This window comes from Eptatretus burgeri, unplaced genomic scaffold, assembly GCF_056783735.1.
Source record: "Eptatretus burgeri isolate ZD-2024b unplaced genomic scaffold, Ebu_testis_v1 Ebu_testis_scaffold_3196, whole genome shotgun sequence".
Taxonomy (NCBI): domain Eukaryota; kingdom Metazoa; phylum Chordata; class Myxini; order Myxiniformes; family Myxinidae; genus Eptatretus; species Eptatretus burgeri.
Window position 1 is genome coordinate 1,766 of NW_028225144.1, and position 51,665 is coordinate 53,430.

Here is a 51,665-nt window from a genome sequence, read left to right on the forward strand (position 1 = left end):
AGAGGGGGGACAAGAGAGGGGGAAGAAGGCAGTTGAGGATTTGAGGAGGTGGAGTGAAGAGATGGAGGTGAGAGGGCAGTGGAAGGAGGCAGCTTTGTAGATGGGAGGGGGGGCAACTTTGAGAAGGATGAATGAGGGGGATGAATGGTGGGAGAAAGGTGAGAGGCGGAGTTTTTGAGAGAGGTGAGAGGGAGACTTGGAGGGAGAAGAGTGGGATGGTTGCTTTGAGAGTGAGAGTGAGGGGTGAGAGGGGTGAGTTGGCACTGAAGTTGGAAAAAAGAATGGTTGATGGAAAGCGAACATTCATAGCAAACTGGGGTTTTTTTTAAGTTTTCGGTCAGAGATGTGATTGAACACAATTCTTGAGGGATGCAACAAAGGCGAATTCAGAGAATGGAGAGAAGAAACGCTGTTACAGTTGGATTTTTTAGGCAAGGTGTGAAGGAGAGGTCGAATTGAGAGCAGTCTGTTTAAATAGCAGAAGAGTAGTGCATTCTGATACAGCAAAGAGAACCACACGTGTGATGGAGGAAGATGGAGCATTATAAGAGATCGTTTTTGTTATTATTATTAATGTCTGAGAGAGTTTTCAACATATTAGGTCAAGGAAGTGTTGCAGAAAAAATCGTGGAAGAAGAAGATGAATGGAGACTCGTGAGTGTGCAAGGAAAAAGGTAGCGGGTTTTTTTTTGTTTGTTTGTTTGTTTTTTTGACGTTTCTCCTTTTTCCCAACATGGCTGACACACCACAAGACCGATGACATTATATTTATCATTTAAACATTCTACATGGTAGTTGCACCTATAATTAAAATTTCGTATCAATCCGACAAGCGGTTTCAGAGAAAAGGGAAGAACAAAATGCAGACATGGATGTGTGTACATTGTATGAATGCAAGTACGCATGTACGTGTGCACATATGGGACTGACCGTTTCACCCCCCTTTTTGCTTCACAAGAGTGGGCCAACTCGAAAGGCACTCTGTGGAATGCATACCTCTGCTTGGCGAAACAATTTACATTTTGTATCCAACTGATAGGCTGGATCCCAAACTGAATTTTCACCAAAATCAAATCAATTCATCCTTGTCACAGGCCCAACCTGTCAAACAAGCTTCATTGAAATCCATCCATAACCTTTTGAGATATCCTGCTCACAAAGAGACAAACAGACAGACAGACAGACAGACAGAGACAGGGGTGATAACATAACCTGTCCACCCTCGGTGGCAAATGTAACTTGTGAGAATTTCAAGCAGGAAAGTTTACCTTGTCATATTCAGTGATGTCTCGTTTTTTTCTGCTTTTCTTTCATTTTTCTCTGCTGAGCAACCTAGTACTTCCAGCCCACACATACCACATATGTGCCGGAATCCAGTTCTGCTCGTTTCCTTTGTAGAGATGGTGCCGCCTGATACCTCCTTCTGGGCACAGATACAATCTGTTGCCCCCGGACAGCCGGTGCAGATTGTTGTGCGCAGGGAGCCGTTGCGGCAAGTTTCCTCCGTGGAGCTGGTGCGGCAAGATGCCCCCGGACAGCCGGTGCAGCTGGTTGCCCCCGGGCAGCCGGTGATGCAAGTTGCCCCTGGACAGCCGGTGAAGCAAGATTCCCCCGGGCAGCCGGTGCAGCTCGTTGCCCCCAGGCAGCCGGTGACGCAAGTTTACCCCGGGCAGCCGGTGAAGCAAGTTGCCCCTGGACAGCCGGTGAAGCAAGTTTACCCCGGGCAGCCGGTGAAGCAAGTTGCCCCTGGACAGCCGGTGATGCAAGTTTCCCCCGGGCAGCCGGTGAAGCAAGATGCCCACGGGCAGCCGGTGATGCAAGATGCCCCTGGGCAGCCAGTGCAGCTCGTTGCCCCCGGGCAGCCGGTGACGCAAGTTTCCCCCGGGCAGCCGGTGACGCAAGTTTCCCCCGGGCAGCCGGTGACGCAAGTTTCCCCCGGGCAGCCGGTGACGCAAGTTTCCCCCGGGAAGCCGGTGACGCAAGAATCCCCCGGGCAGCTGGTGCAGCTAGTTTTTCCTGGGGAAGCAGGGCAGCAAGTTTCCTCCTGGGAGCTGTTGTGGCAAGTTTCCCCAGGGAAGCTGGTGAGGCAAGTTTCCCCGGGGCAGCCGGTGCAGCTTGAATCTTCCGGGAAGCCGGTGCGGCTAGTTGCCCCAAGGCAGCGGGTGTGGAAATTTGCCCCCGGGGAGCTGGTGCAGCATGTTGCCCCTCTGGAGAAAATACAGCCTGCCGTCCCCTGACTGCTGCTGCCAACAACCGATTCGAACTTACGGGCAGCTGTGGCACATTCTGCCTCCTCCATTCCACCACTGATGGCTGCTGCATATTCGGTGCTGCAAAGATTGATGTTAATTTTCATTCACATACATCATGGATTTTACCACAATTCTCAATGGCAAGAACATGAACATGTTCAGAGAAGATGAAAATATCATTGGTTTACTTCATTACATATGAGGTCTTTCTTTTTTAATGTAACATAAGTTCAAGGCTCTCTGTATCAAGTTCAAAGTAGAAGGCCGCTCAGAAGAGCACATACCTCCGCCAGGCTGATTCGTTGACGTTTTCTATCTCATTGATCGGCCGGATCTGTATTCGGACCTGAACAGAAATTTAATTGGCTTGTTCTTGCCACCTCACCAACTCATCCACCAAGTTTTGGCCGAATTCGTCCATAACTTTTTGAGAGATCATGCTATATATCGTTTTCGCCCAATCACTCAATGGTGAAGAATCACTTGAAAATCCAACATTGCTGGTCATGTCATCTTTCTTGTTTTAAAAGTACAATATCTGACCATCAGTTTGGATACTACACCAGTCACTCAATGCTGGATGTACTCCTGCTCCTTTCCCAGCAATGGTTGGAGGGCCCAACTCTAAAACAAGAGGGCAGGGCAGAATCCCTGGACACATCTTGGGTATTCGGCAGTTTGGCATCCTACTTTTCATGCCAACCTCTGTCTGTGGCATACAAGACCACCTTCATTCCTGAGTTTCTGACTTCCTCCATTCACATTGAGATCATTTGAATCCTCTCCGCTCTTAATGGAGGCAGGAGTATCACAAGGTCATGAGTTGTGTTCAGTCAAGTCAGGCATCTATATAAATGCTCTCTCCAATGCTCTGGAAACTTTAGTTTTCACACTTTTATGTCCAGCATCCTCGACAGCAGCAACATCACTCTCCACTGATCTCATATAATGAATCCTGTGGTGAGGTGGGTCCTATGAAATAACTTGCCTTCTCTTCCTGAAAAGCAAATCCAATGGAAGGCAATCTCAGAACATTCCACAAAGCCTGCAACAAGTGCGGTCCACTCTCACGAGAGCCAGAAAACAACATCTATCCAATCTCAAGAAAGAAGTTTCATACTTGTCTCCCTCTCCTGAAACCAGGTGGCATCTTGTTAAGTCTGCTTCTGGTGTATGCTCCCCCTCCATCCCTTTCTGCACATCCCCTTTCTGCTCTTTCTATTCTATCATTGCCCTCAGTCATCTTCCATCTGCTTGGAAGACAAACATCATTACATGAAGAGGATGTAAGAGGCCTTCATCTGCAGCTTGGACTACTGCTCTCCCTTGTAGGTTGGTGCCCCTGCATCACATTGCTCAGCTTGACACCGTGGAAACGAAGCCCGTCAAGATTATTGGAATCTCCCATAATGAAGCAGAGTCTATCGGCCTATCACTTTCACAGGTCGGTGGCCTCTGTCTTCTACCGCCACCTTTCTGACATTGCATCCTCTGCCCTTTCCGAGTTTTATCCAACCTCACCGCCCCTGCCCCCAAGCCCCCACCCCAAATCCCTCATGTTATGCAGGGCACACTCGGTCTGCCAGTAACGCATTTTTGGTGAAACTCCCAAAATACAGAATCATGACTCATCTCCACTCATGAATTTCAATGTTTTTTCCCACCTGTGGAACCAATTTACTCAGTCTCTTCAATCTCATCCTTCCCTCCAGGGCTTCAAGACAACAGTTCACGACCATCACAGGTACCACTTCCATCGCTCATCCCCATCCAAGATCTTTCTACCCCATTAACGCAAGTCAAGCCCACGTCTTTCCATGTTTTCAGTTTTTCCTTCCACTTCTGTAATTGAGAGTTTTCTGCTACATCCTCCTTGTTCACCCCCTGCGACCTCCCTCTGTCCTTATTCTTCCCCACATCCTTTATGTTTTCAAGTCTCGCTCTATTTTGTCCTTCAACCCTGCTCTTGGTGTGTCCACCCACATCATCCTGCATTCTCTTTGTCTCTGTTCCGGCTCCTCCACAAACCTCGACCCCACACACACAAAAAACTTTTGGCTATCCCAGTCGTCATAACCTCTCTTCGACTGTCCATAAAGCAAAGCTTGCTTCCAAAAGCAGCCACAGACTTGGGATCTTTCCAACGTTCGAGGTCTTTCCTCAAATAAACATATCTACTCATTGTCTGTAACTTAATGGAATACTGCTCTCCTCTCCAGGCGGGTTAGCCTGCCCACCCCCCTCCGCCTCATCACCCCATCGCATCTGTCCTCGATTCTGTGAAATAGAAAAGTCTCAACATTATAGGAATCTTCTGTGATGAGGCAGATGCATTTGGCAAGTACATCACAGACAGGTCAGTGGACTCTCTATATTTTCATAATCTATTCTCCGATATTGCTCCCTCTGCTGTTCAACCCTCCCTTTACAATATCAGGAAGTAAATGTCCTTCCAGTGACCCCTCGTGATCAAACTTCCAAAGTCCAGGCTGACTGCACACCTCAATCATTTCTTCCTCGCTTCTCCCAAATGCAAAACTGCCTTTAGTCGGCCATATTATCCCACTCTTCCCTTCAGGGCTTCAAAGTAAGTGGTGAACTACCATCTCATTTCACCCCATGATAACTCATAATCTTTATTACCCACATGAACCCTTCTTACCCCAACCCCGAACTGCAGGTTTGTGCACTGCTTCCCCTTATCTCTTAATCTCTTCCAACAAACTTGATCATTTCTCTCTTCCCTTCTTTTTGTTCATCCTTTGTTGATTTTGGCCAAGAGTTTCCCTGCTGCCCTCTCATGAGTTCATGCTCTTTGTTGTCTTGGTCTTCCCTGAGCCTCCATTTTGCAGAGAGAAACAATAAGAACAAAAGATATAAAAGAGTACAAAAGAAGGGCTGGTTACCTTCAGCAGCTTCAATATGTTGGCTTATGTAGGAACTTGAGGGAGGTTTGTTGAACCACGAATGATGCACAATCTCCTTTAAAACAAAATAATGGATGTGTTCGAATCAAATATAAACACGACCATGAAATGACTCCATCAGAGAACAATAGCATTTTGCTTCACAATCACACGAGTTCAGCAACCCCAGTGTGTGTAAACCTGCTTGTTCATCCAAATCAAATCTTCATAAACGGTATCAAACCCTCACCTTCATCGAAAGTCTTTCTCGAGGATTTTTGCGAATCATCCCTGTGAGAAGGGAGGCCAACTCTTCACTCGCAGCAGGTGGAGGATTATATTCAACCTCGTAGTCTTTCCTGTTGTCTCCCTTTTGCTGTCAGAAGGAAAACAAATGCATTTGTGAGAAACATCACAATCAAATACATCAGCATAATGAGGATATTCTCAACAATCACTCAATAATACAATGACCAAGACTTGAGTGACTCTCTACACGAATAACTGTGTGTGTGTGTGTGTGTGTGTGTGTGTGTGTGTGTGTGTGTGTGTGTGTGTGTGTGTGTGTGTGTGTGTGTGTGTGTGTGTGTGTGTCCTCCATAACTCCAAAACCATGCAACCGAGCAGCCTGAAACTCACATACATACTAAGAAAACACCAAGGAAGGACATGACTGAAAATTGGGTGTTTGGGTGAGTTAAAACACCCCTTTTGAAGATAATTAACAGCCTTATTTAATTATATCCTTTAGGAGGAGGCATCCTCAGTCACCACTCTCGAATGGGTCTCGAGGCGTATCCGAGGTAAACTCGCTGGGGTCTGAAGCCACCATGTTTTTTTGCCTGCTCAACCATGCTTTGACTTGGAACAGGCCACAACGATTTATTCATGATAAAGTTGTTTTTTTTCACTTTCCTCACTCATATTATCGAATGCCTGTTCAAAGCTTTGAATCGCCGGATACATCGCAATGCTTAAAACACCCGGAGATGGCGGCGTTCGCAGCTTTATTTCATTTTCGCACACGTGATCATCATGAGAATCTCTTAAACTAAGGGGAATTACAAGAGTTAAGCTCCACAATCGACCTGTGAAACAGTTCCGACTCCTAAAAAAGTGTTCATTTCTCGAATTTGGACATCTCCGTGAGGGTTATATTTAATATGACGGTTCGTTGATAGACAATCGCATGCCAAGTGAGCTGTTTCTTATCAACCATTTTGATGGAGTGCTTCAGCTTCCTGGCGAGTGACCAACAATATTCACTCTGTCACTGAATACTGTATATCGATCGACTCGATCAAAGTTCAGGGCTACTCGGCTGCGTTGGCCACGTGTTGTTCTCTGGTGGAACAGGCGATGGCAAGACCATTGAGAGATAGGGCCAAATCCAACATATAGCATGATATTTCAAGAAGGTATTGGGCCAGATATGTTCTCGTGGATCAGTGTTGCATGGTGGAGGAATGCGCTCTACCGAGTGTCCTTCTCGTTGTATGAAATATGAGGGGGGTGGGGGGTGCATGAAATATGGTGTGTAATGGTCTTTTTCATTGGATTTGACCGCTGGTTCATGCCCGTGGAGGGAGGTCGAGACTTAGGATCACGGGTCAAAATGGGGGAAAAAAATTAAACTCAAAATTTAAGATTGGATCATTCCCAGTGGAACTATTTACCATCTTTCAACGTTGGTTTCGGTGGGAAGCGTGAGGATTTGTGATGGCGTGCCATCGACTTCACTTTCGTTTATAATTGTCTTTCCAGTGGTGTGTTTATGCTTTAAAGAAGAAGAAAAAAATCTCCGATATACATTCTCTCCACAAACTTGATCCATGTTTATCGACAGGGTGGCCATAAAGTCTGGAAACATCAAAAATATTATGTCGTTCTGTTTATTATTATTACGTCTCGCCAGATCTGAACTCCTCTGATTACTTCCTCTGGGGTATGCTGAAAGCGCAGGTTTCACCAGTGAAAATCAGAGACACGAATCATCTGAGGCGACGCATCATGGATGCACGTGCAGAGATTGATGGAAATGCTGCATTGATGCACCGCGTTCATTACAATTTTGCACAGCGCATTGAACTGTGTATTTCTCATGAGGGACAACACACTGAACACATCATATATTGTCATGTGACTTCCGTTAACTTCTGCCTAGTAGTTACCTGTTCCTTCAACCTATCCGTAACACCTGGTACAGCAAAGACTGCGTTTTTGAAATTAACAATGAAAGTAGTTACTGATAATGTTCAAAAAGGCAACTTTGAGCATAATAATGATGACATGAGTTTGTGATAATGATAGTGACGCCATTCCAAACAAGACTTACTTTGATAACACCACACGCAGTAAATTTGGTTCCAGCGAATAATTGTGTGAAGAGGATACCCAGAGACCACACATCAACTGGGGGACCTTGATATCCACATTTGCAGAAGAAGATCTCCGGCGCCGCATATTCAGGCGTGCCACAGATCATGTGAAGCTCTTCATCTTGCGTGACAATTGTGCAAATGCCGAAGTCTATTATCTTCACGATCCCCTGACTGTTGTAAAGGGTGTTTTGAAGCTGCAGAACAAACAGAAACCAATATGTTAATAGAAAAATGAAACCTTGGATGAAAAGAGAAGGCAGGAAAAAAAATTCAGGACAAGAAAAGTAAAAAAAATAACCTTCACCAACGCAAGGAGTTGAAACAATAAGATGGAGGAGCTCGAAGTGAGAGTAAATAGCAAGGAGTACAAATGATATCGTCACAGCAAGTGAGACTTTGTTTTATAAGAGTAGTTGGAGGATCGAACAAGAATGAGACTGGATGTACAGATGTGAGAGGAAAGAAAAAAACAGGAGGTGGTGAAACAATCTTGGAAAACGACAGTCTTATCTTAAGAGAAAGGGGTGATATGAAGGAGGGAATGAATGTGGAGGGTTCTCTGTGGATAGAAATTAGGAATGGAAGATGAGTTAGGTGTTCATAGGATTGGTTTATCAAGCCCCTGGTGTGAGGGAAGGGTGGGATAGAAAGGTTCATGAAGAATCCAGAAAGGCATGTGGTCAGGGAAGAGTATTGATTAATTATCGGTGATTTTATTTTACCAGGGATAGATTGGGTCCAAGAACAGGGAAAGGGCAGAGGAAGAATCTTTAGATCGAGCCCAGGATAAATATTTAATCCAGTTTGTCGATAATTCCATGAGGAGAGTGTTTGAACTCACCTTATGTATTAATCTGAATATGGTGGGAAAGGAAGAGGTGGAGCAGCATTTATGGACAAATGACAAAAACATGGTGTGTGCAAGGGGATTGTGTCAAGACCTGAGTTTGGGAAGGTGGAGGGAGGCTGTTGGATTTCAGGAAGGCAAGTTTTGAGTGTATGAGGAGAGCAGTGCTGAAGATTGGGAAAACTCAGAGGATGATAATCAACATCACAGAAATTGGCATGCTTTTGACATGGTCTGGCACCCTATCCTGCTCAACAAACTCTCTTCCCATGGTATCCAAGGATATCTCCACTCATGGACTTGCAGAAATCCTCTCCTGTTACAGCCAACGTGTGGCTCTAAATGGAGTTCTTTCATCCCCTCTTCGAGTCCATGCTGGAGATACTCAAGGCAGCTTTCTGGGCCCTGTTCTGTTTCTGGTTTTCATCAACGATCTCTCTCGCTCTCTGGAAAATCCTCTGCATCTCTTTGCTGATGACTCCACCCTCTGCCGTACCATCTGTCATCCCTCAAATTGGCAAGCAGAAGCTTCTTCCCTTTCTGCCCAACTGGATAAAATCGCTAACTGGTCTGACATGTAGAAGATGTCTTTCAATCCTGACAAATCTCACTATGTTTCTCCGAAAGGACCCTTTGGACCCTTTGGACCCCCCCTCTCCTCCCCCATCTACTTTCTCAACAATCCTCTGGAAGAAGTCCTTTCATCTCAGCTTCTGCATCTCACTATCTGCCATGACCTTTCCTGAGAAAGCCACATTTTCAACCTAACCTCCCAAGCCAGTCGCCGATTGTGAATCATCCTTCGTGCAAAGTCCTTCCTCGGCCCACCTGAGTTCCTGACCACAAACAAAGCTTTCATCCACAGCCTGATGGAGTACTGCTCTCCCCTCTGGGCTGGTGCACCTGTCTCTCACCTTTCTTGGCTTCACACTGTGGAGACCAGGGCATTTAGAGTTGTTGGTATCTCCTCTGGTGAGGCTGAGTCTTTGGGCCTCTCACTCTCTCACTGCAGGCAGGTCGGTGATCTTTCTGTCTTGTACCGTCTCCTCTCCAGTGTTGCCCTCCCTGCTGTCTGCGATATGTCCCCCACACCGCCAATATTTCCGCAGGGTGCTCAAGGTCCGCCAACAACCCCCTTCTGGTAAAACTACCAAAATCACGAATCACTGCTCACCTTCACCCTTTCATTCCTCTTTTTTCCCGCCTTTGGAATAAACTCCCTCACTCTCTTCAATACCATTTTTCCATCTCGGCCTTCAAAACAGCTGTTCACCACCACCTCTTATCTTCCCCTATCCAAAAGCACGATCATTTCTACCCCCGGTTAATCCACCCCAACCCCACCTCCTTCAAATTCCCTGCTTTCCTTCCTGAAAGTCCCTGTAGTGTCCATCTTGTGTACCTCATGTTCTCCGCCCCATCCCTCTCCCTGACACAGATCTCATGTCTCTGTTCCCCACTATTTTGTCCTTCTCTCTCCATCACCTCTTGTCTCCTGCCCCCCTTGTCGAGGGTTGTGTGTTAGCTCCCATACGAACTTCGACCATGTATACAAAAAAAAACAAAAAAAAACAGGGTGATTGTGTTACAGGCACACAGTGAGGTTTTGGAACAAACAAAATGAATTATCCTTCCGGCCCCTACCCCACCCGCTCCCCCTCGACCAATGGCCCCCAATCCTCTCTTCTTGTGCTGCACAGAAAATTGTTTACATTGCAGTGTTATGCAGTACGTATCACAAGCTATGATGGTGTACTTTGTTACCTTGATATCTCTGTGCACGAGGCTCCGACTGTGAAGGTACTCAACAGCGGACGCCATCTGGAAGGAGATACAAAATATTAAAACGTTGATGCAGATTGATTTGAAATTGTTCAGGATTTACAATTTTTTTCGAATTAAATGCTTTCCGTCGTATTTCGAAACATGTCATCAACATCACACTGAGGCGAAAAGCTCTTTCAGCTCACCTGACTCATGGGAGGCCATGCCTGTTGTTCTGAAAGCTTCCCCCGTGAAGCTAGGTAGTCACCCAGTGAACCTGCACACACCAAACAACGTTAGACATTTTTATACAGAAACATGCAAGTGCATGGCAACGAGTATTTATATTTTTGAGAAAACACGAGGAAAGGAAACGGTGACAGGTGACAATTATGGCCAGAGTTGAACACAAGCAAGGGAATGGATGAACATGATGAGAGGAGAGAGAGTGAGAGAGAAGGAAAGGAAACAAAGTGAGGAAGGGTTCATGGGGTAAAATAAAATGATTGAGGTAAGGGTGGAGAATAATATGAGATGGTAGTGCACTGATTGCTTGAGGTCTTTGAGGAAAGAATGCGAGTTAATCGTCTCCGTTTGGCAGTTCCACAAATGAGAGAAAAGAGGAACAAAGGAGTAAAGGTGTGTGGATTTTTAGAGTTTAAACAGGAGGGGTTTACTGGAGTAAATTATCTGCACTGAAAGAGCGGGAGATGGTCTGAAGGTGGAGATGGCAGAGGGAACTCGACTGTTAATTGAGTGAATCTACAAACATGGAACATTACACGTGTTCCTCCATGTGTGTAGAACAACATCCCCTCCTCTCTCTCTCTTCTCTTCCTGTTCATTAATTCCCTTGTCTGTGTCCAACTTTGCCCCCACTGTTAATACGTTTTAAATCTGTCACTTCACTCTTCATGACCCTCTGTTCTTCAGACAGGCAGCAATGGGCAGATGAGCCACCAGCTGCCATGTGAAAGCAACTGGCCATGTGTTTCATCCTCATTACTTGATATGCCAAGAATAGCAAGGAGTCTGCAACTCAGTTTGGAAGTCAATCAAGGAGTCTGCAACTTATTTTGGAAGTCAGCTTTGAAAAATGATTCACCAAGGAGAGGTCGTGGCTGATGGTGAAGGCTATGAATTCAATGGAGGAAACCATGTCAACTGTCTGAATATTGACAGCTTTAGATTACATAGAATCCAGGACATTAGTTGTGATGCAACTGCCTCATCACATTGATGAGAGCAGTACTCCATTGAGCTAATCAGCCTGGCGGAGGTGTGCACTCTACCGAGTTGCCGTTCTAGTTTAATTTGCTATTTGGATAAACCGTCATGGTTGAGCTCAATAGAGCTGATTATCGGGACATTACACTGTGAACATGAAAAGTTGAAACTAAACGTCTGAATGTCATCTTCTCTGCTCTTTTTGCTCCTCGAATAAATATTCATGGTCAAGCATGAGCCTGAGACAGAGTACACAAGGTCCCAACAATCAGGACATGATAATTCATGAATACAAACAACTTCATGATTTAGCTATCCAAGTCAAAGAAGGCTTGATGGACACCAACATCTGTTGGAGTTTTAAAATATTAATTGAGAAAACTCACCTCCATCAACATACTCCATCGCGAGGACAACTCGGTTTTGGATTGGGAGGTAGACATCAATGAGCTTCACTTTAGGGAAACAAGAGAGTGGAGCACAAGTTAAATTGACACAATATAATAAACTCACCAAAAGTGAAAATCCTTTAAACAACATAATCATCGTGTAAACTTTACACGGAAATTTTGTGTGACCCTTTCAATGACAGCTAATCAACTGGTGAATCCCAAAATGGTACTTTCACCATTAACTAGAATATAAGACTCGTCTCCTCACTGACAGAAGTACCAATCTTTGCTGTGATGTAATGAGATGTGATGAATAGGGGAAGAAGAAAAAGGATTCCTGGGAGTGCAGGGATAACCAGCGCGCAAGTTAGCGTTTGCAGTTTCACCAGGTGTGCTGTCACCTTGGGTCAACTTGAGATGGTCTCTTCGGGTGGATGCCTGGAATGTCCGAACCTTAAGAGAGGATGATCACCTGTCTCTGTTGTCATCTGAGCTCCAACGATTCAACATCGGAATTGAAGCACTGGCTGAGGTTCGGAGACCAGAGAGTGGTGAGAACATGGCGAGTGGTTACACTTCCTATTATTCTGGTCACTCTGATGGTTACCATGCCCAACGAGTTGCTGTTGCTGCAGAGATGCCAACTTTTGGAAATCAGAATTAGGGAGGATTTGCAACCGACACCAAATAATGTGCGCGAAGCGCACATCTCGAGCGCGGAGCGCTCGACCCTTGCGGCGGGGTCCAGGGCCCGCCTTAGGGCCCTGGAAGCTCTGGGGTTCTAGACACTCTCTAGTGCCCTCTGAGCCCTATTTTGGAGCATTTAACATGTTAAGAATTCCCACTTTTTGAACAAAAAAAGGGGAAAATTGTGCACTTTTTAATGTTACATGTATGTTAATATTAGTAAGTTAGGGGACAATCAAAGATTAACAAAAAGCACAAAAGAAGCAATATTTTTCTTACCTTACTGGCTGGTACTACTGCTGCTTGCTTTTTCCATGGCAGCTTTGCTGAGTGACAGCTGTGTGGCTCTTTTAGCCCTTCTGATTATGTCTTTGCTGTATTCTCTCTGGTAGCAAGGGGTGCTATGAGCTAGTTTTTCAATTAAGAGAGCTTCCAGGGTTTTGACACTCAAATTGGGACGAAATTCAGTATGATTCTTCCGTACAAGACTGAGTGCCCGCTCACATGATGCGTTCGAATGAGGAATGACCAAGATTCCCTTCATCACTTTGCTCAAATTAGGATACTTCTTGGCACCAGTGCAGGGATCTGTGAGCTGTGAAATCCGATGCCACTGCTCATCCACTCTCACTGTCTCAGTAGCGATTGTAGCTATGGAGGCGTCTGCCTGGTAGTGAGCGAATTCACTCTCAAGACTGTCTATGTCACTATCACCGCCACTGAACAGACAGGGGAATTTCTTGATGAAAAACTCCACACAGTCAAACCCCACTTCTTGGTGTAGCTTAACATCCAGCACCTGAGCATGCTTGGCTAATTCATCATCTAGCGGCCAGGTTTTGAAGATGTAATTGCAGGCTTTCACATAATATGAGCGAACTGCACTGAAGAAACCTTGGATGTCTGACTCACTCAGAGTGAAGGTGGATTTCTTGAGACTCCTTTGTTCCCTTATATACAGTTTGGCATCGTTCCCAATCATGAGGTCCTCATCATTCTTCTGATGATTTCTGTCAGAGAAGGGTACATTTACCAGAGCAACCGATGACACCGATGGTTTCAAAAACCGTACGAAGATATCTTTCAGAAGACCATTCAATTCTCCGTGCAGGAGATGAATACAGGGTTCGTCTCTTTGGAGCAGAAGATTCCCCTTCTCAAAAAGCTTGTTAGCATATCGAAGGAAGAAACAATAGAGTTTTGTTTGTGGAGACAAGAACATCCTGTTGACACGTTTTTCTCTAGATTCCTGCACAGTGTTTGAGGAAGATGCGCTTTTAGTTGTAGAACTCGTAGTACACTTAGCCGCAGGGCGATCACACTTGCGTTTACTGCCAGCAGAAGAGGTCAGACTCGTAGTACCAGATCCAATTTTACGTTTGAGGAGAGAGCTTGAGGTAGGTGCAGCCAAGGAAGAAGACCTCTGATTCGAAGGTTTTGCTGAGCTTCTATCAAGTGATTTGGCAAAAGCAGAACTTAACTTGGGTCCTTCTTTGCCTGTAGATGGGACTATCACAGTCTTTCTCGACTCTGAAGGGATCTGCTTTGTAGATGAACGTGATGAAGGGCCGGTGATGCTACCTGCTCTCAGCATTGGTTTTGGTGCTGTCCCTGCTGTCTTCTTCGCAGCAGATACTGCAGTGGTAGTGGTGAATGGTGCTCCACTAGTGCTTGATCCTGCAGTGCCAGTACTGGCAGTAGATACAGTGCCGTCCTTCTTGCTCGTTGTTAGAGTCTTGGCTACAGTTGGTTGCATTTTTCTTCGTACTTCTTCTTTGAAGAAGAGGCGAAGTGGCTCCCACTGTTCAATCAGCCTGTCTAGGCACTGACCAAGGGACAGCCACCTTGTTGCGACATGCTTCAGAATCTTGTGTGTCGGGGCATCACAGAGTTCTTGCAGTGCTTTCACTCCTTTGACGCGTTTACTACTTTTGTCCAAGTAGTAGCAAATATCGATGAGAAAGTCATCTAATTCAATGGGTAAGGCCTGAGCCGCCTTCTTGGCCGTATTGTGCATCATATGGGAAGGGCATCCCATGATGTAGCACTCTGGATTTTGTTTGTGGATATAAGCAGCGACTCCTTTGTGCTTGCCCACCATGACAGAGGCATTATCAGCACAAAAGGAAACACAATTTCCCCACGGAATTTTCCTGTCACTGAACTCATGATCAAGCAGTTTGAAAATGTTTTCTCCAGTGGAATCTTGTTTGCACGCAGGCAAACTTAGCAAACCTTGCTTCACAATCCCAGCACTGTTGTCATAGTACGAAATCAGGACAGGATATAGCTGGGCCTCACCACTGTCATTGCTACCGTCTGTAGCTAGGCTAAATGGAGCTAGTCTAGCAATATCGGCAATAGATGAAGCAGTAACATTTGACAACTCACCAATTATTGCTGAAGTTTTTGTTCTTGCACATCCATACTTTGAAGCAAGTTTTGAATCTGGAAACATCTTTTGAAATAGAGGTCCAGCATGATCTGAGACTGATATGGGCAAGTTATGTTCCACAATAAATCCACTAAAGAGAAGTTCCGCTCGGGTAACATCCTCTTCCTCGCTTGTCCCTTGTTTGGTGAAATAATTCAGAAGTGTACCGGTACTCGTGCTCGAAGATCTCTCCTTTGCAATGTCTGTGTGCCGTTTGCTTCCAACGTGCTTCCGAATATCATCGCGACCTCCGTGCTCAACTGAAATATCAACGCTGCATACTGTACAATACGCATGATGAATTCCTCTTTCAGACTTTCGAATACACGGGTATTGGAGACTGTATTCGGTCTTGTACTTCTGAGACCATTTCTTGGTCTTCGTAAGCTTCTTTTCTGCCATTTCGTAATCAACATCGAGGGCTTGAAGCATCGGTAACTTCGAAGTCGATGTTCCACAGCTGCAGCGCGACTCGTAGAACTCTAGCGGCTGTTAAACACCGCACGGTGGTCGCGACCGCCGGGCTGGTACGGGGCCCAGCTGCATGCAGTGAGCGTATCGCATGCATATACACTGTGCATACATACCGCATGCACTGTATTGCACACATACCGCATGCACTAAATCTCAGTGCATGATCGCATAAGCGAGATCCAGACCCAATGTTTCGCTGCTCCTCATTTGAATTTGCAATTTTTTACGTACAATTTGGTAGCAGCGAACGTTATGGAGTTACCACATGCTATACGTAGCAGACGATGCTTTTCATTCAATTCTCATACTAGTACATTCTGATTAGTGAACAGTGCAAAAATATCAAAATTTCGGGAGGATAAGGATAGTGATCGTAAGGGCGGGAGTTTGGGTGAATTTTCGGAAGCCTCCCGATGAAATGGGGAGGGTTGGCATCTGTGTAGCTGTGTCCAATAAGCTGACACAATGATAATTGAGGTAACACCAGTCAACGAGTGTATTATGACACGATAGATTCGTCACACCTTGGGTGTTGTTTCCCTGGTCTCTGTAAATGCTCTGATTGAGGCGAGTGATCTCACTGTGAAGCACGCATTCGATGCCGCACTCAAGTCTGTGGTTGATCAGTGCCCCAGGCAAGATCCTCTTCTAATTTTGTGGGATTTCAATGCATCAACTGGCACTGATAGGGCTGGTTATGAGACATCTGTCTCATAACCAGATCCCCATGGATTTGGAAATGTGAACCAGAATAGCAATAAGTTCCTTGACTTTGCAAGAAGTCCTGGACTTAGGGTGGCTGGTTCATGGATTCAGCACCCACAGGCTCATCACTGGACATAGTATTCCAATGATGGTGATGTGACAAAGGAGAGTGACCATGTGCTCGTTCCTGTTCGCTGGAGGATGATCCAGAACTGCAGGGTCTACCGGAGTGCTCAGTTCCTCAATACTGACTACAGGCCTGTTGCAGCAACTCTGAAGTTGCAGCTTAAATCCGGGAGAATGGTACCATCACAGCCTTGGCTGGAGGTTGGCAAGCTCAAGGATGAGAGGGTAGCTGAGGGGTTCGCAAACAGGCTGAGTGAGGATTTGGGGGGTGTGGGTGCTTTGGAGAATCCTGAAGAGTTGTGGAGTGCCTTCAAGACCACCATCCTTGATGTTGCCAGTGGATGTCTGGGAACTCACCGTAGGGTGAAGAAAAATTTTATCTCTCAAGGGACACTGGAAACCATTGACCAGATTCACAGGGCCAGGCTTAATGGCAGAGCGAAGCTCTTCAGTGAGTTGAGGCATAAAATTGTACGTTTGCTGAAGGTGGACAAGGAAGCTAATGTGTGAGTAATCTGTGCAGGGGTAGAGCATCACCTGTGGTCAAGTGATTCACATCCTGCTTTCAGGGGAATTCGTGCATTGCGTTCCTCCAAACCCGTCCCTCGCTGCACTACATTGAGAGCAGAGGATACTGGGATCTTGACAGAGGAGTGGGCTGGGATGGTTGGCTCTTTAATTGAGATCAAACGTAAAAGTGGATTGACATCTAACATGGGTCTAGGCATATCCATTGACACATTCGTGTCATGTTCTACTTTTCACTTTTATCCTGCGCTTTGCCTCGGCTGGATTGGCCGAACCCATTTAACCTCTAACTCACACCAGTTGTCGTTATTTCTTCACATCATCAACCATCATTGTAATTCCAATCCTCGCTCAAATGCCTTACTTATTCAGCTTGTTCCCTCCCTGTGTTCTCATCCCCCTTCCCTCGCTCTCATTCTTCCCATTGAGCAAATGATGCTGGGCTCTTGACAGAGGAGTCCTGAGTGAAGTCCCGCTGGCCTGTTACTTTGAGCGCTTGACCAGGCTGACTCACCAGCTGTTGAGTTGGATGTCAGGTGTGTCACTGTTCCTATTGCTGATGCTCCAATCAACTGTGATCCACCTTCGTTTATGGAAACAGGCTGCCGTGAAGTGTTTGAACTGGGGTAATGCTCCTGGAGTCTGTGGTATCCATGCTGAACTTCTCACGGCTGGTGGAAATGCTGTATTTGTATCATTGCATGCAGTTCTGTGCTCTGTTTGGAACACACGCATCATCTGAACTGACTAGAAGAGTGGCCTTGTTGTCCCTCTCTGGAAAGGGAAGAGTGATCGCCAGAACTGCAACAACAATCAAAGGGTGATGCTGCTCTCAGTGCCAGGCGAGGTCTTTGTTCAGATAATTATTGATAGAGTCTGCCACTATCTGCTTAAAGGTCCCCTGACATGCAAAAGTACTGAAATTTCATTTCTATATGTCCTCGAGGAGTTTTTAATCGTGATTTCAGACCTGACAATGTTTTTTCACAATACTCATTCTGTAAAATGTAAAATTAAAAAAACAAACCTCTTCGGCAACACCCCAAAACATTCTCCTGAAAGGGGCGTAACCCACATGACATCAACTACAGGATTACAAAGGCTGCACGTAAATTACTCGGGTTGGTGGTCGACGTGATTCTATTGGCTTTCTGTGTGTTTCCACATTTGATTGGTCGACTCAATCGCTTCGTTCATTTCTGCTTTAAAAAAATCGAACATTTGTTTTTGAATAATGGATGACATGGACTTTCACTTGTCTGGTAACGACAGTGAGTGTGAGAGAAATGAAGGATTTTGGTCTGAATCACATGGAGAATTGTCGGATAACGTAGTCGTGGGAGGTGAAGTTCAGGCAGCTGGAAATGAAGTATGGCCTTTGCAGTTCAAGCCCAAAGCAGGACAAGCAGAGAAAAATGGCGATGAAATTCCCGGAGTTCATGATGATCGAGAGGACATCGAAGGAAGACTCGAAAATAACAACTGGTTCGACAAAATCCTATTCGTAATTCAATAATGTAAATTCGACTTGCATACTGCTCGATATCAGAAATATTTTCGTGAGTTGACGTGAACAGCGCAGCGCAGCGGACATGTTGCTCCACGGCGAATTAATCACAAACAAGGCCAGCGCATGTCATCGGCCGTATCTCTCCGTGCATAAAACGAAGCAATCTCGCTGTCCGGATGCGATGAAAACTTGTGTGCAGAACACACCTTGTGACACAATTGTCTCGAGTCGTCCGATAATTCTGACGTTCTGTTGCATTTTCATTTATTTTATTCCGACTGTCGTCATGTAGCACCAGCAGAAAACAATGAAAAAATTACCCCGGTGCGGGAGTGACGGTCATCTCTGCGAGAAAATATATAGCCTCCTGAAGGTGGGGCAGTTTTTGCAAATTTTGAAGTCACGTGACACGAAAACGAAAAAGCATATCGATAATCCGGCCTGACCAAATGTAGATATTATCCCATAGATTCAGATGCCACAATCAAATTCAAGATCGCTTGACAAATGGTGGAGGAGATAGAATTTGAAAATCGTCATTTTCGCAACGGGTGGACGGACGGATCGAAGGACATCTACACCCATATTATTAGGTCATGCTCAAAGAGATGACCTAAAAGAGGATAATAAACGAAAGCTTCAGCACGTCAGATTTATCGGCCAAATCGGACGGAGGACGGATTTATCGGCCGAGTCTGGACTCTAGACTCAAGAGATCTCGAGTCAATCCACTCTGTGCGAGTTTCTGTGTGTGTGACGTCAACGCTGCGATTCACTGGAGAACCTTTTTAGGGGCGGGGCATAGCAAGTTGTGAAAAGCACAATAAATGATAGAAATATTGCTCGAATTATCCCATTTTTGATTCAAAAAAAAAGGTGATTTCTTCACTAGGAAGGTCAAGTTCACATATAAATAACCAGAAAGTTTTGCATGTCATGGGACCTTGAAGCACCAGTGCCCAGATCAATCAGGCTTTACACCAAAGAGACAATGATTGACTGTCTCCTTGCTCATATGGTCTTCACCAAATGCAGATGAGAGTTTCGGCAGGGGCTGCTTGCAGCCGAGGTTGATCTCTGCAGAGAGTTTAATTCAGTCATAAATCGGAATGCCGTCTGGAGGATTCATTCTTTGTGGGGTGCCACTAAAAGTGATCAATCTCATGTCCGAACTCTGGTACTCATCGTGCTGTGACATGTGGTGATTTCATCTCTCACTTCTTTCCAGGTGTTATTGGATTTAGACATGGGTATGTACTGGCCCACACAATTTTCAGCGCTTGTATAGACTGGATTCTGGGGAGGATGTTGGAGATATCAAGCTGCGGTGAAACATTTGGGAATGTCAAGATCTCTGACCTTGATTTTGCAGATGATGCAGTTGTCTTTGCAGTGACACTGGATATCCTTTGGGGGGCCCTCAAAGTGTTAAATGAGGAGTAAGAGCCGCTGGGATTATGGGTTTCCTGGGTCAAAACTAAGATCCAGGCTTTAAGTGACATATTGAATGCTGCTCTCTTGTCTGTACCTGTTTCTGGTGAGGATGTTGAAGTCGTGGAGAGATTCACTGAACTTGGCAGTGCTATTCATATCTCCGCTGGCTGAGACCCAGAGGTAAATAGACATCTGGGTCGAGCCTGGAGAGTCATGGATTCATTGGATCATGGGGTGTGGTGCTGTCAGTACCTGTGCACGAGGAAGAAAGTCCGAGTCTTCAGGTCCTTGGTGCTTCCAGACTTGCTCTACAGATGTGAGACTTGGACTCTGACCAGGGATCTGAGATGGAGACTAAACTCCTTCAGCACCACGTCTCTTCAGAGAATCCTTGGCTATTGCTGGTCAAACTTTGTGTCCAACAAGCAGTTGCTGAGAGAGACTCAGATGAGATTTGTTACCTGTATTGTCCGTGAGTGTCAGCTGTGGCTGTCTGGACATGTGGCTCGTTTTCCTTGTGCTGATTGTGCTCATCAGATTATCTCAGCAAGGGAGCCTCGTGAGTAGAGGAGGCCAACAGGCCGACCACATGCCTCGTGGTTGCAGCAGGTTGATCGGCATCTCGAGGAGATGGGGATGGGCCATGCATCTGCCTGGGGGATGGTCAGACGGAGGTCCCTGGAGTACCCGCGGAAAGTGGACGCAGCCACGCGCTGCTCTGGCGCATGCTCCAATACCTCACCTTATTGTTGTTCGTATCGTGGGAGAATTCCCGTGTACTTTGTGTGACCATTTGCTTATTTTTTCGCCTCCATTGCTGAAGGTGTGATGTTTTGAAATTGTCCGCCCATGCTTGATGATTTAGTTACCACGATAACTTGAAGAATGCTTCAGCAATCTTGACCTAAGTTGGCATATTTTGGACTGTAATAGTCAAATGAACTGATTAAATTTTGGGTTCAAAAGGTTAAAGACCTCAGGTAAAGTTCCCTTAAATTGAAAATCTGTGTTACTGCAACAATTGTGAACCACTTAAGAGATTTCAACCATATTTAACACATGTCTGGAATGTAATACAACGATGAACTGATTCAATTTTAGATTGAACAGATCAAAGGTCATGTTGCCTTTAAAAATAATGTTGTCGACCATAACTCGAGTTGGAAGCATCTGATGTTGTCTCTCTTCGACGTATCTGTCTTTTCTCTCTCACTCTCTCTTGCTCAAGGAACCTTTAATTTTTTAATGTGACCTTTAATTGAGATCAAATGTGAAAGGGGATTGACATCCAACGTGGGTAGAGGCATATCTATTGACACATTCGTGTCATGTTCTACTTTGTAGTTTTATCCTGCGCTTTGCCTCGACTGGTTCAGCCGAACCCATTTAACCTCAAACTCTCACACCAGTTCTCGTTATTTCTTCACATCATCAACCAGTATCATAATTCCCATCCTCCCTCAAATGCCTTACTTGTTCAGCTTATTCACTCCCTGTGTTCTCCTCCCCTTTCCCTCGCTCTCATTCTTCCCCTTGTGCAATCTTTTTTCAAGTGTCCTCCTCTTGCATCCCTTACCCTGCTATCGGTGAAGCACCAGTCCGATGGTTTTTTTGTTAGCATTGGGTATTTTAACTCATACAAGGCAGCTCAAGTGCGTAAACTGAAAAGTCAGGTGCGTTTCCTCTTCACCATCCCATCGAACCTCAAAGACCAATCTTGAGGAAAATTAAATTGCATTTTAATCTCAAAATGTAAAATTGATTATCTAAAGCGAGTTATTTTATTCTCTCTGAAACATGAAATGTGGTGATGATCACTTAATTTCAAATACTTTGCAGTTTTGTTACAAGTGGCATCATAAAAAGGGTGAATGGTTCTTCTATTAAAGAACAAGCAATCAAAAAGGCTGTTTACAAACTTCAACTATGATTTGGATTCACTTGAAGAAAAGTGAATAGCTCAGTGATAAGTGAAAGATTCTTGCCACAAAAGCCCAATTTGTAACTTATTTTGTAAAAACTATGAGAGGTTTATCGACACTTACCAATGTTCGGATGGTCAAGCATCTTCATAAATGTGGCTTCACAATAGAGCTGCAAAAAAAAGAATCAAAAGTAATGATTTAGCAAACAACTCGTTCTATAAACCATATAAAGTTTAACTTACCCCATAACTACAACCATAAAATTGTAACTCTCACCAAGAGAGGCTCAACAGCCTCAGGGAACACAATTCTCCATCACAGACAAAGATCTAAACTGTATTAGTTCAGCAGTTTAAACACCAAAAAGTCCTCATTCACACAACTTACAATTGATTGATTGCCCTTCCCCTCATGCATCATCTTCAACGCAGCCTGAAAGAGGAGAGAAAATGTCAAATTATAACATCATACTTACAATGTGGGAAAACAAGTTTAAAATTAGATTGGTGTTTCATGATATACAATGATTTATGTCCATTTACACACAAGTCGAGGCTCATAATGGAGCTAAATGACGCAAAGCAACAGCTTTACAAAGACAGTGGATAAAAAGGGAACAGGCAGAAAAATACATGGACACACCACAAATGAATCAAGTTGAGTGGTCGGAATGGAAGAGGATTTTTTTTTTCTACTTCATTTTTTAAAGTTGCTTGGAAGAACAAACCAAACATTGAAGTGGCTAAACCGCTCAAAAATATGAAAGCACCAAGGGGTGGTCAATGAACGTGGGAGAGGGAGGGGTGGTTAATGAGGGTGGAAGAGGGAGGGTGGTCAATGAGGGTAGAAGAGGGAGGGGTGGTCAATGAGGGTAGAAGAGCTGGGGGAAAGATTGAGGTGATGGATGGAAATGTTGAAAAACTGGAAGGAAGAACACAAGGTGACAGGATGAGTCTGCTCAATATTCAATTTTTCAGTCCTTGGTCTTTCGTTCTTTTGTCTGCAGCTCATGGTTACATGTGTGAATCAATGGCGAGGGGAGCGTGGCTGTTCCATTGATGCATTGCCCACGTCAGTTGGAACAGGAAGTGGGAATTAATTTAGGGAGCTGGCGATAGATTGCCGACACTTCACAAAGAACACCGAGGGATCTTGAACATAAACCAGTTATGCTGACAGACGGGATGCCCAATTTAACGTCCATCCGATGGATGGTGCACACATTGATGAATCGCCTTGCCTGCGAAACACAAGGTTGACAGTTTATACCTGGGTCAAGATTCAAACCCAGTCGAGACAGCTCTCATTCTTCTTCTAAGTCCCTCCCTCTGTTGCATCCCTCGATTGTGCTATCTGTATTTCCTTGCTTTCGCCCATGTTCTTTCTGTCCTGTTCTGATTACCTCCACCAAGGAAGGTTATGTGTTCATCCCTGTCTGTCTGTGTGTGAGCAGGATATCTCAAAACATTATGGATGGATTTAGACGAAATTTTGTGGACAGGTTGGGTGTATGACAAGGATGAATTGATTCGATTTTGGTGAAGATGAAATCTGGATACGAGATATTGTATTCATTTCTGAAGTGATTATTCGACCATTGAGAGATGAAGCCAAAAACGATATATGAGGTGGTGGGCTTGGGATCCATCTGGAACCTTTTTTGCATCGTGCTGGCTTTATGGTTGGGGTGGTGGGCTTTGTGGATGAGTTGGGTGGGTGACAAGAACAAGCCAATTCGATTTTGGTTCATGTCCGGATGCACATTCGGCCTATCAGTAACATACAAAACGTAAACAGTTCAGCCTGGCGGCGGTATGTGCTCTTCTGTGTGCCGTTCCAGTTCGCTCTGCATTTTCGCTCTTCCATGAATTGTGTTCTGGATAAGAAACCGAAAGGAAGAGGCAGGAATGAAACAATAAGCTTGTACCTTTTGTCCAGAGTTGATCTTCTTTGCTTTGAAAATGACTCCAAAACTTCCTTCTCCAAGTTTGCAGAGAACCTCCCAATCCCCAATCTGATAACAAAGGCAAAAACAAAGCACGTATATTTGATGGTGGGGTTCTGCTTTCACTCAGCAAGCAGCTAAATAAATGAAGTAAATCAATAACATGGGATCATTATAAGCTCTATTTCAGTCTGAATATATTGTAATATATATATATATATATATATATATATATATATATATATATATATATATATATATATATATATATATATATATATATATATATTGTTCCGAATTTGGAAGCCTTTTGCACACAGACAGTCAGCAGTCCAACAGTTCAGTTATCTCGTTAAGTATATGTGGATAGTTGGAATCCCTCCCCAATGTCAAATGGGCTAATTTCATGTGTGCGCTGCGGGTTTCTTTTATAGTCAGGTATTTTTACATCTTTAAATCTACCAACGCCAACAAAACCCTCACTTCACTTCTCCCACTCTGCGGGCGAACAAGCGCTTCACCCGCCCAACTTTCACTTCGCACCACGGCACCATAATGCACGTTTCTGACAATGGACATGGGCGGAGCCCCCTCGCCTCAGAGCTCTGACTCTGCCCCATCAAAGAAGAATGTCTCCCCTGTCGACACTGGATAAGTCAACAGGGCCTCTCTCGGGGGAGGAGCACCGAGACATCGAGACGCCCCTCCTACAATCGCCGCTGGCTACCACGACACCCGAAAATGCCCCGTCCAATCCGGAGGTGAGTTAGCCGAGAGCGGATCCCTCCACCCCGCACAGGGTTCGGGATATGAAGGATCGCGAGCTGTATCCGGGCGGGTTCCTTGGTTCCTTGGAGGTCGTTCCTTGCTTCTGGTCTGCTGGGCTCTCCTGTTCGTCAGTCATCGTTCGTGGTTGGCCGGGTCGTTCGTTGGATCCTGGCTCTGCTAATTGGATTGCGGTTCGTGCGTTTGAGGCCCAGCGTGGTGGGATGTGTTGGAGCGCTCGAGCAGGGGATCACCGTTCCCCTCCACGGACTCCGAGCTCCACAAGTGCGGGTCGGTAAAACCGCACGAGGTGGCCAGGTACCCGACCAAACTCTAACCCCCAGCTTGCCTCTCCTCCGTGGCTGGAGGGTCCGAATTAAGGCCAGTTGGCGCCATTTCTTTTTGGGTGTGTGTGTGTCTCTGTCTGTGGCCAGTCTTATAAGTAGAACTGCATAAGTGCCTTGCTTATTGCACATTGCATTTTAGTTGGTTTAACCCTGATCTGTGACTTCCTCCCTGATTATTATGTGTGAAATAAACCCTCTTGTTAAATGTACCAGCTCGTTTTCTGTGCTTTCTCTCATTGGCCTAGTATGGTTCGGGTTTGAGTTATAGGGAGGCCGATTGTGCCGTAAATTGTTATTTGGGCCGGCGTGGCTTTGGTAATTCCTGCTCGGTTATGCCAGATCCGAGTTGTTAACAGCGACTCGGTTCAGACAAAGCCAGCCGAGGGTGTGGCTTCCCGGGTAATTTAAATCGCGGAGTGACTGAGGTATTTTGGCTAAAGACGAATAACCCGATGCAACGCGGTTGAAATATTGGCTTCCACGGTCCATTAAGCAACCCGTCGACTTCGGAGTTATCCGGGGTGATGACTTTCAATTCTGGGTGTTCGGTGGGAGACGGCCCAACTGCTCCATCTCGCGGTCGTTCCTCACCCCCGAACCCGGCACGACAACAATACATATATGTACGTATATATATCTACATGGACATATATATTTTATGGATTTCAGAATCGGATCCGACTTATGCAAACAAACATTTAGGTCCTCAGACGATATTTCCAGAAATGCATGATCTCTGCCCAGACTGGTCTGTAAAAAGGACGGGAGAACCGTTCCCTGATAGTTTTTGTGACAGCTTTGTGACAGGTGGGTGACCGTTATTTTCAGCTCCAGTCAGTTGTTCCACTCAGACGGTTGGTGAGCTGGCGACAGCCTCATAGCCTTACAACTCTGACCTCTGGTGACAGTTGGTGAGTTGGTGACAACCTTACAGCCTCACAGCTCTGGCTGCTCTGACAACTGGTCACAGTGCCTCAGTGCCTCACAGTGCCTCACAGCACCTTACAGCTCTTTGCAGCTGTCCGTTGATTGCGGCTCCTGACGGTGGGTGACGGATGGACCATTCCTGCTGTTTCTGCTCGTACCTGATTCTTGGCATCGCTGGTTGCTTGAGGTGACGACGTGACGCCAATTGGTGTTCGAGCCTGTTTGCAGCTGGGCGCACGGCGAGGCAGGGCGCTGGCAGCGGACCAAGGCACGCTCGCACATTTTGGGACATCATATTTGATGCACGCTGACTTCTACCTTGGTAAGCTGAGATAAGATAAGAATAAATTCCTTGTTGACGTTTCAACCTGTCCGTGCTTGTCCTTCCCTTCCATTGATCCAGCATTGTCCAAGCCAAGATAGACTGGGTGGTCATTCCCAAACAATTTTTTTTTTAATTTATGTGTGTGTGTGTTCCTCGTCGAGGCTCGTATGAGAGCCAACATACAATGCACATCAAGGGGGGGGGGCATGAGGCAGGATGGGAGGGAGTGGGAAGGACAAAACAGTGGAGAACAGAGACATTCGGAGATCTGTGGAAGGGAGAGGGATGGGATGGGGAGCATGGGGAATAGAAGATGGACATCACAGGGACTTTCAGGAAGGAAAGCAAGGAATTGGAAGGAGGTGGGTTTTGGTGGATTATCAGGGGTAGAAAAGATTGAGGATTTGGATGGGGGATGATAAGAGGTGGTGGTGAACAGCTGTTTTGAAGGCCTGGAGGGAAGAATGGGAATGAATAGAGTGAGGAAGTTTATGCCAAAGGCGGGAAAAAAGAGGAATGAAAGAGTGAACGTGAGCAGTGATTCGTGATTTTTGTAGTTTTACCAGAAGGGGGTTGTTGGTGGACCTTAAGCTCCCTGCGGAAATGTGGTGGGGACAAATCGCAGAGAGAGCAGGGGGGCAGGCTGGAGAGTAGACGGTAGAAGACAGAAAGACCACCGACTGTGTATGAGGGAGAGCAAGTTTCTTTGAAAGAATTCCCAGGATGAGTTGATGTTGGAGAAAGTAGCGATAGGAGACCAGTCTCTAAGTTTGAGGGCTGCTTGGAGACCCTGCCAGTCAGCTTGAGTGAAATGCCAGACTCGACGGCGGTGAGGTGGTTCTCTGATAATATCCAGAGAGATGTCCACTTTGACAAGGACGTGGTCAGAAGAACCGATTGGAGTGGAGAAAGAGCAGCAGATATTGTCAGGGAAATTTGTCAAAATCAGATCCAGAAGAGATGGAGTACCATTTGGTTGAGATCCGGGTAGGGAAGTTGACTGATTGAGTCAGTACCAATGAGTCGCAGAAAGCTTTTGCTGAGGTGCCACGACAGGTGATAGAGGTACCCACACCAAGCCAACTGGCATGATGACAATTGAAGTCGCCACATATGAGGAAGAGAGAGTTTGGATGAGAAGATAGAAGTTGGTCCATGTTTTCGGATAGTGAGGTGTAGATGGAGTCATCACTGTTCGGTGTACGGTACAGTACACATATAAAGATGAGGTGGGAGTGGAGGGGAAGCCGTAGCCAGAGGTATTCCTGGGGATGTGGGGGAGTAAGGGCAGTGCATCGAGAGTGAGGAATAGTCTTTGATGAAGAGAGCAACTCCTCCACCAGGGCGAGGCTCAGGTCTGTCATTCCGGAAGAGGGAGTAATCAGGGAGAGATAATTGGGAGACAGACACGCCTTGGAGAAGGAAAGTTTCTGTTAGTCAGATTATGTCTGGTTTGTCAGTGGCAATCTGTAAGGAAATATCTGAAAGGTTTGAGCGAAGGCCCCGGATATTTGAGGTCCATACTTTTAATGAAGAGGTTGGGGTGGAGGCTTTGAGTGCAGGGGGTGGAGGAGAGGTGGAGGGTAGGACAAGGACTGAGGGGGGGAGGGAAGGAGTGTTGTTGAAAGAGTGTGGGGGATTGCAGAATAGCTCGAGGAGGGGGCCGAATGAGGAGGAGAAAAGGCTCTGTGGTGCTGGGGGAGAGGGGGGACAAGAGAGGGGGAAGAAGGCAGTTGAGGATTTGAGGAGGTGGAGTGAAGAGATGGAGGTGAGAGGGCAGTGGAGGAGGCAGCTTTGTGGATGGGAGGGGGGCAACTTTGCGAAGAATGAGTGAGGGGGATGAATGGTGGGAGAAAGGTGAGGGGGGAGTTTTTGAGAGAGGTGAGTGGGAGGTTTGGAGGGAGAAGAGTGGGATGGTTGCTTTGAGAATGAGGGGTGAGAGGGGTGAGTTGGCACTGAAGTTGGAAAAAAAGAATGGTTGATGCAAAGCGAAAATTCATTGCAAACGGGGTTTTTTTTAAGTTTTAGGTCAGTTATGTGATTAAACACATTTCTTGAGGGATGCAATAAAGGCGAATTCAGAGAATAGAGAGAAGAAACGCTGTAACAGTTGGATTTTTTTGGCAAGGCATGAAGGAAATGTCGAATTGAGAGCAGTCTGTTTGAATAGCAGAAGAATAGTGCATTCTGACACAGTCAAGAGTACCACACATGCGAAAGAGGAAGATGAAGCATTATAAGAGATCGTTTTTGATATTATTATTAATGTTTGAGAGAGTTTTCAACAGATTAGGTAATGGAAGTGTTGTAGAAAAAAAATCGAGGAAGAAGAGGAGGAAGAAGAAGAGGAGATGAAGAAGAAGAAGGAGAAGAAGAATCAGAGAAAGGTTGTGGGTTTTTTTGGATTCAAGATAAGAAATAGAGTGATTAGTTGGGAGGGATCGGGGGCGGTAAGAAAGTGGGAAAGATAGAAATTGAAGATAATGGGGAGAAAAAATAAATAAACACGATCAAACACTGAGGGGAACAAAGGATGGGCCTCAAGCACCCGGTAAGACAAGTTCGACGAAATCTTACAAAATAGCACGATTTTTGAAACAAAACCGAACTGGGAACACACAGTAACATGTAGGTGAGAAAATAAACAGTTAAAATGGGACAGATAATCACCGGAGACTTAACTTTGAGATCGTCAGCAAAGAGCCCCCAAGGAGACCTGCCAACGCTCAAAACCCAGAACCGGAAGTCCAAAATTCAATCCAAAATTTAACTGAAATGAACTGATGACAGCTATAGTCTTCAAAGCAATGCTTCATTTGAAGTGGACATCATGGCTACCATTCAAAATATTAATGTAACCGGACCCATGTTCAATGACCTTCTGTCTGATTTAATGTCATATCCGGACATATATCGTCAGTTTGGGTGATGCGATTATGTGTTTGATATGTATTCTGATGACCCATCTGTGAAGGACAGCGAAAGGAAGAGGCGTACTGAGAGTGTACCCATTGAATACAGTGCAGTTGAGGCATCAACACCACTGCCAAAAGATATGAAAACTTTCTGGCCTTCAAACAATAACAAACTTCTCCTTGAAAAGCTGATCTACAACCATCTTCGTTCAAATATTCCTCACACTGAGCAGTATTCTCATGTAATCGGACAGGTGATCGGAGAGGAAGAGGATTGGCAATGTGTTAAAATTTACAAAGGTGGGCAGAATGCAATAGCACACCTTCAATCCACATTTGAAGAAGCTGATCCTTCCATACTCCTTCATGTTCTGGACTCAATCAAGGAATGATACAAAGTGTGTGTTGTCATCTCCAATGATACCGACGTAATTGTTTCTCTGCTTCACCACATGTCTGTCTTTCTCCAATATTACCGAGAGGAGCTGTGGGTACGAGCTGGAGTTGGAGATAGCACACGGTATGTGTCCCTTCACACCTTGTTCGAGTGTATCAGATGTCACATCTGTGCAGTCCTAACTGCTGTACACAGCCTTTTGGGATGTGATATCACCAGCAAAGTTGGGACTAAGAAGGCCGCTTTGAAAGCTGAACCAAAGAAGTTGCTGCAGCAATTTGGGACAATGCCAACCCTTTCCCCGTCCATTATCAGGAATGCAGAATGTTGCTTGGTCAAAGTGCTAAAATCAAGTCGAGATTCCAAGAACTTTTCTGATTTGCAGGGCGAGGTCTTCCACCACATGAAAGGGAGTTCTCCTCACAACCTACCTCCAACTAGCTAGTGAATCCTGCCACATATCAAGCGTAGTATTTACAATGCGTAAACCATCATGCATGCTTTGGAGATTCATCATGATCCAGAAAATGCGATGTTACTGTTGCCAGAGGATTGTGGCGATGAGCATGACAAAGAACAGTTGATACCTGACAAAGAACATCATGGAAAACTCTTGAATCCCATTGGACAGTTGTCTGTTCATGCGCTAAGTGTGCCACAACTTGCCCTTGTAGGACTGCTCATGCCAAATGTATCAATTTATGTCAATGCAAGAAGGCATCCCCAGCACTTGCAAAAATCCCACGGCTTGAGAAAGAATATCAAACTTGGTGATGAAAGTTGGTAATTGCAGCAAGCCTTTCCTATGCCATGACCATGTCTGTTGGCTTTCTGCGCATGTCACGTATTATTCGTCACAGCTTAATCTGTGCGAATGCCATATTTGACTAGATTAATTTTAGAAAGGCAATATTCATCGTGCTCCTTGCTGAGATTCAGACACAAGGATAAAGCTGAACTTTTCGTGAAATTTAGCATGTCCCTATACTCTCTGCCAGAACTGTGTGGTGACCATTTTTAAATTATTCAAATTAGTTCCACTCCAATGAGGCTAATAATGGTTCCAATGAATTCTGTGGTATCAAGAACCTATGCAAAGACACCAAAATCAACTTCCTCTCACACTTACTTTTGAAGTTAGAACCTTTTAACCAAATTTGGTTGAAGTGGTTTTTTGGAGGTAGGGGGTACTTCGGTTTACGTTTGACCCTCCTGTCACTTTTTCTGCCCGAAAGAATGAATATGAATCATGGAATGATCGATCGACTTAATAAGGAAACATTGGGCCAATTATGGTTACTCTCGCTGCAATTTTGTGTGTATGAAAGGTGATCGAAATTTGAGGAACTTTCAAACTGAAAGCGATTTTTGGAGAAAAAAATACACGAAATAAGGCATTTTTGCATAAAAATCAGGTTTTTGTATTGAACCATGCAAAAATTATGTTGGCTATGTTCAAACATGATAAATCATTGTAACATTTGAATCTTATGCTGTCTTCTTGTAAGTTATTCCATGAAACTTGACTTTTGCCATTTTGGTCCATTGGCATCAAGGCATAATCACATATTGGGCTGTTCAGGGAAAATGCACTTGATCTGGAAGTGTAACCCAAACTTTTTCTGAGGGTCTCAATAGAGAACAGAAAATAGCAAGTTTTGCTGTCCAAGAGAGATGTACATGAAAACTCCCCCCAGTGCCAGGACAATAACGTGTTTTCTAAATTACTTTGTCAAAATTTTTTTCCACCCATCTGTTAACTATCGAGGAACTGAGGAACTATCCACCCATTGTAGATCTAACATCTGTTAACATCCACCCATCTGTTAACAAACCATTTTCCATTATTTCCACTAACCCTCCCCTCCCCTGATCTCTTTCTCTCTGTATATATATATATAGTCCATTGTGACCATACTCTGTACAGAGCGTTGGTGCTGCCGAAGCAGTCTCCTTGGCTATTGGGCACAATCCTGGACAGGTCGCCACTCTGACGCAGGATACTTGAATGACTCGGTCATCCCAGCAAGCTGGTACTCATTTTGCCGACCTCGGAAGGATGGCAAGCTGAGTCAACCCCCTGGTGAATTAATTCAGCGGGCAACAAGGCTTGAACTCAGGACCCTTGGATCCCAAGCCGCCACCCTAACCACTGAGCCAACACCAGGCTATATATATATATATATATATATATATATATATATATATATATATATATATATATATATATATATATATATATATATATATATATACATATATACAAATACATATATACAAACATATATACATATATGCATATATATATATATATATATATATATATATATATATATATATATATATATATATATATATATATATATACATACACACATATATACATACATATATACATATATGCATATATATATGTATATATATATATATATATTTATATATATATATATCCAAAGACATATATTTATATGTAAATACGTATACATATGTATCTCCTTCCCCACCCCCCATCCTTGTAAATATATCTGATAAGATAAAATAATGTTGTGTTTCAATGATTATTTCCTCTCAACAATAGAAAGAAATCTCATTGGAACTATAAAGGAGGAAATAATGAAATAATTTGTTTTATACCAACACACAAAGGTAATCCAATGTTTTACTTACCAGGCACTTGCTGTCAGCCTCAACAACCTCATTTTTGACCTCCTCTGCATAACCCACATCTTTCTTCAGCTCAACATCCTCCTCATCATTCTTCACCTGCACACACTCTTTCTTCAACTCGTTTCCCTCGTTTACAACTTCATTGGTCTTCTCTTGATTAACACTGGGAAGAGATGCTGGAAAGAGGAGATACAATCCACATGAAACAGACATTGTGACAGAAAGATCAACGGTGAGAATAACATCACATTCAGTGATGTGAGGCACGAATCGGAGTTTCTGAAACATGGTTGGAATGGACAGGACATTGAACGAGGTACGTGAGCCGCCATTGAAAGTGAGGGGAAGCTGATGTTTCAGGTATTGAACCCTTCATCAAAACACAGTGATAAAGATACGTTTACGAATGGGGGATTCTGTTCAGGAAAATGATAAAGGAATAACTGTGGACAAAACAAATGCACCTGACACTGTGTTGGACAACAAAATAAAGAAGGCAAGTTTTTGGATGAATAGTAAAGAGGATATTTTAGAATCAGACACAACAGGGCGAGCATGTTATAAAAAAACATGTTATGCTGACCTCAGATTATGTAATTTCATCTTGGTCACATTATAAGAAGGAATGAGCTGCTTAAAGGCCCTGTCACACCTTGACGATTTCGCCAGCGTATGCAGATTTCTGAAAAATTTATCTAAAATGCTGGTACACGTCGAATACGTTATGGGTACGTTTTGTATACGTTAAGAGCACACTGAAAAACAATGCCATACGTCATAGTACGCTGGCTTTAAACGTTGTACTTTTGGGTTTTCCTCAAATTTTTTCATGCTCGAAATTTTACGACGTATGCCGGCATATGACTCACACGTTCCGCGACACTGCCCATAAGTTGTGGGCACGTTATGCGGTCGTTGACACACGTCGAAACACGTCACTTGTAAGTTACTCATCATTTGAAACACGTCGAGATAATGTTTAGCGAACCCGAAACTTATTTCCAACCTATGAGTAACGTTTTATAAGCACGCAACACGAACATTGTTTTAACTTACTTAAACGTTGCAACACGTTACTTGAAAGTACTACTACTACTACTTCTACCAACATCGACATCACTAAATTCTCTCGAACTACTACTAATACTACTACTATCGACATCACGAAATTCTCTCGAACTACTACTACTACAACTACTACTAAAAACATCGACATCACTAAATTCTCTCGAACTACTACGACTACGACAACTAACATCGACCACGAAATTCTCTCGAACAACTACTACTACTACTACTACTACTACTACTACTACTACAACTACTACTGCAACTGCCACTGACATTGACATCTACTCAACATGGAGTCTGGAACACTGACGGGTTCCTCTTGTGAAGCCCAATTGTATATACCAATTCCCCAAAACGCTGCCAATACGCCATTGTACGGTAGCTGTAAGTTACAAACACGTTCAGGAAGTTCTGTGGTCGTCTGGAAGACATCAATCAAATTCGTCCACATACGCCAATGTGTGTTTGAGATACGTTACACATAGGTTCAAAGCACGCTACACATAGGTTCAAAGCACGCTACACATAGGTTCAAAGCACGCTACACATAGGTTCAAAGCACGCTTCCAAGAGGTTCAAAGCACGTTACTCGTATGTTAAAAATTAAGTTTCGGGTATGCTAAACATTACCTCGACGTGTTTCGACTTATGAGTAACTTACAAGTAACGTGTGGCCGACGTGTGTAAACGATCGCGGAGCGTGCCGAGAACTTATGCCAGCGTATGCCGAACTTGTGAGCCATACGTCGAGTACGTCGTAAAATTTTCAGCAAAAAAAAACTTTTTTAAAAACCTCAAAACTTCAGCGTACGCCAACGTTTTACGTGCATTTTTATATGTTGCCATTCCTGGCTAAAACATCAAGGTGTGACAGGGCCCTTAAGGCCCGGTCACACCTTGACGTTTTCGCCAACGTATGCCGATTTTTGAATTTTCTTTCTAAAACGCTGGCACACGTTGAATACGTTATGGGTAAGTTTTGATAACATTGAGAGCACGCTGAAAAACACTGCCATACGTCGTTGTACGTTGGCTTTAAACGTTGTACTTTTTGGTTGTCCTCAAATTTTTTCATGCTTGAAATTTCACGACGTATGCCGGCGTATGACTCACACGTTCCGCTACGCTGGCCACAAGTTGTATGTACGGTCTGCGATCGTTGACAGACGTCAACACATGCTACTTGTAAGTTAATCATAAGTTGAGACACGCCGAGGTAATGCTTAACATACCCGAAACTTATTTCTAACCTATGATTAACGTGTTGTTGGCACGTTACGCGATCGTTGCCACACATCGACAGACGTTACTTTTAAGTTGCTCATAGGCTGAAAGACGTCGGTATCATGGATCGTCCTTGCGTCAGCGTCCACGGCCAGGACACTTATTTTCAGCATTCTTCAAACTTTTCTTCGGCATGACGAGGATGTTCACACTTCAATGTCTAGCTTGGCTTTGATTCCAATTGTCCATCGGCAGTGTCTATTTAAAATAGTCGAGTTTGAGCATTTTAACACGTTCAGAAGAAACGCTTCAAATTTCCAAACCCTAGCGTCAAAAAACAAAGGCGAGTGACAGCAATTTAAATCGTTCATTGTAAACTATGAAAATAGCTGAGTGGTACCGTTTAAAAGTCGTTGAGTGTAAAAAAATCCAATTGTTGAGCGCAAGCGTCTACTTTCAATAGTGGAGATGCAGCCATTTAAATCGTTGAGTGGCAGCCTATGAATAGCAAACCCTACGTCACCGTAAAGATAAACTGCCGCACGATATGGATAAGTTAGGCTATCGTTGGGCATAGTTTGTGAACGCCGGCTTCACGATAATTATTCATTGGTATATCGTATCTATAAGTAATCAAAGCGCTCTATGCACATTATTAGTTCATTGTGCATTTGTCCAACCCGTTATGAATAGACCTAAATCGTAAAAACAAGCTATAGCTCATTGTTGAAAAAGCCCCATAAAAAATTAGCCGTGAAGAACTTCGAACAATGGTGAAAAGATGTCTCCTCCCCCTGGACACGCGGACGCAAGGACGATCCATCATAACCCACACCCTCCCCCTCACACTCACCTACTACTGCCAACATGAACAAACTACTACTAATACTAATACTAATACTAATACTAATACTGATACTGATACTGCTGACATGGACAACGACTAAAAAAGGACTCGAAAACACTGTAAGGTTCCCCTTTTATGAGCAGCATTTTCATATACCAATTGCCAAAACCGCTGGGAACACGTCTTTATATGGCAGTTGTAAGCTAGAAACACGTTCATTTTTTTTTGTCGACCGTAAGACGTCATTGGAATACGTCTACATACGTCGATGTGTGTTGGGACTACGTAAAGAATTGGTTCAAAGCACGTCAAACATAAGTTAGAAATAAGTTTCGCGTAAAAAAGACATTACCGCGACGTGTTTCGACTTATGAGTAGCTTATAAGTAGCCTTTGTGGACGTGTGTAAGCGTCCACATATCGTGTGTAAAACTTATCCCCATCGCATGCGGAACGTGTGTCATACGCCGAGTACGTCGTAAAATTTTGAACATGTTTAAAATTTCTTGACGTACTCTACGTACTACGACGTATGATAGCGTACTTTAGCGTTGTACTCACATATACCAAACTTACTCATACCGTATTTGACGTGCCCCAACGTTTTAGACACATTTTTCTTAGGTCGGCATACGCTGGCAAGATCGCCAAGGTGTGACCGCGATGTTGACACTTCCATTTCTACGGCAGTTATGATTCGAATCGTTGTGCGTCAGCATTTTAATAAGCTACGTCACGACATCGTCGGCGATGCGTGCAACGCGCTATGCCTAAGTTAGACTATCGTTGGGCATCGGTTGTGTAGGCCGACAACAGGTTCAGCATTCATTGGTATAAGTTATCTATAACACAACGAAACGATCTGTGTCCGTCACCAATGTGTTATACATAAGACCAAGTCGCTAAGAATACGTCCGAATCTTTAAAAAAAAACATCAAAAGTTTAACGTAAGCCAGCGTTTTAGATACATTTTAATACGTTGCCATTGCTGACTAAAACGTCAAGGTGTGACCGGGCCTTCAGAAAAGGCCCATCAAAGTACAATCAAAATGTTTTCAGGACAGGTTTGAATTATGACAAGAGATTGGAAGAAGAAAACGAAAGGAGGCTTTCACATGAAGATAAAATAGAAGATAAAATATCATGAAAACCAAATATTGTCTGATGGGCTGAAAACCACCATTGTGGTAATCGCCCACTCTTTCACAAGTCTATTGATCTGCAGCTTCACAGTCTGCACTCTGGACTCACCTTCCTTCTTGGCAAGCCATCGTTTTAGTGTGTCAGTGCTCACATTTTCATGGACATACTCATCCAGCACGTGAGGGTGAGCGGCACAGTACTCATTGAATGCACGAGGGTGAAAAGAATAGCACTCGTTAGCCACACGAAGTTGAGAGACACAGTACTCATTGACCACATGAGGGTGAGAGAGACAGTAATCATCCCGAACTTCAGGATGCGATGCATAGGACTCATCCAGCACATAAGGATGAGAGTGAAGGGACGTCTTCATCTTTTCACTGTGAGAAAAACGTGAATTAAATATTTTAATGAAAGTCATTTATTCATTATATCTTGAAAAGTCGTTTACTGAAGTCATTCAATCCTGAAAAGTCTCACGCCATCGCTCCTTAAGGATCGTCAAACGAAACCACCGGTCTATTTCCATCATCAGCCACTGTAGGGGGTTGTCTTTTAAACTTGTTGGACTCATCCTCAGCCATGACCTTTCCAGGGCTGACCATATGGCAAAGCTGACCTCCAAAACCAGCCACAGACTGGGAATCCTATTTTCGGTCTTTCTTTGGAAAAATTCCGCACAGTACTGTACACAAGGCCTTTATCCATAGCTCAATGGAGTATTGCTCGTCACCACTAACCAAGCGCTCGTGCACCAGTATTCTGTGGAATCTATAATTCTCAAAAGTATTGATATCTCCTGCGATGAGGCCGAAGCACAGGGTTTGTTGTTTTCACATTGCAGGCAGTTCGGTGATCTCTCTATTTTATACCAATCCTTCTCCGACATTGCTCCCTCTGCTCTCTCCGTCTTCCAACTCCCTCCAGCGAGTCCAGCATGCATGTGTTCTCACAGTAACAATCTCCTGGTTAAACTACCAAAATCCAGGCTGACTGCACACCTCCACTCTTTTGTTTCTCGATTCTCACGTCAATGGGACTGCCATTCAGAGGTCTCTTTTCCCAATTTTTCCTCCATGGCTTCAAGCAAGCAGTGAACCATCACTTGGTGTCATCTCCCAACCTGACCCTGATCTTTATTTCCCCCATTAACCATTCCTAACCCAAACATCTTACTTATTCATTTTAATGCTTCCTCCTGTCCACTATCTTTCCTCCTTACCTGTTCATCCATTCCCTCATTGATTGTGCCCAATTGTTGCCCCGCTACCGCACTGTCAGTTCAGACATTTCCTTCTATTAACCTAACTCTTTAGAACGAGAGAGTTAATAGAACACCTCACCATGTGAGGTCTTGAGATAAATCTTCTTCTTCTTCTTCTTTCGGCTGCTCCTGTTTGGTGTCGCCACAGCAGATCATCCGTTATGATCCACATAATGATTTGGCTCAGTTTTTACGCCGGATGCCCTTCCTGACGCAACCCTGGTCACCTCTTACGATACAGGGATATGGTACTCCCATTACAACCGGGGCATACACCAGGCCCAGTACACTGGTACTCACTTCACCTACCTCGGAAGGATGACAGGCTGAGTCAACCTCCTGGTGTATTAATTCAAGCGGCCAATGGGGCTTGAACTCAGGACCTTTTGGATCCCAAGCCGCAACCCTAACCACTACGCCAACACCAGGCTAGTCTTGACGCCAACACTAGGCTCGCAGCATCTTTTACACCATCTTATTCAACACCAACAACAATTCAGTCTTGCATCTCATGCATCAACTTGGGATAATGTATTACCAATCACAATTGTTGTCTCACTGATGAAAAATTTGTCTTTACAAAGACAGTTAGCAAAAGTACCCGTCACTTTGCTGGCGGATTTAATCGAAAGACAACATGTTGTACATCACAAACACTCTGCTCTATTCATTTTATCATTTGCCCGAGGTCATCTTCCATCTGGTTGGAAGTCAGCTGACATCACCATCATCAACCATTCTTCACGCTCATATACGGCATGAGCGAAAATCACCTCCACTTCACTGTAAAGCTCAGTGTAAGATGCTTTGGTTTGAACCTCCGTTTAAAATGAGCGATATGAAACATTATGAAAATTTTGAATTATTCTCACTCAGATTCCACCATCACTGTAATGCACGTTGTTAAGTTGTTTTAACTTTCTTGATATAAGAAGATGATTTGTAATTCCAGCTCCCACCGAGTGGCGCAACACAATACACATTTACATTTGGGGTCTTCCCCCCACCCTGAACCCACTCCCCCAGCAGAAACCAAACTCGGAGTACTCTTTTAGGCAACATGAAAAATTTAGTTGGATTTGGTTCAGTAGGTTTTTTTTAGTTTTTGAAGTGTTTACCAACAAATAAACAAACAAACATGAATTGAGATTATATATTAGATCCCAGGTTCGTGGCGACAGAGGAATAAGGAAAATTAAGTTTTTTAAACCAAATATTGACAGTGGTTTATGAACCGCTGTGGGAAGTAAAGGGGAAGCGGCGTTTCAGGTGTTTGCCCTTCTTGAAAGCAAAACGGTCCACACTCGAAACATCACTTCACCATATTTCCCACGGTGCTTGGCATGGTAAAGGACCAAAATGACGAATGATTCGAAGGTCCTCGATCGATGACCCGGGCTGTCGAGACATGCTTGCTTATCGTGTTCTGGAAGTATATAGGATATATAACGATTAGTTTGAGTGTGCTGTGAGATCGGAAGTCGCTTTGTGTCAGTGTGTTTTGTGTTGTATCATAAACGGAAACGATTCTAAAAATGTCACAAAATTTGGTTGAGAAAACTGGATACCTCACTCACCCAAATCCAAAGACGAAATGCATTCAGAATTAGGACACTCGGTAGAGAGCATACCTCCACCAGGCTGATTAGTTTACATTTTGTATCCCACTGATCGGTCGGATGTGGATTCGGACATGAACTAAAATTTAATCGGCTTGTTCATGTCACCTTATCAACTCATCCACCAAGTTTCGTCTGAATCTATCTGCAACTTTTTGAGCTATCGTGCTATGAATCAATTAAGCCCAATCCTTCAATGGTGAAGAATCACTTTTAAAATTCTCACTTTCGGATCTGGATCTTCACCAAAATCGATAATCATTTCTTCTGTCGCATACCCAAGCTCTCCGCCAAATTTACTCCAAATTCATCCACCACTTTTTGAGATATCCTGTTCAAAAAGAGACAAAAAAAAAACAGATAGATGCACTGACAGACAGAGAGGGGTGAAAACATAACCTCCATCCACCTTTGGTGGCAGAGCTAATAAGTTGCTTTGCCAAAATGACAGCAAAAGCTCAAGAGGGAATGATGAGCATTGATTTCTGGTGAGACCAAAGAGACACATGATGTGTTTCGACTGATTGAAGGTGAGTTATTACTGGCACCCCTTAGGATTCAAAATTCCTGCCAAAAAACCTGGAAATCGTAAGTGCAAAATATAAAACTGTAAGCTGCTGAAAGATGGTATTAAATTTTAGCTCATCTATGAAAGCTGTGATTATGAATGAAAGAGGTGCAAATCCATTAAAACACTGACATGGTATTGCTGGAGGATCAAAACAAAATGGCTGGAGTGTGCACGAGAGCAAAGTCATCTGTGTCACCATGATGAAGAAACCACAAACTGAGCAGCGACCGCCGGTAAATGTAGAATAAATAAATAAATTAAAACAACCTTTTACAAGACCTTAAATATCTGATTACATGCAAAATACATGTCACCGAGACATGACAATCATTCTGTGAAAAGCATTGAATCCTCAACATCTCTCTGAAACCTCACCAGATCGTGCTCTTCCTGAAAAGATACTTTTCACACTTGGGGCTTTGAATTCCTGGAGAAAAATCACAAAGAAAGAGATTTTATAAAGCTTTAGTTGCAATAAATGTCAGAAATAAGACACAATGAGAGAATGAAGATGTGGCAGGGTCGGTGATAATCGAACTGCATCGGTTATTTATGTGTTTTCTACAATCAGACATTAAACAACATAACTCAACCGCGACCCAACTTAGTGTCTTCACAACCACTTCAGGACGAGGCCAATAAATGTGTGGCATTGAGAAATGGATGAGAGGATCATCAAAATCACAGGTTCTTCCATTAAAATTACTCAGGTAAATGGAGGAGCACGAATATATCACGTGCACAACAAGGACATTAGGAAACCTCAATGCACCTGCACATGAATATTACAAGAACGTGAGGAAGCAAGGGATGACTGAAAAAGGTTACTTTTGATTATTCGAAGCATGGATCTGAGCATCAAGAGGGAAGTGCTCAAATAGGATGGTGAAACGGTTTAAGATTTCATCAAAATGGAAATTTCAAACACTCAATTCCAGGAATTGTTTTGGATTGATGGGTACGTGAACATTGGCTGGATTAGCTGGACGTGATTAGCTGGATCGGTCGAGTGAATGTGCTTTCGGCATCTGTTCATCGATCACCCAACAAACCTCATCTACCTTGTCCTCTTCCCAATAAGTAAATACAAGAAGTAATGAGAAGAGCACTCGGTAGAGCACTCGGTAGAGCACTCGGTAGAGCACATACCTCCGCTACGCAGTGCCTGGTCCACAAGAACATATTGGGCCCAATACATTTTTCAAATATCATGCTTTATATCGTTTTTGTCCTCATCTCTCAATGGAGAAGGATCACTTTAAAAATTAAATTACTCTCGAATCCAGATCCGGATTCTGATCTTCACCAAAAATGAATCACTTTGTCCATGCCACACACCCAACCTGTCCACCACGTTTCGTCTGAATCCGTCCACAACATTTTGAGATATCCTGCACACAAAAAAACTAATAGACAAAAAATGGTGAAAATATAACCTCCTTCACCTTTGGTGGCGGAGGTAAAAATAAATGGCCTCTCGCTTTACGTGTTTTACATGGACAGGGCTCACAATGAGGCATCACCCTTCCTGGAAAACACCAGGATGACCATTCATATTTGGGTCGAGATACCAACACAGGTGAGACAACTCAGAGGAGAGTACAAGCACCTTGAGTCAACCCCCCAACCCTCCAAACTCCTCATATTCGACAGAGAAAACAATTAAGGGGCAAATTGTGATTGAGATACGACCGGGTGAGGTTTCATCCTTCACTCGAAAAGGAACATAATTTTTCTTGTTTGTGTGTTTCACGTCACAACATCCCTAACGGACAGGTTTCCATGACTTGCACAAACTTTTCATGACGGTCGCGTTTTCCAATATTTTTTACATCTTCGGCACTTTTCCCCAATTTGAAAAAGATAGAAAATTCAATTTGGTGTACACTTTCCGAGGTAGATATAACCAAAAAAGTTACATCTATTTACAAATAGAAGAGGAGGAAAATACCTATATTTACTTCAGACGTTTCTTTGGCCATATTTTTTGGCCATATTTGGATCCAATGATGGCCATTTTTTTGTCGGACCACCATACAAACATGACCTTCAACATTTAGGGAAAGAGTGTAAATTAAGAAAATGTGTCCCCATGCATACTTTATCCAGAAAACTCAACATCATGACAATCGGATGAAAATTATTCAAGTTATGATCGAAAAGGTGTCCCATTTTATTGATTGATTTATGTGATTGATCAATTTGAATCCCATTCTGAATCCAATTGAATAATAATAAAAAAACATCATGGGTCAGACAGGGTCGGGTTTCCGATGAAAGCGGGGTTCCATCAAAGCGGGATGTCTTGGTACCCAGTCATCACTACCAGCAGTGATTAAGTGGCAGTTCTAATTATGTCTCCTATTAATTACGTCACACACTCGAACACAAATGATACACAAAATACACCACACAAAACAAGCCCTGGTGAGGGTCTGCAATCTCTGATTGCTCTTTTCTTGTTTTGCTTTGTTTTCCTTTTGGATGGGGGTTAGGTGGGGAACGCTGGGCGAGGCCAGTATGGTGATAGTTGGTTCCGTTGGGAGACCAAGTCAGCACGGGTGTAGCGAATGGAGTGAATAAGCATGGGAAGAGATTTGAGATAAATTCTGTTCAGAACAAGCAAATAATAATGTCAACCCCACATAATTTTTATTCCCATTGTGGACGCAAAATTTCATTCCAAAAATCGTTGGACATTGGCAGAAAAAAGGGAGAAAATCCTAAATGGTGGTTTGGTACTCCAAGGGGTGCAAGACCTTGACTTTTAACACGGAGGGGTATGATGTAAATTAAGTGTAAATGTGGCTTGCTCTCGGCTATTTAATGGTGGCAATTTTTTTCCGATTGGACACAGTTAATTGTCAAGTTCCAGCGAAAAATGTTAAAATTCTATAAATGTCATGACCTGAAAGATTAATAAGGTCAAGGTCAAAAACAATGATGACAACCCTGCATACTTTGTATTCACATGATTTGTGCAAAATTTAATTACAAAAGTCTCAGAGGCTCCGAGATACAGCTTGGAAATTGATAGTTTGTAAATGTGGAGTGTTGAGAGTGCAGGAATGAATGAATTAATGAATAATTAACTGGAAGGGCACTCTGACGTCACGAGGGTGTCAGTTTGCCTCCGCCCACATCATTACATCATTATACATTCTTCTACCAAGTTTGATTTAAATCCCTGAACTCAGATTCATCTTATTAAATAATTATAGCTGCCATTGCTTCGCTGACGGAACAATTCGTCGTCCTGTTTGCCAAATATTTTGGGTGAGAAGAAAAAGGAAAGGAAGATAAATTTACCCTGCATCGAGTGTTTTAATCCCTCCCCTGCACCTCCACAAGACCGAAGTCACAGCCAATTTCAACTCCCATGCCAACTTGTATTTGTGATAGGAGTGGAGAGGAGACAGACAGACAGACAGAGACAGATATAAATAGGTCCAAGTGGTCTCAAGCTTCAAATGGTCAAGGGTGTAATCTGTCTGAAGGGTGTTCTGGTCTGAGGGGTCGAAAGGGACTTCAGTTGTATCAAGGTTGAAAAGTTTGAGGGGTCAAAACGTTATAAAAGGTCTAAATGGTGAAGGGATCTAAAGGGGTCTAAAGTGTTAAAATGGTCTTTAAGGTAAAAGATGTCTTGAGGGTCTCAAACATAAAAGGTGTCTAAAAGCATCTTATGGGTTTTGTACGTCTTATGAGTTTTTGAGTCCTCAGGGTATTCCAGGTCTTTTGGGTCCTCATGGTATTTTGGGTCATCAGGGTCTTTCAGGTCAAGGACTTTTGGGTCTTCAGGGTCTTTTTGGTCCTCTGGGTCTTTTGGGTCAGGGACTTTTGGTCATCTGCATCTTTTTGGTCATCAGGGTTTTTGGCCATTCAGGTCATCGGGGTCCATTGGATACTATGGGGTTTATTTTCGGTCATTGGGGTCCTTGGGGTATTTTGGCTCCTCATAGTCTTTTGGGTCCTCAGGGTGTTATCGATGCTCAGGGTCTTTTTGGGAATTAAGGGTCCTGGAGTTCTTCAAGAGTATTCAACGGTCGAAGGGGTCTCCACAGTCAAAATGGTCGAAAAGTACATTCCAATAGTACGTAATTAATCGACGTACATGTGTGAAGTCAGGGTGCAATTGACGTTGAAGGAGTACGTAATTAATAGACATGTAGTCACACGGCTTCATTGACGAACTGACCGTGTTTTTCGTTTTTCCTTCAAAACTTAAAACCATCGAAATTTTTTGTTGATTGCTCAGGAAGAGAAACATGAATAAGTAAATCTTTGTAGCCAAAGGAAATTTGGGAAATGTAATACTCACTGCCACCACCACCAGGTGGAGAGACACAATGCATATTTACAGAGAGAATTAATACCCCCCTCTGCCCCCACACCCCTGTGTGAGGCAGAAGACACATACCCTTTGTTACCCCCGACACAGTTGTAATTGTACCCCAAATTTAGAGTTTGTAACTTAAAATATGCGGCTGTGCATCAGTAACAAAGATAGACATATAGATAGATAGATGCATACATCGATAGAGAGAGAGAGAGAGAGAGAGAGAGAGAGAGAGAGAGAGAGAGAGAGAGAGAGAGAGAGAGAGAGAGAGAGAGAGAGAGAGAGAGAGAGAGAGAGAGAGAGAGAGAGAGAGAGAGAGAGAGAGAGAGAGAGAGAGAGAGAGAGAGAGAGAGAGAGAGAGAGAGAGAGAGAGAGAGAGAGAGAGAGAGAGAGAGAGAGAGAGAGAGAGAGAGGGAGACAGTGAGAGAGAGAGAGTGAGAGAGAGAGAGCGAGAGAGAGAGAGAGAGAGAGAGAGAGTGAGAGAGAGAGAGAGAGAGAGAGAGAGAGAGAGAGACAGTGAGAGAGAGAGAGAGACAGACAGTGAGAGAGAGAGAGAGACAGTGAGAGAGAGTGAGATAGTGAGAGAGAGAGATAGTGAGAGAGAGAGAGAGAGAGAGAGAGAGAGAGAGAGAGAGAGAGAGAGAGAGAGAGAGAGAGTGAGAGAGAGAGAGAGAGAGTGAGAGAGAGTGAGAGAGAGTGAGAGAGAGTGAGAGAGAGTGAGAGAGAGTGAGAGAGAGTGAGAGAGAGTGAGAGAGAGTGAGAGAGAGTGAGAGAGAGTGAGAGAGAGTGAGAGAGAGTGAGAGAGTGAGAGAGAGTGAGAGAGAGTGAGAGAGAGTGAGAGAGAGTGAGAGAGAGTGAGAGAGAGAGTGAGAGAGAGTGAGAGAGAGTGAGAGAGAGTGAGAGAGAGTGAGAGAGAGTGAGAGAGTGAGAGAGAGTGAGAGAGAGTGAGAGAGAGTGAGAGAGTGAGAGAGAGTGAGAGAGAGTGAGAGAGAGTGAGAGAGAGTGAGAGAGAGTGAGACAGTGAGAGAGAGAGAGTGAGACAGTGAGAGAGAGTGAGACAGTGAGAGAGTGAGACAGTGAGAGAGTGAGACAGTGAGAGAGAGAGTGAGACAGAGAGTGAGAGAGTGAGAGAGTGAGAGAGTGAGAGAGTGAGAGAGTGAGAGAGTGAGAGAGTGAGAGAGTGAGAGAGTGAGAGAGTGAGAGAGTGAGAGAGTGAGAGAGTGAGAGAGAGAGAGTGAGAGAGTGAGAGAGTGAGAGAGTGAGAGAGTGAGAGAGTGAGAGAGTGAGAGAGTGAGAGAGTGAGAGAGTGAGAGAGTGAGAGAGTGAGAGAGTGAGAGAGAGAGAGTGAGAGAGTGAGAGAGTGAGAGAGTGAGAGAGTGAGAGAGTGAGAGAGTGAGAGAGTGAGAGAGTGAGAGAGTGAGAGAGTGAGAGAGTGAGAGAGTGAGAGAGTGAGAGAGTGAGAGAGTGAGAGAGTGAGAGAGTGAGAGAATGAGAGTGAGAGAGTGAGAGAGTGAGAGAGTGAGAGAGTGAGAGAGTGAGAGAGTGAGAGAGTGAGAGAGTGAGAGAGTGAGAGAGTGAGAGAGTGAGAGAGTGAGAGAGTGAGAGAGTGAGAGAGTGAGAGAGTGAGAGAGTGAGAGAGTGAGAGAGTGAGAGAGTGAGAGAGTGAGAGAGTGAGAGAGTGAGAGAGTGAGAGAGTGAGAGAGTGAGAGAGTGAGAGAGTGAGAGAGTGAGAGAGTGAGAGAGTGAGAGAGTGAGAGAGTGAGAGAGTGAGAGAGTGAGAGAGTGAGAGAGTGAGAGAGTGAGAGAGTGAGAGAGTGAGAGAGTGAGAGAGAGAGAGAGAGAGAGAGAGAGAGAGAGAGAGAGAGAGAGAGAGAGAGAGAGAGAGAGAGAGAGAGAGAGAGAGAGAGAGAGAGAGAGAGAGAGAGAGAGAGAGAGAGACTGCCTTTTAAACATACACGAGGTATGTAGATTCGTGAAAACTCTGATATCCCCAAGGTTTGGGAAATATGTCGGTGAAGTTTCTCCTTGATCTGTCAAGCTGTTATGGAGAAGGAGATTTTTAAAAGTTTAATGTTCAAAAAAAATCATAGCAACCACACCAAGTGATCTGTGACATCATAATGATGATTGAGACATTCTGTGTGAGTCGTTGCACCGATGGTGAAAAATTTGTGTCAATCAGATAAGCAGTTGCAGAGAAAACAGAGAAAACTAGCAGAGACGGACGAATGTACGGCCAACCTGAAACATAATGACATCGGCAACTTCTGTAACAATGAGTCAGCCGGACGCCATGCTGGTTTCAACACTCGCTTTATTCCCTCCTCATCCGAGAGCACTTCCGGTTCCGGGGGACCGGTTATTATTTGGATATTACATCCCTCTCCAACTTGCATAAGCACAAAATACCATGCAAACTGTTCGGTAAGACGGTAAGGTAATAAAACGGAACGAATTATCAGAACATGCAAACATATAAATCATTTTCATATATTGTACATTTCCTCTCTTACTGTGCAAGAAAATGCTGCGTGCTTCGGACACGAAATAAACACGTATAAAACACTATGGAGGGTCCGAACCGACTGAGAGTTCTTCAATGAGTCGGTGCGTCCTTTTCATGGTTCTTTTAGGGCGCGTGGCGGATACGGGTGTTGGCGTTGAGGGCGCCACTAGTGGTTGAGGAACTGGATCGGGCATTGTTACGACGCGATTTGGGTGGATTGTCACTGGGACCAGTTCATCGGGTGAAGGATCAAGGGGGATGTCACTGTCGACCACCTTGGATGTGGGTGTGATCGGTATGGCGTGAAACTGAGACGAGTTTCTGGTCATGCTTGCGCCATCTTTCCATGCTGCGGTGATCATGGAGCCTTGCGTGTTGGTGACAACCATCGGTTTGGGCTTGAAGCTCGTGGAGAACTTGTTCTTTCGTTGTTGCCTAACGAGGACAACATCACCAATATTGATGGGGGTTTTTAACGCGCTGGCACAGAGATCCTTGAGTGCCTTCATTATGGTTTTTGCGGCGGCATCATTGTGGCGGGCAAGTTGATCGTCGGGTCGCGGGTCACAACAGTTCACAACTGTTGGGATTTTCGTTCTGGGTTCGCACACAAACATGAGAAGGTGTGGTGTGTATAGAGTTGAGCAATGCGCGCCAGCTCGATACATGCGGAGGAACTTCTGTAACTCCGTTCTCCAGTTCGATCCTTGTACGATCGCAGCGCGGATTGCCTTCATGAGGGGTTTGTTTAAGCTCTCGGTTTGTGCGTTGGCTTGCGGCCACAGCGGGGTTATTTTTCGGTGTCGTACACCGATGGACGTGAGATAGTCTTTCCAGGCTATGCCCTGGAACGGGGGTCCGTTGTCTGTTTTCACAACAGGGTATCCAAAACATCGCAAACACTTTTTCGACGATCGGTATAACTTTATCTGCACTAGTAGAGCGGGTGAGTTCTACCACAGGGAAGCGCAGGTATTCATCCGTTATTACGAGCAAGTATTCGTCCTTCCGTAGCGGACCACAAAAATCGGCCTCAGATTTTCCCACGGGCCAATTGGGAGCGTTGACATATTGAGTGGTTCCGAATGTTGACGATTACTGTTCGCCTGACAGGGGATGCATTTTCGCAGAATGCACTCGGTCATGGAGTCAATTCCGGGGAACCACACCTTGCTGCGGATGAGCGCTTTTGTTTTTTGTGAGGCCCTGATGACCTTCGTGCGCAAGTTCTATTGCGCGGGTGTGGAGAACGGCGGGTAGCACAAGGCGAGAACCTCGCAGAATGACGTCGTCATTCATCACCGTCAGCTCGTCTTTCACGGCGCGGAGGCCAACCAATGTCTCAGTCACGGCATCAGTGTAAGCATCCAGTTTATGCCATTTCGACAAGCGGATCATTTCGGCTGCGGCGCGGATTGTGGGATCCCTGGATGATTCGGCCTGGATCTCCTTGTATGTTAGTGCATTAGGCGCAGAAGCGGCAATAAAGTTCACAAAGTCTTCCGCGATCCTCGCTTCATGCCTGGAGCAGTATGCAAATGCGCTCGGGTGCCTGGACATATAGTCTGCAGGATTATCAGCACCGCGGCGGTACACCATAGTCGCGTCATATGACTGGAGTCGGAGAGCCCATCTGGCAATGCGGATCGGCGGGTTCGGTTTTTTCCAGATCGTAACCAATGGTTGGTAATCGGTGATTGCGCGGAACAGTGCGCCGGATATCTATATGATGAAGTGTTCACATGCCCATATAACGGCTCGGGCTTCGCGCTCTGTCTGGGAGTAGCGCTGTTCAATGTCGCTTCGCGCGTGGCTGGCATATGCAATGGTCTTGCCTTCCTGTGCGAGAATGGCTCCGAGGCCAACTGGACGAGGGTCGACCATTAATTCTGTGAATTTCTTCGGGTCGAAGTATCGCGTCGTTGTGTCCTCCGACAGCGCCTCCTTGACGTCGTTGAACGACTTCACTTCGGTCGGTCCCCAGGAACATGCTGATCCTTGTTTCGTGAGCTGGCGCAGAGGCTCAGTCAAGGTAGCGAAGTTTCGGATGAATCTGGCACTGCACTGCGCCATGTCCAAGAAAGAGCGTACCTCAGATGGGTTTTTGGGCTCGGACACATCTCTCAGGGCTTGCACTTTTTTGGATCGGGAGATAGGCCTTCTGCACTGAATATGTAACCGAAGAACTCGATTCTCGGCAGCCTGAATTCACATTTCGGCAGATTGACTGTGAATCCACTGCTGTGCAGGGCGGACAGGGTGCGGTCAAGCGCAATGTCATGTTCTTGGGTTGTAGCGCCGTGGATGATGATATCATCGCTAATGTTTCTGGCACCATTTCTATCATTGATAACAGTCTGTATCACGTGTTGGAACACTTCGGATGCAGAACCAACACCAAAGTTCAGGCGTTTGTAACGGAACAGTCCGGCATGTGTCGAGAAAGTTGTAATGTCACGGCAACTTTCGTGGAACTTAAGTTGGTGATACCTGCTACGCAGGTCGACTTTCCTGAACACTGTGAATCCTTGCAATTCGGACACCAACTCGTCTATCGTCGGGGTGACATGTCGCGTGCGTTTTATCGCAGCGTGAGCTTTGTGCATGTCCACGCAGACTCGGATTTCTTCGGGATTTTTCGGCTTTGGAGGCGTTACTATACGTGAGACCCACTTGGTCGGTCCGGTCACTCGCTCGATAATGTAATCCTGGAGCAGCTCGTTTAGCTCCTTTTCGACTTTGGTCCTCAGGTGGAATGGCACTTGGCTGTGCTTTCTCGCTATGGCGGGACAGTTCGATCGATGTGTAGCATGACTGTCGCATTTGAAGCAACCAATGCCATCATCAATTCCGGGATATTTGTTGAGTATCGGAGCTATATCCTCATTCACACAATGTACTTTGTCCGTACGCGGAGCAATGGTGAGCACTTTTAGTGCTTCGGCAGTAGTCTTCCTGAGCAGTGCTGGGGTGTCACCTGTAACGACCAGCATTTCGGCGGTAGCAGAGTTGTCTCCCACTGAGAGAACAGCACAGATGAGGTGGTCGCAAGATATCGGCGTGGAACCATATGGGTGAATTTTGCGGTTGCACTTTTGCATTGCGGTACCATCGTACACAAGTGATTTCGCGATGTCACTATTGATGATGTCGCAGGTGGTGCCAGAGTCATTGATAATGTCGAAGAAAATGCCGTTGACAGTTATTTCAGTGTTCACACTGCCACCTACGGCATAGGCGTACTCGTCACTAGCGTCACTCTCGGTATTCACTTCCGGGTTCGGTGCGGCTTCGTGAACGTATCGGACGGCGGGCGCAGAGTTTTTTGATCGGCACATGACGGCAAAATGACCAAGGCGGTTGCACTTGCAGCACGTCACGTTTCGGGAGCATCTGCAGTCATTACCGATGTGGCCCATCCGACCACAGCGATTGCATTGTGTGTCTCTGCGATGATCCTGATAGGGTTCCTGACGGGATTCTGTGCGGGGCGGTGTTGTGGTTTTCCACCACGGCGGCTGTTGCGACCTCCTCGCTGGGACGACTTCTGCGCATTGTGGCTCTCGCCGTGGACGGCGCACGCTTTCTCGGGATCGGTGCGTTCGTGAGCCATCTCAGCGGCTTGTCGCTCCGAAGCCTCTATTGCTTGGGCGAGTTCCAACGCGGTCTTCAGCGTTAGGTTCTTCTGCGCTGGCAGTTTGGTGTGTAGACGCTTTGACTTGCAGGCATCAATGATCTGGTCACGGATGAAGTCATTGATGACTTTGGGCTCAAATTCGCTGAAACAGGTCTTCGCCAAACAGGTCTTCGCCTTCTGCTTCTCTTGGCGGAACAGGTGTCGGGAATATGACGTGTTTGTGATAGGCGCAAAGTACTCCGTGAGCGCAGCTTTGGCGGTGTTGTATGTGCTCAGCTCGGTTTCTGGCAGAGTGTCAAAGATGTCCTGCACATCTATGCCAGCGCAGTGCAGTAAAAGCTCTCTTTTCTGTGCAGTGTCTGTGCAGCCGGATGCAGCGGCGAAGCGCTCAAATCTTCTTCTGAGCCAGCGCTTCCAGCGCTCTGAGACGGTGCTTGACTCACCATGTGCATCAAAAGTAGCTACAGGGGGCACATTCCTAACCACAGACATTGTTCCTGTTTTGTTTTGCACACGACAGACAACACAAAAAGTTCGGGACGGGTCAGTTCACTTGTTATCGCTCACTCACAGGGTCGTGTATGTTTTAGGATATTGTCACAGCACACGCCACAATAATACAGTTTCTGCACAAGAGAGTTGACACATCACAGTGTTTGGGGCTCGGATTTAGAACACCTCGGAATGAGGCGGTACCCACGTGGTTTTGGCGTCAATTTTTTTTCTCTTTTTTTTCCCCCTATTTTTTTTCTCTCTTTCTTTTGCGCTGAAATTTCGGCTCCGTGTTCGCTGTACGGCCGGTCTACCTTTGTAGAGATGCGCTGGTCGACCTTTGTGGAGATGCGAGGATTGTTGAAGAGCTAATAACCGTTATCCTCGTCCCCAGTTGTAACAATGAGTCAGCCGGACGCCATGCTGGTTTCAACACGAGCTTCATTGCCTCCTAATCCGAGAGTACTTCCGGTTCCCGGGACCGGTTATTATTTGGATTTTACAACTTCGTCAGCAAAGGTCTTAAAAATAAATAAATAATAAATAATTTTTAATGGTGGTTTAGTATAATTAGTTCGAGTCTAAGAACCTCTTTGGTATCATGAAAAATTAGGGGTGCCAATTACAGAAACAAACCCCACAACAGGAATAAGTCTCAAACAAACTCACAAACTCTCACACGAGCACGAGCTCTTCCATGAGCCTCGACCATGAACACAAAATACAACAAAATAAACTCACAACTTAAACTCATTCCTTCGTCGTTCTCTCAAATCAACTCATGAGTGTTTTACATGAACGAGTGTGTTGTATTCACGAGTGTGTTATATTAACGAGTGTTACATTAACGAGTGTGTTATATTAACGAGTGTGTAACATTAACGAGTGTGTTACATTAACGAGTGTGTTATATTAACGAGTGTGTTATATTAACGAGTGTGTTATATTAACGAGTGTGTTATATTAACGAGTGTGTTATATTAACGAGTGTGTTATATTAACGAGTGTGTTATATTAACGAGTGTGTTATATTAACGAGTGTATTATATTAACGAGTGTGTTATATTAACAAGTG

General features: G+C 44.6%; 1 protein-coding gene across 1 annotated transcript; it reads right to left on the reverse strand.

The window, feature by feature from the left end:
- Positions 1–464: 464 nt before the first annotated feature.
- LOC147006304 (uncharacterized) lies at positions 465–32,468 on the reverse strand. Its single transcript, XM_085869111.1, has 11 exons — positions 31,881–32,468; positions 23,520–23,606; positions 21,980–22,024; positions 21,713–21,761; positions 11,764–11,832; positions 10,357–10,427; positions 10,151–10,207; positions 7,494–7,733; positions 5,409–5,534; positions 5,159–5,234; positions 465–2,330 (listed from the first exon to the last, which is right to left on the reverse strand). The coding sequence occupies exons 1-11, from the start codon at positions 32,166–32,168 to the stop codon at positions 1,333–1,335; spliced, it is 2,106 nt and encodes a 701-aa protein (XP_085725237.1). The 5' UTR covers positions 32,169–32,468; the 3' UTR covers positions 465–1,332.
- Between the last annotated feature and the right edge of the window lie 19,197 nt (positions 32,469–51,665).

Coding starts and splice junctions, on each gene's coding strand:
- LOC147006304 (XM_085869111.1), bottom strand. CDS start 32,168: ATGTTTCAGAAACTCCGATTCGTGCCTCACATCACTGAATGTGATGTT. Junction 11,833..21,712: donor GCTTGACCATCCGAACATTG/GTAAGTGTCGAT, acceptor GTTTCCCTAAAG/TGAAGCTCATTGATGTCTAC. Junction 10,208..10,356: donor CATGGCCTCCCATGAGTCAG/GTGAGCTGAAAG, acceptor ATCTCCTTCCAG/ATGGCGTCCGCTGTTGAGTA.